This window comes from Lygodium microphyllum, chromosome 6, assembly GCF_053477565.2.
Source record: "Lygodium microphyllum isolate KBCC chromosome 6, Lygodium_microphyllum_v1.1.10, whole genome shotgun sequence".
Classification (NCBI taxonomy): domain Eukaryota; kingdom Viridiplantae; phylum Streptophyta; class Polypodiopsida; order Schizaeales; family Lygodiaceae; genus Lygodium; species Lygodium microphyllum.
Genome location: NC_141140.1, coordinates 167,036,988 through 167,109,076, shown reverse-complemented (window position 1 = coordinate 167,109,076; position 72,089 = coordinate 167,036,988). Strand labels below are relative to the sequence as shown.

Genomic DNA, 72,089 nt, shown 5'->3' with positions numbered 1-72,089 from the left:
TCACCTTGTAAAGCTTCTGCCTATCCTTTCATAGGTGTTAGCCATTTGTCTCCCTCTTTCCTATCTTTCTCTCTCCACTTATAATCTTTCTCTCTTCTTCTCAAGTTTCTCTCTCTCCTCTACACTCCCCTTTCTCTTTTCTCTATAGTCTTTTCTCTCTGAGTCAATCTGCTTCATTACCTTTTTGTAATTTATGCAAGATTCTTCTTGACACAAGCTATTTCTTAAATAATTTATTTTCAATAGCTTGTCATATACAAGAGCTCATAATTAGGTAATATCTCAAAGGTTGATTAGTATGTAAAATTGATGTCTTTTCAATTAGAGTACTAACATAAGGTACTATGAATTGTGCAAAAATTAATTAGAACTATAACTATTGGAAATTAAGTGTTCATATTTCTCTTACTGAGTACAATACCTCACATTTAACAAGCATTCGCTATAAAAATGTATCATTTATACAAAGCAAACATAAATTATCATACAATAATTATGTAATTTATGTAAGTACCATTGCAGATTTTTTAAAGCATATGCAAGTTTATGTAATGGGTGACACTTTTAAGCACATCCATTAGCAAGTATTTCAACAACCAAGAACCTGTGGAAATCTCTGCTAATATGGGTTCTTGAAAGTAGGAATTTCTTTGAAGATCTATGAAAGCAAACAAATATTTAGCAGCCATTTACTTAACTATTTTCATTCTCAACTTGAGCGATTCAATGGCTTTTTTCTTCCATAGTTTAAGTCATTATCCAGTTTTTAGGATTTCGATGATCAAGACTTCTTAAATTTCTCAACCCATTGAAGTGTCCTCTTTTGTGTTTTAACTCAAGGTGCTCACTATATCGAAAGCCTAGTTATCACATGCGTTCAAGGCCTAATTAAAAAACCCCTCACATGCAAATTTATCATGAATAAAACACACATTTTTCCCATTCAATTTGTGAATATCCCCATTAAATTTTACCCTTCTGTACATAGAAAAGATCTAAGAAAGGTTATTAAAAAATTTCAAAGTGGTAGACTTACATAATTATGAGTGAACCTCATGAGTGTTTGATTAATTCTCTAAGGATTGAAATGTATGTAATAGTATGTACTTTGTACATTTCATTTAATAACCTAAGGTTCACACATTCACATCAGTTACACCAACCTCCTAGTTCCCATTAAATGCCTTAATCAAATCAACTATTTTGAGATTGAGCTCAAACCTTGATCCCATATTGCAAAACATCTCAATGCTAAGTAGGAAACTTCTCTAGTTGACGCAAGTATGATACTTGCTTTTGGCTTATCCCTTAGGTGTGCATGTGCATGTGTGTGGGGTGCCTGTGCATGTGTGCATGTGTGCCTCTTACACAATGCAGGTTCATTTTATATAGTCCACTACAAATTCCACTAGTTATAGGTTGAATGTACAAGATATAGACCATAAGCTTGAATTCCCCTAATCTCGTCTATAGAGAGTTTTCGGAGTATTTAGATAATTCTCTATACCCACAATTCCCTACATTGGCAAATGCGGAATGTAATTCCCTAGTCTTATGCAAGAGTACATATATAGACATGTAGGAGATATTGAAAAATTCCCTAGAATTATAAATGCACAATGCCATTCTCTAGTTGTAGGTCTAGATGGATAGGAAATGTTAGTACATTCTCATTACGAGTCCCCATTATTGCAAATGGGGAATGCAATCCCCTAATTACATGTGGGGACACGACATGAACATGTGGGAAATGTTGAAATCTTCCATGTAGGAAACGATAAAAAGCTCCCTCTTCCACACTCTTGCTAGCATCTTTTCCCTTGAATTGTTAAGAGCGAGTCTAACCCATAACACCGCGTCAGCTGTCTGGTTGTAAAACTCTCAATCGGCGACGATGGCGGCAGCCGAATGCCCACCATCATCGGCCAAGCATTGAACCTGGCGTGTTGTAAGTGTTTGAGAGTGGCATCGTACGCGTACATAAGCTGCGCCCCGCTCAGCCACAGTATTGTACGAGCGAGCCCGCGTTCGCTCTTATAATCGATATACACGCACACATAGAACTAAGCCACCTTGTACGTGTGTGATATACCCCTCCTGGCTGGGTTGCAGAAACATCGGCCGGTGCACGAAGCGGTAATCTTGGTCCCCGATCATGGTCTGCGCGGGCCCGCGTAGGAAATCTATGAAGAAACAAGCTTCACATCATTACAATTACCAGTCAGTATCATCGGTTGCGGCCGCGTCGATGCGCCTCCAGTGCCCCCTCTGTCTGATCCTAATAGCATTCATGTCCGTCGTCATCAGTTATGGCAACATTATGGAGGGAGCAGAGGCCACATTGCAGCTGTCCGTGTACACGCCTCCTGACGGTGGCTATCGCTCTTGGCGTCGGCCCTGCTGGGTCAAGGCACGCCCGGCTTATACTGGGGTGCTGTCCCGGCAGATGCGGTGGCGTCAACTTGTCAGATGATCGAGGCTGGATATCTCACCATCCCGGCTACTGTCACTGCTTACGGTGTGACCCGTGATTGGAACTTGCAGGTATGTGGATTGTGCGTGCGGTTCACTCTCAATTTACTGTTTCTATATCTTCGTTTCCTTTCATACTCACTTCTTACCATGTATGTGTACTAGATCCAAGCCACTGGGGGCTGCGATGCATCATCAAACTCCCCTGCTGGTGTAGAGATTGTCTTCATCGATGATACAGGAGTCACCAATGTTGTAGGTGGCTGCTTGTTTTGAGTATGTAGTATTGTACATGTGCTTATTTTATGTAGCTATGCTGACATAGTTATTTTTTCTATGTATTGGGCTCTTAGATCATATGTGATGACAATGCTTGGACTGTGGGGTGCGGTCTTTATAATACGGGAGATGATGTTAATTCCTTGTATAAAGAAGGGACCTCAACAAGTACCCTCACAACTGATCCATCAATGATGGTCGCATCCTCTTCCACCACATCAACCACCATCGAAGTTGATGTTTCTAACTTTACTGTTGAATATGAGCATCTCACCCATTTGTATTGGCCAAGGTTATCTTCCTGTAGCTACGGTCTATTATTCACTAATATTTAAGAAAGAGACCATTCTCTTTCATAGTTGGTTAAAATTATCAAAGTGTTGGTTCTTCCACACAGTATAGACATTCATGGATCATCATTCCATAGCCTTTCTTCATGCACTCATGTATGTGCATGTCAAACCTACACACATATATGTATATATGGGTATCGCATTGTTATCATCTTATCACGAATATTAGTTTCTCACACATATATGTACGTCAAACCTAAACACATATATGTATGTATGGTTCTCAAATTTTTATCATCTTATTACTAATATTCCTTTCTCAGCTATGTTGATTGTGCATGACTCGACATGTTTGTGATCCAAAGCTCATTTACTTGTCTTTGAGGTGTTATATACTCCAACGTTACCATAAATCACATATCTAACTAGAGCTCCCAATCAATTCCAGGTGCTACTAGTGGTAGCATATTTGGAGTAGCTGGTGCACTATTGACATGTCTTGTAGAGGATCCAATACTTGGGCCTTTTTGTACAGTAGCTGTGGTGGGAGTTACCACTCTTGCAGGTGTGGGAGCAAGATGTGCCTCTGATGCAATTGGAAGCTGTGTTAAAGGTGGCATCATTCATCCATGATCCTTTGATTAGTTCCATGCACGCATCTTTATGACTTGATGTTATCTATTTCCGAATTTGATGCACCTCATTTCGAGATTTGAGAAAGGCACAGTAATGTTGTAGCCAATGAAAACACAATAAGAGCTATGAGCATCCATAATTAATTGAATGGGCCTATGGTGTAAGAACCTCCATGGTCATGACAGAGGTTGGACATCACAAAAAGATATATGACATTGACATTGGAGAAAAGGTTTTAGAACATTTTTCTATTTACACTTGAAATGGTTGCACTATCCTAACAATTAATTTATGTTTTTCATTTTTTTAAATATTATCTAGCTACTCCCATTTTACTACTTCATCATGAACAACATATTCTTTTTTACCTTCTATTTTCATAAAAGGTTGTAGTCTGGAATACCAATCTACAAAAGCTAGAGTTCAATGATATATATGGATTTGGGCATGCTGATGAAAATGCATCATCAATGTTTTTGCAACTCGAGCTCTCTCAAAATCCTGGTTCTTTTGGCACACAAATAAAGAAGATTGATCTCACTCCTTTGCACTTTGTCTTAATTCATTCTGGTAATTGATTAATATGGTTAATTTTCCTTAAACAATTTGACCACCTCATATCTTTAAACCCATACATTCTAGAACCAATTCATTTAACAACCTCTTCTCTCAGTAGGAAATGACCATCTCTTTTATTGCAAATATGCAAAAGACATTGTCCTTGGTGATAAAATGTTGGCTTGGGATGAGAATATCAAACAAATGGTTTCCTACTCGATTACAGGTAAGTTTTCAATTGTTCGAAAATGATGCTATTATAGAAGGCATGAATTTTCATGCTTGCTAAAAAAGAATAATTGCTTGTTTTAATAATAAATCTATGGTTTGTAGATATTCATTCTACTATGGCCAAAGGGCTCTATAATCCATTCACATTGGAGGGAACAATCGTCATTGATAATGTTGTGATCTCAGTTCATAGTGAATGGTTTCTTGATAGACTTTTTGCTGCACTCAAAATTACACATTGGCTTCCATTGACTTATCAGGTAAATAAACATGCATGTTGTTCTCATTTCTTAGCATACATAAAATATTTGACTCTTTATTATAAAGTGTTTCCAAACTCTTACATGTGGTAACTAGTTTCTTCCTAGCATGTGTCTGACACAAGTTTCACGATTGCAGACCTTGCTTGTTATACCACGTCTCTTGTATCAAAATTTGGAAAAGGATGCTTATAGTAGACTCTACCATTTCCTTGATGCAAGTATTTGCATACCCAGGTTTGGGAGCAACTATGGAGGTGGCATTTTTCTAATAGCTTTTGCTCTTGTTACTTTAGGAACATTTAATATAATTAATACCTCCATGTTCTCAATCCTAGAAAAGGAGAATCCTTATTCAAGAGTTTAGGAACATAATTCCACACAACAATACAAAATCTTATTTTATCTATTCTATTAATTTATTCTTGATCAAAATCTCTCTTTTTTTTCGTAAAATCAACATCTCTCTCTCTCCCCTAATGTATGTGTGTGTGTCTCAGAAGGAAGTCACTTGTTCATGTGAGGACTTTGAAAGCTTCACATGAAAAATATGCCACCAACTAAATTTTTTCTAACATAGGATATTGTACTCAATTAGAATAATTCAATGCAATAAAATTACTTTACCATAATAATGTATAATAGGTCCAAATACAAAATCAAGAATAACCATTTGTGCATTACATTCATCCGCAATATGCATACACATTATGCTAGATGATGCTATCAAATATCTAGGTGGTTCATCTGCATGTGGATTGCAAGTTATTTCTTATCCTTTTATAACATGCTAAGTCCAAGTGATTACAACTAATGTTGTTATTTCATATTGGATCTGATTATTTTCATGGAGAAATAAAAGCATCAAAATTAAGATGATAAGTTAGGAGTGGTGTACTTCCTTTCCAAAGTTTTATTCTTACTTCCTAGCATGTTGTAAACCTCTCATACAAACATGCGATTCTAAGCTTCCCATTGGAGAGTTTAATGCGGCTTTAGAAAATGACAGTGTCTTTTACTATGCCTTGGTCTAAGAAGGGTTGTAACAGAAATCTAGTAGTCACAAGATCTTGCTTATTTAAAAGAAGACATTGGTAAAATTGGCACTATTGTTTTCTCTAATTAATATGCTTGATAAGCTACTATCCATTTAAAGATTCACTATCAAACCACATTGGCACATGGGAAACTCCAAAAGAAATAATTAAATATTAATTTTCTTCCATTATCAATGGTTTTAAATATTCATCATTTTGTAACTTTTAGATATATTTTATTTCACTCAAACAAACCACTTTCATAGATACACAAGAATCACATCATTGTATAACAATGACATTAGTTAAAACAAGACTATAATGGCTAATGATGTCTCAAGTCATAGAGATATAATATTGATGGCCTAGAAATAGATGTGGATAACAATAATATTGAAAAAGATAAATCTACATAGAGATACAAGAATTGGCTTAGATTTTCTACACTAATAATCAATTTGTGCAACTGTGGGAAGATATGGGATTCACACAATTTGAATTAGTATCAAATTTGTACTTACAAAATATTGCAACAAGACTCTAATGGGTTTGTGTGGATTTGATTGCATCATTGTTACATTTTGAGACCACTACCAATTCGTCGTCTTCTCTATCTAGCATGAAGCAAAAGGTTTGAGATTGTCTATCATCTTTAACCAATGATCTTCTAGCCTTGATTAGCTGAAGAATTTAATGAAACTAAGCCTATCTGTGGCTTTAAGAGACCAATTTTTCCAACCAAATAGATGTTTTTGACGAGCAATACCTTCTTCTCATAGAAGTTGATCACCATCTCTTACTTTCCATATAATGTATGTCATTAATCAAGGTAATGTTGAGATGTAGAGAGAGAAGATATGTAGAGATGCGATGGGGAGAGAAGAGACACATCATATAAAACTTCTTCATAAAAAGAAGAAAAAAACTATTGGATAGAGGCTCTAACTAAAAGTTCAATTGAGCTCTGAATATCCTTGCACAAAAAAAGAATGGCATCTCCAGTTACCAGGCCTTGCACAGAAGGAATAGAAATGTCCAGCATACCATTCCTATGAGCTTTGAAAAGGTTTGACATTTGAAGAAAGGCATGTAGTGTGCTGCAAGATTGAGCAGAAATTGTAACTGGAAATGAAGGAGTAGGAACTGCCACTCATGCAACAGCTCATTTCAAGCACTTTCTCTGAATGACTAGAGGTGAGGGAGAATCATCATCATCAATGATTACATAATCATCTTCATGAGGAGGACGAAGAATCTCTGGAAGATGAACTAGAGGTAAAGGTACTTCCTTTGCCAGGGGCAACATGCTTCAAGGATACATAAATGTACAATCCAAATCTAACATTAGTCATATTTCCTCTACTAGCTCTAATGAAATGTTGATCCATCTTTGCTAGGAGATAGGTACTCCAATCAATGGTAATACCTTTCAGACCATAAAAGAAGTTGTGGACAAATCCTTGGAGAGGTAATGAGACATGGTTTTGGCAGCCATAATCCTATCTGGAAGAAATTCGCACAACTGTTTCCGTAGCAAGTTGGAAATCATAGAGACGCTGACCCCTGACATGGTAATAACCTTCTTTGGATCCAAAACATCTAGAGGCTACTTCTATCATAGCTTCAAAATAACCTTGTTGAAGAACAATTGAGAGCGGGTACTAGGGAAGGATTCCCCACAATATGGTAAAGGAAGAGCCTTCCCCAAACTCTTAGGTGTCATAAGAATGGACTAGACCTCTTACTGTAAGAGGTTAAAAATTGATCATAAATGTCAGGATCATGTGGAGCTAGCCGTAAGGAAATACTCACAAACTTAGATAATCATGCTTTAGCAACAAGATCTGAATCTAGCAACAAGGAATAATCATGCAATACCAAAGACGCATACTAGATCGAGGGAGGGGTTTGAGGCACCATTAATATGGTTTACACACATAGACAGTCACAATGAATGCATACAAAATAATAGGATAGGAACATATATGATATCAATCATAATAAACCCATATGACTCGACCGCGATCGACTAACCACCCTTAGTAGTCCACATCCTAGGAAGAATCTGGCATGACCTCCACATACATGCGATCGAAAGCTGCATGCGATGCAGATAATCACACACCATGAAACCCCATATCAGGCAGAAAAGAAAAAGAAAAATACATATCATACTAACATAATCACATAAGAACTGATCATACTAACATGACACTCGAACTCTTTAACCATCATCATGACAAGAGGGACTAGATAAGACTCTAGTGTTCCCATCCCCACAAAGCACACTCAGACTAATTTAGAAAAGTGGTAGGTCATCAAAATTATTTTAAACAGATTATGAAGGAACGAAGCATGATAATGAGCAGCAACTTAAGCATATAGTCTGAGATATCCATTTCAGTGGGAGAAAAGCATGACTTGAAAATGCACTATACCCTTGAAAAAGTCAAAGATCTAGGTCTTCTATAAAGCTTCCACAAAAATCTAGTGTGAGGATCATAACAGGGAATAATATGCCCTTGGAAGGTCTTTTAGATGCAACCTGCAACTTGGTCATTACTCTTCTAATCAGCTAGCCATCAAACTATCAACTTCAACATCAACACAAAGATGAGCATAATGAAAGAGAAATTGTAGCCTACCTTGGTGTAAAGTTTCATTACATATGTTAATTCGTCAAGCATGATCCATGACAACACTAGCTGTGCATGCATGATATTTCCACATACATGCATTTTAACTAATACTTACCTTGTGATGCAATCCCAACTAGAGAGTTTGATGGTGAGCCCTTAATAGTAGATAAATGTCTATTCTTCCATCCAAACCCACATGAAGCTCATGAGGCTCTTTATTGCTAAATCAACATGTTACAAAAAAAGAAATTGATTATTAATACTAAAAAAAGGACCAATATCACTATCTAAAGCACGATATGACATATATAAGAGGATTAATCACTAGCAACATGAGACACCTACTGGTAGCTAAACTTTTAATATTGTGGACAACAAGCAAGTATTGAATTATGTATTTCTTCCAATGAGATCATAGAAAGAAAATAACAGTTTGATTATCAATACTAGACCGAGAGGACCAATATCACCATCTAAAGCATGATATACATAGCTATGATGGATAGAATCTGAGATACACTATTGAGATAAACTAGATCTATTAGATAAAATACCAAGAACTTTACTTATCATCACAACTATGAATTGGGATGCTCATGCCTTGAGAAGAATATGGAGCATCCCAATCATGATAAACTTGCATCCTCCTCCATACCATTAGCCTTACTGCCAGATCAACTGAGATTCGTGCTGCAAAAAAGTAGTAGGTCATTATAATCAGTTTAAACATAGTATGAAGCAACAAGGCATTATAACCAATAGCAACTTAACCATATAGTCTAAGCTATCCATTCCAATGGGAGAAAAGTGTGACTTGAAAATGCACTATACCCCTCATAAAGTCAAATATCTAGCTCTTCTATAAAGTTTATGGAAAAATATATATCTAATTACATGAGACATGATTTGGGATATTCATTAAATATTTTAAAAAGGGATAAATCATGTCACTTGGTTAACAAAGATGTTATCAATTTCCACTAATGATGGCAAGGTAGCCACGAGTCAAATCTTTTAAGCTTCAAGGCCATCTTTCAATATATCTCCAATGTGTACAAGATTTGTTGTGCCTAGGTTTTTTAAAGGTCTATTCTCTCTCTCTCTCTCTCTCTCTCTCTCTCTCTCTCTCTCTCTCTCTCTCTCTCTCTCTCTCTCTCTCTCTCTCTCTCTCTCATATGTAATACACTTTAATCTTTCCATTTCCTTTTTCATCATTCAAATCTCCCACTTTCTATGGCTCCCAAACTTAAATTTCAAACACACATAACTGTGTACTATATCACAATACAATTTTCTACTAAAGGAAAAGATTATCGTACTATTGTCCTAGCATTTATGATGAAGGATGAAGGTTATAATGGTACAGTGATACCAATATAGTGATCTCTCTATATAGGATCACATTGTCAACTTTTGGGGTCACTATGACAAGTCAAAGATTTTCTTTCATTTTTGAGCAAGCTTTTACATGACTTTTGTGCATTGGTGAAATTAATTCATATCGTAGCGATTCAATATCTTTTCAAAAAATTAGTGATATAATACTTGATGAAGCATTGTCAATGTAAGTGCATAGTTAGTTGTAGGCAATATCCACTACTAATGCCTTCATAGTAAAAGAAGGCAAGAAGAAGAAGAACCACTTTTGGGTTTCTAGTAATAAGAAGGGGATCTCACTCAAGATTTTCCTCACAGAAAATCCTACATGTGGAAGATTTAGCCTCAACAACTAATTAAGATGGATGGGTTTGATACGTTTTTGTAGTATGAGCCCCAAATCCCCATTTATGCATGCCTTCCTTTATTAAATTTTTAATTACATTTCATAAGAAATGCAATTGAAAAATGTTACTTATAGATTTTTCAAAATAATCTCTTTTTGTGTATGTGTACCTCGTACCCATGCATGCACCCCTAAGTAGCAGAAAGTATGTCACATGTATGGACAATATAACTCTTAATGGCAAGATTACCTCTTGTTGATAGGAATATTTAGGATCCTCTAACTAACAAAGATGATGAGATCTTGGATCGTGATGGTTACGAAATCTATGGTTAACACCTCTAAGAAATTAACCTCACCTCATGGAATGCTAAAGGCCTATGTTTAGAAAGCCAGAAGGTAGCTTGGAGAAGGTTGTTAAGGGCCAAGAAACCTAATGCATTGGCCATGAAAGGGTTAAAGATCACTAGTAAATACATCCAAGCACTAGACCTTCCTAGCTATATGTGTTTTTACTCCTCTTCAGGTAAAGGAAAGGGAGGAGTGATCATATTGATAGAGGAGGAGTTCAGTCCCATGCTAAAATGGGAGGAAGGAGGGGTTGTTGTTGCTCCTTCCTTGAAATAAAACAAAATGGTAGTTGTCGTGTGGTCAATATATGGCCCTCTTGCATCCATGAGTAGATTAGGGATTTGGGAAACTTTGAAGGAAAAATTTCACAAGAGTGTACCATCTTGGCAAGGGACTCCAACAAGATGCCAAGTGAGGCTAACTAGTTGCATGAAAATTGTACCATGATTGCATATGAGAAGAAAAAATTGCATCACTTGAAAAGGACATATGACTTGTTGGATGTTTCCCACATGATTGTGGATGGCCTTTGCTTTTTATAACAACCATAAGAACTAGTCTTAGAAAGTTGCAAGATGAGACAATACCTATACCAATCAAGGAGGGTGGCAAGCATGGATGATTTTGAGAGCCAATGTATACTTTCATGTTATAGAATATGTGGTGAAACTTGTATTTTGGACTTTTGAAAGTGTAGTGATTTGTTCTCTAAACCAAAAATATACTGCAATTAGCAGAAGAATATTTTTATGAAAAATAATAAAGTAATAAAAGGTCTAAAGTGTTATTTTTGAACCCAAGATGGTAAAATTTTCTTAATAATAATGTAGAAATTACATTAAATGAAAGATAGTTCAACCAATGACCCTGTTATTGCAAATAAAATACACTACAACAAAAAGGCCTCTTAGATGCACTTTTAGATGCGATTTTTGAATTGAGAGAAAATCTTATGTGCGTGTCTATTATCCCGTCTATTCTTGCGTGTATCATTTCGCGTCTATAGTCGCATATATAAGGAAATCCACATGCAACAATAGACGTGCATATACACGAATCAATAAACGTAGATACAAAAACCAGAATTGTTATTTATTTAATTTCTTTTGTGCATCTACAAGCACGTCTACATGGAAAATTAGATGGGCACATAGACACATGCATAGACGCACTTTTACATGCACCAGTAGACACGAACGCAAAACCAAAAATCTCTTTTTTTCTATAAAGATATTTAATTTTTTTTATTAATTTGAATTATATAGCACGTGTACTCTGCATTTTAGATGCGAGTATAGACGCGTGTTTTTTGCAATTTAGACGCGCAAATAGATGTGAAGCACAGAATTGAAAAAAAAAAACCAAACAGTGCTCCCTGGTTTTTTTTTTCCCTCCCATACATCAAATAGTGCATTTGGGAATAACACAATGGATCTGAAGGCACGAGAATTGAAAACAAAAATCCATGTATTCATTATATATAAAATGCATTTACATGGGGAGTTTAAGTGCTTGCGACCTAAAGCGTGGCTGCAAGCAGTAGGCTCAAAGATGGATAATAGATATACAAGGAAACAAGGCCATAAAGGAGGTATTGTGCTCCTCTACGAATCTGAAGAAGAAACATATTTGCTAGCACTACCATCGCTACTAGCCTTGCTATCCCCCTCCTCCCTGTGCTCCACATTGGGGTTCGCCTACACACACAAAAGATCAAGGTTCCTTACGTACAATTGCAAAGAAAAAGTTATAATCAGCTATACTTTTAATAGGAAAGTAAGAAAAACATACCTCCTTTGGCTATTGAATCCTCATAGCCTGGTTGTATTGCTCCTCAGTGATGAGACCCTCCTTATACAAGTGAAGCCATGTGGCTGCGCGGTTATGGCCTCGATGGTAACATACTCTCTAGGAGTAGGTATCCTACGAACGATAGTAGTCTATAAAACAATTATGATATATACAAACAATTATAAGATACAATGTATTAGAATAAATTATATAAAGAATTGAAAAAAATATAAATTTAAAAAAACTAGAAATCAAAATATACTTACAAACTCTACCTCCCACAACTCTCTGCCGCCGGATCCGTAATGTGACGGATCCCATTGTTTTCATTTGGATGTGTCGCGTCTCTGCATGCTGGCGACTCTCCACTTTCTCTGCTACTTTCTTCCACTCTATGCATTGGCGCATAGGTGGTTGGCTATAGGCTCCACGCCCCTCCTCTTGTCTCCGCAGTGACTCCCTGGTGCATGTCATGAGGTGGGATATTTTGTTGTGAAGCAAATCCCTCACTTTTGTGCGTCCCCAATCATCCGAGAATCACTAACCCTCAGGATTTGGGTACCTCCTATGGATTGCCCTCAACACCTCCTGCCACAAGCCACTTTTCTGATTCTTGAAGTAAATGAAATAATCTTTATACATCACATACACAACGCTCCTCATGTACACCATTACATCCCTTCCTTCATCATCGTGGAAGAAGCCACCAGTATCTGTAACTCTATAGTATTGGCGTACAGGCTCCTCTATGTGATCTTCTGGTGAGGGTGATTACTCGAAACCTCTTAGGAAACCCCTACACAAGCCTCATCCTCCCCCTCGACTCTCCCTCCTCCCTCTCTGTCGACTATCCTCTGCCTCGCTGGATGCACGTGCTTCCGCAAATGCATGTGCATCTCGGCTTATGCTTGTGCTTCAGCCGATGCATGTACAGGCGTTGCACGTGGAGTACCTACAATTGGAGTTTGGACATTTGGTGTTTGGGAAGCAGTGCGTGCCAGGCAAAGACGTTAGAGGCGTTCCAGACATGACGCCTCTACTGAACAAGCCCAATGTATCATTCATGCGGTCCAAATCTGGGTCATTGCTAGATGAACCAAGATGCGACATCTGCAAACAAAACCCAGGAATAAGAAAAATTTGTTAAACTGTAACATTGTGTAAATTGTACTATTGTGTAACATATTCGTACAATTCTAGAAATAAAAAATTATTTTCTTAATCAAAGCTGGCACGTGTATATTCGCATCTGAGATGCAGAATAGACGCACTCTCAGACACTTCCCTGAGGTCAAACCTTCTGGTCTGAGCGCGACTATATTCACATCTGAGATATAGAATAGACGCGCTCTTAGATGCTTCCTAGAAGTCAAATATTCTAGGTGGAGCGCGTGTATATTCGGGTCTGAGATGTAGAATAGATATGCTCTCAGACGCATCTCTGAAGTCAAAGCTTCTGGGCAGAGCGCGTGTATTCTCGTGTCTAAGATGTAGAATACACACGCTTGGAGACGCAACTGTAGATGCGATGACAGCAAACATAGTTGCGTGTCTATGTCTACATCTCAACTGGAATCTATACACGCTGTCAAACGCGCTAAGTCGGATGCTCTCAATCTGACAACCGCCATCCATGATTTATTGGTGATATAAGAACTTCAATCATAGATCCTAATACAGAAAGAGAGAGAAAGAAAGAAAGAAAGAAAGTTATATTAACGTCTTCTAAAGACCAAAACTGGCCTATGAGACAAACTGTGATACAACTGATGAGGTCCAGCTATCCAAAATAAAAGTGCTGAATGAAAAGCTAAAAACTAGAAATTGAAAATACAGTGCTATGAGTGTGATAAGTGTCATGTATGTGTATGTGTGTATGTAGCTCTGGTACTCCAGATAATGGCTACAAAAGGGGAACAAATGTCAGCTGTGATAGGGGAACAACTGTCCGCTGTGATAAAGTGGTGCGATGTGTATATGTAATAGATGCAGGGAGATATACTATCCTGGGATGTAGTAGCAGTCGTCGAAGTCGCTAATAGCAGGTGATCCCTCATGGATGCAAGATGTGGTACATCGGCGGTGGAGAAAGAGCAAACTGGAGATCTGAGATCCAATGTGTCGAGTGTTGTCGGATCTCAGTCTGCTGTCGATGTAGATCAAGAATCCTCCGGATCTCCTGTCAGTGTGGCTGTGGGGTCTGAAACCCATGGATCCTCGTGCGGTGTCAGGTACGCTAGTCCTCAGCCTGCTGTAGTGTGAGCCTGGAGGTCTGGCTGGAGGCTGGTACAGTAGCTTCACTCTGTCTGTCTGAAAGAACTGTGTAATAGTCGTTTGGGTGGGCCGCTCTCTGACTGGGACCCGCTGTGTGCTCTGCTCTCTGATGTGCCATGCCTCTCCTAGAAAACGGCCAAATGATCTCTAATCCATATCAGTCATACATCCCTGAAGTGAGCTGCTCAATGTGTATCTAGATCTCAACTCTGAGTATACCGGGCATCTGAGAAAAAAATGCTCCTCACTCTCCACCTCTGATCTACAAAGGGGGCATATCCTCTCCTCCTGTGGGATGCCACTGGCTCTGCCACTCTCAATCATAAGCTGATGTGATGATACCCTGAGCTATCCAATAAGAACTCTCAATTGATGTGGCATATAGATCTGCATATATCTCGAAATCTCTATGAATCCCTGCTCTGATATGCTCAAGAACTATGTATAATAATATGCTATCTTCGATGGTAGTGGCTGTGCAAGGCTGACCCATATCCTCTATATATAAATATGCCATATGTCTTGTCTGATGACTCTGTTCCTCTCAGAGAGAGAGAGGGTGTAAGTGGGAGCCTGAGTATCATATAGAAGAGGTGGGAGTCTATCAATGTCCAGCCCATGTCTGTCATACCAAGCTCTAGTCAGTGCATACCATGATGTGGTATCCCCCGCTCGAGCCATCTCCTGAGATGCCATATATGCTCTGTATGCAATGCGATCTCTATGCATATCCGGAAATCTGTGTAGGAAGCAGACTGTCTGAAATAATGCCTCAACTAGCATGGGCGGTGTGGCAAGCTCTGCTTGCACAATGTCATGTGGGACTGAGGCCTTGCTGCGAATCAATCTGGATATCATGATCACCTGAGGTCTCTCCATCAATGTCCATACATAATCGGCAAGGCCTGGCCCCCATATAGCTGCTCCATACATCAGTGCTGGAGTGACTAGAGTATCAAAGAGCCACCCCTTGGTGCAGGGCTCCTAGAAATGTGCCTGATGACACTGTCGCTCCATAAGAGCCAATGATGAGTATCCTCTAGTGAGGTGGTCACGAGCTGCCTGTGTCATCGAGAAAGTCCCTGAAGCTGCTGTAAAGGTGACTCCCAAATATACATATGATCTAGTGACCTCAATACTCCCTCCTGTTGCCATGAAAATACTCTGTCTACGTATCTGAGCTGATGTATGGAATATAATAAGCTTGGTTTTACCAAGGTTCACTATCATGCCTCTCTGTATATGCAAAAATCATCCAATGCTAATAAATGCTGTTGTAATCCCTGAGCTGAGTCTGAGACCAACACAATGTCATCTGCAAATAGTAATATATGAACTGTGGCTCCATTGAGATCTATACCTCCACCGGCTCGCTGTTGAATAAACTCTGCTATCTCATTAATGTATAGCCCAAATAGAGTTGGTGAGAGTGGGCATCCTTGTTTCACACCAATGGTGCTCACAAGGGGATCTGATATACCTCCCGGACATCTGACTCTGAGTAACCCGCTCATATAGTGCATAAATACCCCACATCATGTCATCATTCACCCCCAGATCAAGTAGATGTCTGAAAAGCCTCTCTCTCAGAACCATGTCAAAGGCTTTGCGGAAATCCACAAAGCAACAGTACAATCTCTGTTTCTTCACTCTGTCTGGTCGATCAAACAACGGAGAGTGAAGATGTGGTCTATGGTAGAAAATGCCCGTCTGAACCCTGCCTGTCCGGGTGTGCGCATGCACTCTCTCTCTGCCAGCGTGCTGAGCTCCTCCTCCATCACCGTGCCATAAAGTTTGTCCAAAACTGGCTCAATCATGATGGTCCTATATGTGTTAGGATCCATAGGATCCCTTGACTTGTGGATAGGTACAATGGTGTGCTCTGTCCACGAGTCAGGGAACCCCTCAGACAATGCACGGTTGAAGAGGTGAGCAATGAGTGGAGCCAATGTGTCTCTGCCATATATAATATGCTCTGCCTGAAGATCAAACTGGTCTCGAGCGCGGCCATGCTCTAACCGTGAGATAGCATGTTTCACCATACTAGTGGTGAAAAAGGATGAAATACCCGATCTCGGTGTACATGGTGTGGATATCAGCGGCTGTGCAGGTACATGATATAAACTATGTGCATATCCATGCCATACTGCAGGGTCATGTATCAGTGTGAGTGAGTGTGGTTCTCTGATCTGCCTCCATGCCTCTGCACAATCTCTACTCATAAGAAGGTGGTATATATCCCAATATTTATCTTCCTCCCATTCCTACTTTTTATGGCGGGTCAAGCGGTGCATGCGTCTCTGTGCCTATCCTTGTGTGATCTCTCCTCTGGCCTCCAAATCGCGTAGCTGTTGACGTAGATCTCTGCACTCATCATCATACCACGTGTTCTGTGGCATGGTACCGGTCCGAGGGGGGTGCGTGTATGTGTGATGTGGAAAACTGAGTGTAGCAGAATCATGCAGAATGCGTGTGATATCAGTGGTCAGTGTATCAAGGGGTGCATATGGATCAAGTGACGTGATGTGCTCCTCCAGATGTTGTGAGTAAACATGTGAGAGCTCATGAGTGAAGTGTATGGTGGTATGCATGTGGGGTATGATATCTGCAGGTGGTGATGGTAATGAGGTGAGGAGTGACAAACTAAGAAAGGTGTGATCGGCACCGAGTGGAAGTCTCCCAAGGCCAAAGGACTCGATAGTATGCATCCCATCGATCGGTCCGAGCATATAATCTACAGTACTCTCAGCCCCCCCCATGTGGGAAGCATGTAAGACCTCCTGAATATGGCCATCGTGCCATCCCGTTATAAGTAATGAGATGATGTCTACTACCAAGCTCAAGTAAATGCCCTCCATACCCTGTGGCGTCTGGCCCAGTATCTGCTGACTCCCTACTGATCCCCAACTCCTCAGGGTCTAATGCTCTCATGATCTCTGGCTGCTCCATATCAAAACTCTCACACTGTCGGCTCTGTGTGCGCCCGTTGAAGTACCCCATAAGGAAGACCTGACCCAAACTAGAATACATAATAATGTCCTTTGAGAGCTATGAATAAGGGGAGGAGGAATCTCTGGCTTGAATATCACCCTGCGTAGTAGCATATCTGGACCCTCATGGTGAAAAGTAGCATACTGCCATATAGATCCATCTCTCATCTGATATCTGCACTATGATCCATATGTAATTGGCCTCCTCATCTCGTCTCACTAACTGGATATGTCTCTGTATCCGCTGAAGGACTAGAACTGCCACCCCTCCTAAGCCCCTAGATGTGCTCTGCCTAGTAGTAGCCCGGTATGCAGATACCCACTCAAATCCTGTAATGTGTGGAAGCCCTCTCTCTAGGCTCTGATGTGTCTTTGTGAGACATATAACATCATGATCGGGTAAAATCTCCTCAAGTCTGTCTGGTCATGACCATATGGAGCCGTTGCAGTTCCAAACTGCCACACGTATCGGGGTCTCATGTACAGTCCTCTGCCCCGTCTCATAGGCCACGCCCCCCTATTTGGTGGGTCGTCCATCCATAAAAATCCAGCCATCTCGATAGAAGGCCTTATGGCCTTCTCTATGTGCTTGGAGTATCTGTGGCATGCATGCTCATCTGTGTGCAATCTGCATCTGAGTCAGGTCCTCATCCATGAAGATGGGAGCCCAAGCGAAATCCGCTTCCGAAAGAAAGTGGCTCTATCCTCCGGTATGCTCATATGTAATATAAGAGGGGAGGGAGGGGGGAGAGAGAGAGAGAGAGAGAGAGAGAGGACTCACCTTGGGTCTTTGGTGTGGACGGGTGGTGGCGCTGCTTTCTTTCCCTTCTTCCTCTCCTTGGCGAGTTGTTCTCCCTTGATGCTTGCTCCTTGTTGTCTCCTCTCTTTGCCTCTTGTTCTTCTCTCTTTTGTTCTCTCTTTCTTCCTCTCCTTGGCTTTCTTCTCTTTAGCTGTCTTCTTTCCCCTCTTGTCTCTTTGAAGTGAAAGAAGAGGTGAGTCATGAAGAGACTAGTGGAGGTAGACTGCATGTCGGCTGAACTCAAAGCTTCAGAACATGCAAAAAACGCAAGAAAGGTGCAGTTTGAAAAGAAATCGCTTGTATCTTTTGAATTTTGACGTTTATATCTGTTTTTGCGTGTATATGCGTGTCTAAATTTACGTAAACGTGCTAATAGACGCGGAACTAGAGGCGCAGATAGACACAGATTTAGATGTGTAGTTAGATGCAGGTATAGATGCCCATTTAGCGCGCTTGAGTTTTTATCATAAGTTTTTGTATTTAAGATAAGTTTTGATAGTAAGTTCTTATCATAAGTTTTTATGTATTTATGATAAGTTTTGTGTATTTAAAATTGAATATCTTAGAATAATTAATACGCCTTGAAGTTTTTATGTAAACATATTAATAACAAATTTAATGTTGTCATGAATTAGGTTTAATCATTGTCATCATCATCACCTAGTGCAGTGCATGCTGATGAGTCAACGAGCACATCCTCAAGTGAGGATGAAACATTACGTCTTCATAATCGAGATGCATGGCTACAACGAAAAATTAAATGCATGTGTGATCATTGTCGAGGGTGTATTTTTCGAGCACATCGAGTTGCAATGTCACACCTCAGCATGTATGGAGAATGGGACCGAGGAAAATCACCGGTATTCATTGTTTTTAACACTAAGATTGCTAGTCTATGTTACTCAATATATATCAACGTACATGTAACTCCCTTTTGTGGTTGAGCCTGATGCGGTGCCACATCCTCAGATGCTCCCTTTCGGGCGTCGAGAGGCTGCAAAAAGTTGACGCGAGGAGATAGAGTCTTCAAGAAGAGTAGAGACTGATGACCATGATAGTAGCCCTCATGAAATGCCCCATCAAGTTGTAGAGGATGAGATTTTGGACAACATGGTACATGATCTATTTTCGCAACTGGTTCAGGGAGAATGTCACTCTACGAAGCCAGATGACCCACTATACGTAGCATCATCTACTCCGTTGTATGAAGGTTATATGTACTCCATTCTTCGTGCATCCCTCGAGATACGTAACTTGCAAACAATTTATGGATAGAGTAAGTTTGAATGCGTTATTGAAGTTGGTATCAATTCAGTTTGGCTTATGAATCATAATATTAATTGTTCTATTTTGAAATCAGACACAAATATATGTTGGTGGTTTTTTAACTCACTTTTAAAAATATATGTAGGTTATTATCACAAATGCTTTCAAAAGGAAACAAATTGCCAACTAAGAGAGAGCAAGCAAGACATTACTTGACATCTCTGGGAGGCCTCGATTATGTTAAGATCCATGCATGTGTCAATGATTGTGTCTTATTTCGTGGGATTCATGAGTTCGCATGAGAGTGTCATGTTTGTGGTGAATCAAGATACGAAGTGGAGATGAAGTCAATGGATGTACCTCGTAAGCTTTTGCGACATGGCATGCTAGTCATCATTCAAGTGATCGAAAACGGAGGATCCCTACAGACACACTGGCATGGCAACATATAAACAATTTGTGGCCTGTTTTCAAAGAAGAGCCAATAAGTTTGAGATTTGGTTTAGGTATGGATGGAATCAATCCATTTGGCATCAAAATCACATCATATAGTGTATGGCTAGTGGTATTGGTGAGCTATAATATTCCTCCATCCATGGCAATTAAAAAGGGACATGTAATGTTGTCCCTTATGATTCCTGGAAAGCACAAGGTAAAAAACATGGACATTTACTTAGAGCCTTTGATTGAGGAGTTAGAAATTTTATGGGAAGGTATTGAGGTGCAAGATACAAGCGCATCTGCATCCTCTAGAGATTTCACGTTGAAGGCCATGTTGTTGTGGACCATGCATGACTTTCCAAGATATGGAGAGTGTTCAGGTATATGTATATAACTCTATATTTGAAATTCAAGACTTGAATCAATTGCATGTTATTAATTCACTTGTTTGTTCAGATTTAACCACATAAGGATATCATGCATGTCCTATTTGCGGTCCCTCTCTAGTTTCCTCTAGGCCGGCACGTTTAAAGAAGGTTATCTATGACAATCATCATCGATTTCTTCCTATTGACCATCCCAAATATGTTATCCCTACTAATGGAATGACTCCACAATCTCTAACCATTCGAGATTGGAAGGAGAGATGGATTAATGCTGACAACCACCCTCCACCCGTCGGTAATAAGTATATTTCTCTCGATTGACTTTAAAGTATTTAGCATGATGAATTGTTTACATAATATATTTTTTGTTTCTTAGGTTCTCTATATTTTTTCATCTTTCGTATTGGACTGAACTCAAGATCAATCACCTGTTGGACCCCATGCACATATTCAAAAATGTTGTATCTACATTATGGGATCACTTGACAGGGGCTCGTGATTCAGTTAATGTAAGGGAGGATTTACGTAACATTGGTTGCATGAGACGAGCCTGGCCACGCATTGGACCTAGAGGAAAGATTGAGCTATCCCAGGCACCTTGGATGTTGTCAAAGAACGAGGAAAAAATAGTGAAGGAACAAATATGCAGCTTTCGAACACCCACAGGATATATGAGATGTCTCAAGGGAGCCTTCATAAAGAAAAAGAAAAGAGGTGTGGAGAAACTATGTGGTTTGAAGTCCCACGATTGGCACAAAATGATTCAAGTAAGGGTATCTCTAACCATGAATATAGTAATTAGTGGAGTAACTATGTGTAAACTTTGGGGTATGATGATTTTTTCCTCAACTAATCATTTGATCTATGAATATTATTTACATTCAGTTCTTACTTCCTACTAGTATATCCCATTGTGTATCCAAAGATGTATGTGATATCATTTACAAGATGGGAGAGCATGTGTGGTGTGCATACATTGTATTTTTTCATTATATATTGCATACATCATGTACTGAACCTCTTTGAATTTCTACACAAAAATAAACAATTGTCAAATACATCCTAACAGATACGTGAGCTCGAAGGAAATTGATCCAAAAACATTGCAAGATGCTCGAGTATTATCTGTTGGGGTGGTTTGTTTGGTGGAGGAATTTTTTCCTCGCTCCATTTTGACTACTCAATTACATTTACTCGTACATTTGATTGATGAGATTGCACTTTGTGGGGCAATTCATGCAAGGTGGATGTTTTTTCTTGAGCGCTTCATAAAAACCTTGAAAGATTTTGTGAGGCAAAAAGCACGGCCTGAGGGAAGCATGGCTGAGGGTTGGTTAGTGGAATCATCCCTTGTTTATTTCTCTAAATATCTTGCTGAAGTGGACCCCTCTTAACCACGACTATGGAAAGTCGATGAAGACTTGAGGATGACCTCTATAATACCTCAAGGAAAAGGAATGACTAAAGTGCTAACAAAAGAAGAACTTCGTAAGTTAAATAGTTTTTGTATGCTCAATAGTGATGTAATGACCAAATGGGTGACACTATATAATGAAGCAAGGGCAAGAAGAAAAAGCGAAAGACAAGCCTTTCGCACCAAATATGGATGTAATGTCTCCTTTCCAGATCATCTAAATGCGCTCCCACGTCATATTGATATAGATTGGTTACATGAAGAAATGGAGAGAATGGAAAAAGATGAGAAAATTAATATATCTCAAGAAGAGTGGGAATACGCACGAGGTTTCTTATCAAAGGTGAGACATACTATCAATTAATTTGTTTCTAGTTATATTTTGTATAATACATTGACATTTTTTATCTTAATTTTTTACTACTAGTGCACATTATTCAATGCTAGTTGGTGTGAGGGTAAATATCTTCGAACTCAATGTATAGATGAAAAGAGAAACACCCAAGATTGTGGTGTCCTTGCTCACTTTGAGGATGCCAATGGTACCATGAAAGGTTATTGTGGCTTGATCCAAGATATTCTGAAGCTTGACTTCAGAGGATTCTTTAAATATGTAGTGGATGTGAGGTGGTTTAAAAAGTGGTAACAAATCGTGAGCATTGCACAATTAGACGTCATCCATGTGGTTTTGTAATCATTGACTCTACAAAATTTCACCAAAACAAGAATGACACATTAGTACTACGTCAACAATGCGAGCAAGTATATATGTAAAAGCTAATTTTTTTATATGTATACATGTGATACATATAAACAATATAATAAGTATTTAAGTTTATTGCTTTTGTTTTTCAAATACAGGTTGTGCATCATCCAATGGTAAACAATAATTGATGGTGGTATGTCATCCCTATATCTAATCGTTCAAAACCAATATATGATAATATTACCGACATAGAGATAGCAGATGACAATCCAACAATTAATGATGATGTACACGATGACACTATAATGGATGATATGTGTGATATAGTACAAGATGAACCTCGCAAGGATGTTCAAGGAAACACAGAAGAGGACAATAATGTGGCTCATGATGATGAAGTTATTGAGCAATATAGCAACACATCTAATAGTGGGATAGACTTATTTGTTTCATTACCTCTTGATAACATAGACCTAGAAGTAGATAGTTTAGCAAGGGCTGATCTCATTGAAGATGAGATGGATCATAAACTGTAACATACTTAATTCGCTTAATGATTCAATATGTTTTCTTAATTCTATGGAAAATATCATATGCGCATGTGTATAATCAAGAATCAATAGTCAAGTTTAAAGCTAAATTGAATTTTTCATAATAAAAATGAAGTATTTTTTATCATCTTCAAGTAGAGAAATTACGAGATACATGCAATGCTTGCTTCTAATTGTATAATAAGATTTGTGTCGCTTGCCGCTAATTACTTATATCAGGCTTGTCAACTGGAGGAACTGTCATTCATAAGAGAGCAATGCAAAAGTAATTATTAACTCTAGTTTTTTATTATGTTAAGTCCAATTTCACGTGGTTAAATAATTATGCATCTGCAAACGCGTCTATATTCATGTCTATTTGCGCGGATATATAGACACAAAATTCACATCTATTTACACGTGCATATAGACACAATGATAGACGCGCCCAACTTTGCGCATCTAACATGTGTGTCTATGCCTTGTTTCTATTGTGGTGATAGTACAACTAAAGGAAGGTAAATCCTCCACTCTCTCAGTGGTATATAGATCCTATATATCACATGTATTCATGGCATATTTTATATATCTCTATGTAACCTATTTTGTGATATTTTCTTGACTCTTCTATAACTTTTTACCATAATTTATAGATCCCTTACTGTGATTTTATTTTTTTCATAAATGAATTTAACAAATTCTTATGTAATAGATAGAAAACACTAGCTCTATCATAGAATTGATCACAAACTAGTTGAGACACAACTTCAAGCTATTCTATGGAAGGGTGCAAGCATATTAATGGTTCTCACCACTAAACACCATCAAAGGCGTATCTAAAGAAGATATGACAAGTGGGCACAATGTGCAACCACATGTTTTCTGAGCTAAAAATGCATTCTAAACTTCATCAGCTCAATAAAACAGCCCCATAACATATAAGATCCCAAAACTTTCAAGCTTTCATTAAAAAGAAAGTGATCCTAGAAAGTTTTAACACATTTTACCATTGCCTAAAACTCACAAGCTATGGTGTACATGTGCTAATAAGCTAGTCGATCAAGCCTACTTCAAAGTGAGCCAGAAGTAAGACTTGTGGGTCTTTGAACATGATTAATAAAATAGAAATAGAAGAATCTACAATTTCACCATCATAATACTATATTTGAGCTCTCATACACTGCAATATTGATCTCAATCTTGTCTCTCATACGACCAAGGGTGCTCACCAGAAAGTTCAGACACAATGGATAAGGTGAAAATAGGACCAAACATAGAAAGAATCAACTTGAAATACTATCGCCCAGCCGTGCACAAGCATGAGCAATGAAAATGCAAAGACTAGATTCAAAACACAGTCAAATGAATGCAATAAATGCAGTCAACCTGCATAAAAGTAAGTCATGTCAACCTATTATCCCTAAAATGCAAATGTTGAACTTAAAAACACTAAGAAAAAGAGTAGAAACCAGGCCAAAAATAACCAAAAGATGGTCAACCATGCTGAAAAATAAGTCCTTGTAGCAATCAAGAAAGAGTCCAATCAGCTGGAAAAAACAAAAAACACAAACCTAAAATAGCAAAAAACAATCGCACAAACTTGGATCCTAAAACCTAATACCATGTCAAAAGTGGATGTAGCAATGGAAGCATAAACAATTGTTGTAATAAGCTGTTAACTAAACACAAGGACAAAAGAAAAAGAAACACAGAAGAATGCTACAAAGAAGAGAAATTAGAAGAATGATCAAAAAATGAAATCCATATATGAAACGCGAGACAATGGCATACAACAATGAGTCACTAGCTGCATAGGCAATGGCACAAGCTCCCTCTCTCCAAGAGAACTAGTAGGTGATAATGAATGACTCGGGAGGAGCTTGAATATAAAGAAAAAAAATATGCCATAAATAGAGTACGTCAAGACTAGCATAAAATGCCCAAATAGACATCATAATGGCCACAATAAAATGCCTAGAAGTGTTAGGTATAAAGTAGACCTAGAAATGTCAAACTCAATTTTTTTGGATACGGATGCTACACAATTGGAGAATGCAATGGATAGGCATGGCTAAACTAAACATGTCAAATTGTTTTAATTGGGAGAGGATTAATGATGATTGATGCATCTAATGTGGACTTGATACCTTAGGAAGGGTCCTACAAAATGTGGTTGAAATCAACGTTCCTATGCCTCCAAGACAGAGTTGGGAAGGTCAATGTTTGGCTTGGGTTGCATGCTGTAATGAATAGTTGCAGGCTGTTACGCATAAAAATTTAGGGGTTGATACCTTCAAGATTTGGTCCTGGGATCTTCAGAAATATTCTAGATCACAAGTGGGGCTACAATTTTTCTTTTCAAAGCTTGGCGATCTAAGTTACCATTCAAAAGATAGGAGCAGTTTTCTATAGGGTGGTGTTGTAGGACAATTTTCTACACAGGATAAAACTAAATCTGATGAATGTAAATTATTGTATGAGACATATGCTTTGACAGAGACGTTTAAGACTAACATGAGGGTACCAAAGATAAGTATGAGGATTCAGATATGTTAGAAAAGCGATACATAAGAGGCAAATGTGGTGGAGAGCCTAGTGAAAGATAAGAAAATTGAAAGAGATGAAGAAGAGGAAGAGGTGAAAGAAAGTTCTCATGAAGTTAATGAACAAACCTATACTAATATGGCTATATCTCTAAATAGACATTAGAGTGAAGATTGAGCCATTGGGAAAATTGTAAGCGGATCAATTTTGTTGGAATAACAACAAAAAGCAATTTTAAAATGGATTTTATGAGTGCCTTGGCCCAGAAAGGCCACTCTTCTTTTATTTGAGTTGGGACCTTGTTGAACAAGACATTGTACTTGGGATCTCAATGTTATACATAACAAGAATTAGTGTAGTGCTTCTGTTTCCAAATATACATAGAGGATTTTGGCATCAATTGATTTAGCTTCTATCTTATCTTTTGTCTTGCCCATTCTTAAGAACCCTCGCACTTTGTGGCTAAACACACGTGTCTAACAATGTGCGAGGCAAAGTCTATGAAGAGGACATACTCTTTTCCTCCATATAAAAATAAGCACATACAACTCTCTTTGATCTCCCCCAGCATCATACATTAAGGTCTATCTAAAGGCTCTCTTCTCTCTCATGTTTTATGTGTCCTACTAACATCTAAGCTTAAGCAGGAACCACATGACCATGTCAAGTAATATTAAGAAGACTAAAGTTTCATTGAATATGCAAGACACTTGCTGAATCTCCTTTTCTAGCCTCCACACTAACCTCCTCATGGAAATAGACCAACGTGTTTGTAGTTATATAGGTGAGTTTCTTATAAAGGTAGACTCTTTTACTCTTTCATCTATTGGACATAATACCATATGATAGTGCAAGGATGCTTTATGTATATATGTGCAACTTATTCATTTGGATATAATTATTGGGCAAGGCCTGCAAAGCTTGATTATTATTTTACAAACCTTACAGTAGGTTTCATAGAATAGTTGGAAAATATTAGGAAAAACATATTGTATTCATAAAAAGAAAATAAGAGCTCAAAATGGAGATGCTTTTCAATGATTTTTGAGTGCAAAGCCTTAATAAAAACTCATAAATGAATCAATGGGAAAGATGCTCACCCATGCAAAGGGGGAGATTTTACCTAATCTTGTGCAATGTATGATTTTTCTATTTTCTTTCTCTCATACAATTTTTTGTTCTCTTCAAATTTTAGTTAACTTGTTCAATTGTATGATGAAGGACCTCAACAATGGTATCAAATCAAGGTGATTGATCTCTACATCAACATTAAAAGGGTAGGCATCCATTGATCATTGGAGTCATCTTTATCAACATATGAAGGTACCATCAATTTCCTACTAGAAAAGAGCTCTTTCTCATGGATTAAGACTTGACCTCTCCTTCTACCCTTAGGTCCATAGAGCATGACATTTTTGGGATCAGCACATGAAAATCTACAATTCAGAAAGAAGCCACTAAACGTGGTATTGGAAGATAGAGTGGATTTTTCTTATAGGGTAGAACACTCTACTGGGTTTGTGTGGATTTGATTGCAGCATTGTTACATTTTGAGACCACTGCCAATTCACCATCTTCTCTATCTAGCATGAAGCAAAAGGCTTGAGATTGTCTACCAACATGAACCAATAAGTTTTTAGCTTGGATTAGCTGAAGAATTTAACTTTAAACTAAGTCTATCTATGACTTTAAAGAGCCAATTTTGTCCAACTAAGTAGAGGTTGCTTACCATCAATACCCTCTTATCAAACAAGTTGATCACCATCTCTTGCTTTCCATATAATGTATATCATTAATCCAAGTAGACCTCCCTATTAATTTAGACGAGGCTACTACATTCATGATAGCCCCACAACCCTCAAGAAATTCGATAGCCTATGCCATATCCATCATTTCTTTATAGAATCCCCTTTCCTTACCATTGACATTTTCTCTAAGATCATAACTTACAACAATATATTTAAATACTCCCGAGGCTCATAACATAAAATCTTTGGAAACGTTTAAAGTAAGTTTGAGCAACAATATAAATAAAATGCTAAAGAAAACACAACAATTACCTTAAGGTTCTAAAACCTCTCAAAAAAAGATTTGAGTACTTACATTTTGGCAATCTCGTCTTCAGTAAGAGACAAGATTTCGATCTTCACTTTTCTCCAATCTCAAGAAGTCTTCAACAAGAATCCGAAACGGGAATGTATGGCCTCAATGTGTGATAATCAAGATATTTTGAGGCTTTCCTTTGTTGGATAAGTCTATGAAATATGTAGTTGACCTATTTGACAAAGTATCAAGGTTGCAATTTTCTTATCTATTTACATCCTTCGCAAGCTCCCATACCTTCAATACAAATTATGTTATAACTTGTTGGATTATTTTGTAAGTACAAATTTTGATACTAATTCAAATTGTGTGAATCCCATATCTTCTGACACTTGCACAAATTGATTATTAGTATAGAAAATCTAAATCAACTATTGTATCTCTATATCATTTAGATTGTTTTTATAAAATAACATGAAAGTTTATGTAGATTAATCTTTTTCACTATTATTTTTATCCACATCTAGTTCTAAGCCATAAATATTATATCTCTATGACTTGAGACATCAATACCTATTATAGTCTTGTTTTAAATAATATCATTATTATACAATGATGCGATTCTTATGTATCCATTAAAGTGGTTTGTTAGAGTGAAATAAAAGATATCTAAAAGTCACAAAACGATGAACATTTTAAAACCACTCATAGTGGAATAAAAATACTATTTAAGTATTTTTTGAGAGTTTTCCATATGCCAAAGTGGTTTGCTAGTGAGTCTTTAAATGTATAGTAGCTAATCAAGCATATTAATTAGAGAAAACAATAGTGCTAATTTAACCAATGTTTTCTTTTCAATAAGCAAGACCTTATGACTACTAGATTTATGTTACCACCCTTCTTAGATCAAGGCATCGTAAAAGACCGTGTCACTTTATAAAGCCTCATTAAACTCTCCAATGGGAAGCTTAGAACCCATGTTTGTATGGGATGTTTCCAACATGCTAGGAAACAAGAATACAACTTTGGAAAGGAAGTACACCACTCCTAACTTATCATCTTAGTTGTGATGCTTTCATTTCTCCATGAAAAGAATCACATCGAATATGAAATAACAACATGCATATTTACCATGTCTTAAAAGGATAAGAAATAGCTTGCAATCCACATGCATATGAACCAGATAGATATTTGATAGCATCATCTAGCATAATGTATATGCATATTACGAGTGAATATAATGTACAAATGTCATTGATAATGTTGTGATCTCAGTTCATAGTGAATACTTTCTTCATAGCCTTTTTACTGCACTCAAAATTACACATTGGCTTCCATCGACTTATCAGGTAAACAAACATGCATGTTGTTCTCATTTCTTAGCGTACATAAAATATTTGACCCTTCATTATAAAGTGTTTCCAAATTCTTACATGTGATTATTACTAGTTTCTTCATAGCATGTGTCTCACACAAGTTTTACAATTGCAGAGCTTGCTTGTTATACCATGACTCTTATATAAAATTTTGGAAAAGGATGCTTATAGTAGACTCTACCATTTCCTTGATGCAAGTATTTGCATACCCAAGTTTGGGAGCAACTATGGAGGTGACATTCTTCTAATAGCTTTTGTTCTTATTACTTTAGGAAAATTTAATATAATTAATACCTCCATGTTCTCAATCCTAGAAAAGGACAACCCTTATTCAAGAGTTTACGAACAAAAATCCACACAACAATACAAGATCTTATTTTATCTATTTTATTAATTTAATCTTGATCAAAATCTCTCTCTCTCTCTCCCCCTAATGTATGTGTGTGTGTCGTAGAAGAAAGTCACTTGTTAATATGAGGACTTTGAAAGATTCACATGAAAAATACACCACCAAATACATTTTTTCTAACATATGATATTGAACTGAATTAGAATAATTCAATGCAATAAAATTACTTTACCATAATAATGTATAATAGGTCCAAATACAAAATAAAGAATAAGCATTTGTGCATTACATAAATCCATAATATGCATACACATTATGCTAGATGATGCTATCAAATATCTAGGTGGTTCATCAGCATGTGGATTGCAAGTTATTTATTATCCTTTTATAACATGCTAAGTCAAGGTTATTACAACTAATGTTGTTATTTCATATTGGATGTGATTATTTTCATGGAGAAATAAAAGCATCAAAATTAATATGATAAGTTAGGAGTGGTATACTTCCTTTCCAAAGTTTTATTATTACTTCCTAGCATGTTGTAAACCTCTCATACAAACATGTGATTCTAAGCTTCCCATTGGAGAGTTTAATGCAGCTTTAGAAAATGACAGTGTCTTTTACGATGCCTTGGTCTAACAAGGGTGGTAACATAGATCTAGTAGTCACAAGGTCTTACTTATTGAAAAGAAAACATTGGTCAAATTAGCACTATTTTTTTCTCTAATTAATATGCTTGATTAGCTACTATCCATTTAAAGATTCACTATCAAACCACATTGGCATATGCGAAACTCTCAAAGAAATAATTAAATATTAATTTTCTTTCATTATCAGTGGTTTTAAATATTCATCATTTTGTGACTTTTAGATATATTTTATTTCACTCAAACAAACCACTTTAATAGATACATAAAAGTCACATCATTGTAGAACAATCACATTAGTTAAAACAAGACTATAATAGCTAATGATGTCTCAAGTCATAGAGATATAATATTTATGGCCTAGCAATAGATGTGGATAAAAACAATAGCAAACAAGATAAATCTACATAGAGATACAAGAATTGCCTTAGATTTTCTATACTAATAATCAATTTGTGCAAGTGTGGGAAGATATGGGATTCACACAATTTGAATTAGTATCAAATTTGTACTTACAAAATATTGCAACAAGACTCTAATGGGTTTGTGTGGATTTGATCGCATCATTGTTACATTTTGAGACCACTACCAATTTGTGCAAGTGTGGGAAGATATGGGATTCACACAATTTGAATTAGTATCAAATTTGTAGTTACAAAATAATGCAACAAGACTCTAATGGGTTTGTGTGGATTTGATCGCATTATTGTTACATTTTGAGACCACTACCAATTCGTCGTCTTCTCTATCTAGCATGAAGGAAAAGGTTTGAGATTGTCTATCATCATTAACCAATGATCTTCTAGCCTTGATTAGCTGAAGAATTTGATGAAACTAAGCCTATCTTTGGCTTTAAGGGACCAATTTTTCCAACCAAATAGAGGTTTCTGAAGAGCAATACCTTCTTTTCATACAAGTTGATCACCATCTCTTGCTTTGCATATAATGTATATCATTAATCAAAGTAATGTTGAGATGTAGAGAGAGAAGATATGTAGAGATGCGATGGGGAGAGAAGAGATACACCATATAAAACTTCTTCATAAAAAGAAGAAGAAAACTATTGGATAGAGGCAGTAACTGAAAGTTCAATTGAGCTTTGAATATCCTTGCATAAAAAAAGAATGGCATCTTCTATTACTAGGTCTTGCATAGAAGGAATATAAATGTCTAGCATACCATTCCTATAGGCTCTAAAAAGGTTTGAGATTTGAAGAAAGGCATGTAGTGTGCTACAAGATTAAGTAGGAATTGTAACTGGAATTGAAGGAGTAGAAACTGCCAACCACTAATGCAACAGCTCGTTTCAGGCACTTTCTTTGAATGATTAGAGGTGGGGGAGAATCATCATCCTCAATGATCACATCATCTTCTTCATGAGGAGGAGGAGAAACCTTTGTAGGATGAACTAGAGGTAAAGGTACTTCCTTTGCTAGGGGTAGTATGCTTCAAGGATACATAAACGCACAATCCAAATCAGACATTAGTCACATTTCCTATAGTAGCTCTAATGAAATGTTGATCCATCTTTGCTAGGAGATAGGTACTCCAATCAATGGTAATACCTTTCAAGACCATACAAGAATTTATGAACAACTCCTTGGAGAGGTAATGAGACAAGGTTTCGGCATGCATAAACCTATCTTGAAGAAATTGGCACAACTGCTTCCATAGCAAGTTGGAAATCACAGAGACACTCACCCCTGACGTGGTAATAACCTTCTTTGGATCAAAAACATCGAGATACTGCTTCTATAAGAAAGAGCCTTCTCCAAACTCTCACGTGTCATAAGAATAGTTATACCATAAACAAGACTAGACCTCTTATTGTAAGAGGTTAGAAATTGATCATAAATGTCAGGATCATCTGGAACTAGCCGTAAGGTAATTCTCACAAACATAGATAATAGTGCTTTAGCAACGAGGTTTGAATCTAGCAACAAGGAATAATCATGCAATACCAAAGACACATACTAGATCGGGGTAGGGGTTTGAGGCACCATTAAGATGGTTTACACACATAGATAGGCACAATGAATGCTTGCAAAACAATAGGATAGGAACATATATGATATCAATCATAATAAACTCACATGACTCAACCCATCGACTAACCACCCTTTGTAGTCCACATCCTAGGAAGAATCTGGCATGACCTCTACATACATATGCGACCGAAAGCTTCATGTGATGTAGATAAACAGACACCATGAATCCCCATGTCAGGCAAAAAAGAAAAAGAAAAATACATACCATACCTTGACTCATCAACATGAGCAAAACAAAAGCATAGAATCACATAAGAATTGATCATACTAACATGACACTCGAATTGTTTTACCATCATCACAACAAGAGGGACTAGATAAGACTCGAGTGTTCCCATGCCCACAAAGCACATTCAATAAGAAGGAAAATGTACAGTGTGAGAGGAAAGAAATATAATGAAGGATTAATTTTAATAAAAGTATTAATAATGGGTGAAATTCTATTAGGTAATAATTCTTAAAAAGAAAATGATGATTCCTTATTATAGTTTATTTAAAAATTATTAAGTTTGTAACGGTACTTTTAGGGTAACCCAAACTTGGAACCTTGATTGAGGGTCTCTAAATGCACATTCATTTATTAAAAAATAACTGTAAATTGGGTGTTTTTTTGCCAATGCATGCTTTTTGGTAACAATTGGTTCATTTTAAATTAAAATTAAATGTGCTTGTAGCGCACAAAGTGTGTGCTAAGTTAATAGTGGGTTGATTTTATTTTTAAAAATATATGTGTATGTGACAGGAACACATGTGAAAAACGTGGTGATATTGATTTCTTCTAATAACTCATTGTGGATTTTGGATAGCAAAACTTGAAGAAAGAAATTTAAAAAATACTTGGGAGGTATATGTATGCAAGCACAGTTTGAATGCATTGTCAATAATAGAGAGAATGTAACCACAATGTAATCTATCAAGAAAATCCAACAAGTTGAAAACCTTTCCAAATATTAACGAATTTGGATATAAATATTTGATTAATATTCTCCTTTTTAAAAATTAAAAAATTATGGGTTGAAATTTAAGCTCACAAGTTCAATAGATTTTTCAAAATTATCTAGAATTTTTCACCTATTTTCGGAGTGGAAAAAGAATTTTGCATTGAATTTACATGTTAAATAAGGGTTTCTTATTGTCTCAATAGGTTGCCAATTAGTTTTCATCACTTTAGCACATATAAACGATCTAAAAATATACAAAAATGTGTGTATAATTTTCTTCTTAAAAAATAGAAAAATTTTAAAACACTTTTCAAGTATTTTTTATAAATTTCCATGAAATTAATGGCTTTTTACTATTTTCTAAATTTGTGTTTGCATTGCTAACTGAGAAAGATTTTGAAATTTTGCAAAAAATATCAAATCATTTTAGTAAATATTTTAGATATTTTAAATATCTAGTTGGCATTTTAATAAAAAATGTATGATTTTTAAATGGATTTTCGTAAGTTTTCATGTGTTTTTTAGTTGTTTTTCAATTTTGAGAGATTTAAAACTTTAGAAAAATGTACCTGGGAATGGGTTGAGTGTGAACTTCGTGTGAACATTAGTCAGCACATCACCCCATGGAAAAAACCACACGTGCATCCTTGCACATGAACAATCACAATCATGAGCACGCATCACGAGATGCACAAATCCCACATGCAAACAAGGCCTAAGAAGGCACACATGCACATGACACAAAGGAAAGGGAGATCATGCATGGAAGACAAACGAAAAGATGCGGGTCGAACAAGCGTGGGGGTGAGGTGAGGGAAAAGGGGTTGTAGGGATTATGAGTAGAGTGGTTTTGTGTTTGGTGTTTTTCTTTTTTCTTTTTTTGTGAATGGGGTAAAAAGGAAGATATATATATATGTATACAGAGAAGGAGGGTGGGGGACTTTGTGGTGGGGTTATTTTTGTGAAATTAAATGAAACTTAATTTGAACGTTGTCTGTTGTTTGTTTTTTTAAATTTTGAAGGTAAGAATTTAAAAGGTAGAGAGGGTGGGTGGGGTATCGTGGAGGGGGTGGGCACCTTAGGAGGGTGATGGATGCACACGTGGGGGGAGTGTAGGGGCCTTTTTGGGTGGGTGATGGGCATCGCAGAGGTGGGTGGTGGCCTAGTGGGGGGATGCAAGGTCACCACCATAGGTGGGCGGGGGAGACAATAGGATGGGGAGCGGTGTTAAAATATTGAGGATGCATGCTAAGGAGGATCTCTGATGATCAAATAGACAATCATAATGAGGCATTAGCATTGATAAAGAAGAACAACTCATATTATCCAAGCATAGTGCAAGTACAACTCATTAGAAAATAATTAATAGAATGAGTGTGGAGGTGAGTGCCTTTTATAGGCTTAGAATAGGTGGTATTGGTAGGTGGAGAAAGGTGGAAAGTGACCATGGTATTCACCAACTGTGGTTTTAATAAACCATGCATACATGACCTAGTCTAAGACTTTATTTGCAATGTGTTTCTTTGCCTTTTTTATTCCTTGCAAAGAGGCTATGGTGGATATGATTGCACATTTCTCAACACCCCTCCTCAATTACAACCAAGAAAGACACTGAGTATACAGAGGCTGTCGTGAGTAGAACCTTGCTAAGTGTAGAGATGGAAATAACCGACCATACAAAGCTAGAGGCTATTACAAGGCCTCACTAAGTGTATAGAGGTTATAGTGTGCAGAGGTTACATGAGGAGTATAGGAGCTTATGGTGGGAACATTAGGCAAGTCCACATTTTGAAACTTACAAAAGTCTATCAAAAAATGAGCTACAAAAGAGGGACTGGTAAGTCCTATCCTTTTGTTCTTGGGGTTCTTCTTCTTCTTCTTCTTCTTCTTCTTCTTATGCTTCTTGATTGTTGTCTTCATTTCTTTGACTAAATCAAGATATGCTCTTTAAGACGTTTTCTTAGCGTAGCAAATTTTTTCAATATGCTCAGTTTCTTACAAAAGTCACAGACTATGCTTTTCTTCTGAGTTGTTGGTCTCCTCTTGGGATGCTTGTTTCTCCCTTGTTCTTGATATTCTTTTCCTCATCCACGAGAGAGGCTTTGATATCCATAAGCTTTGGCTTTTAAATGTTGATTAATGTGGTAGACATATTTTCAAACTCAGGTGGAAGACTCTTGAGAAGCACTCCAATGAAAATGTCTTCATCAATCTTCAAGTTGATTCCTGCAAGTTGTGTCAACAAGTTTTCCATATAATTCAAATGAGTTGTGAGGTACTACTTTGCATATGAAGCCTAAAAAACTCAATTAGTAAGACATATTATTTGGAGGATTTCGAATGAGCTTCAAATAGGGTTTCTAATCGATCCCATGTCGCATGAGAGGTTTCACAATCATCAACATGATGAATGTAGCTACCATCAAGTTCATGCTTGATAATAGCTTGAGCATGATCATTTGTTTTATCCCATACAATTGAAAGTGCAGCTTCCCTTGGTTTTTTCTTTTGACCACTTCTGATTGACCATAAGCCTTTATTCATTAGGATCAGTTTCCCAATACCATCGAGTCGGGATGTCGGTGAGTCCTTGCCCATGTTGAGGTTGCAAGATCAGCAGCAAATTGAAGGGGAGCTACGAGACCTACGGACCACTTATTGCTCAAGTGTTTCGAACCGAGCGGCCATGGCTACCTCTCACATAGCCGACGTGCAATGCCTACCTTACGGGTGTAGTGAGCTTACCTTGATGCTCGATCGAGTACCCTCCTATTTCTTGCACACCGGTAGCTCCACGATCCTTGAGGCAAGCTCAAGCAACCTCAATCCCTCTCCCATGAGCTTCATCCTCCATAGCGACGCGCGAGACAAGAGAAGAGAAGAGAAGAGGGGAAGATGAAGAGAGAAGATGGAGAGCTTCTTCTCCAAGATCCCTCACTCTCACACAATCACTCCCTCACTCCCTCACACTCTCTCAAGCACAAGCAAGAAGGCAAGAAACAAGAGAAGAAGAAGAAGAAGCTTTGGCCACACACAAGAATGAGCTTTTCATTCACTTTTCAAATTTATATACAAAACCCTAAAATCCCTTTTGGGCGGTCATCCCCTTTTCCTCTTTTTTACATGGCCGGCCATAGCCTAGGCCCTTTTTCCCATTGTCCTTCTATCTTCCTAGATTCCTTTCCACCGCTTGTCTACGTTTACAAATTGCGTGGGTGAGAGCCTGGCGCTCTTTTACAAGATCTCAGGGTGCGCCTTTTTATTTTAAAATGTGACTTTTTCCTTTTGCATTTGCCTTGGACTTTTAAGGTTGCCCTTGCGCTTTTGGCCTTTTCTCATATTCTTTCTTCAGTCGGGCTACCTTTTTTCCGCCTTTGCCCTGCTTCTTTTTTATTTCCTTTTGCTTTCTTCGTGTTGGGGTTAACATTACCCCCCTCCTGGACGAGTGCCAGTCCCATGGCACTCACCGTCGTAGAAAGCAGGCTATAGCATGCACCGAAGACGTGGGTGACAAGGACGTATTGGCTAGTTAGGTCAGCTGCTAGGTGGAACAAGTAGGTGGGTGACACTGCTTCCAATGTGGTTGGGTGAATGATAGGTGATGGGGTTTAAGGACGATGACCAGGAAAGATTCCGGCATGCTTTAGGCTTCATGAAGATACTCGGCATCTTTCACATTGTTGTGGCACCCCTTATGTAGCCGGTTATCTTTTGAGTATCCAAAACGCTTGAAGCAATAAGCAATCCCTTAGGAGGATGGTATTGGAGGGATTTATTTTGGAGAAACCCCCGAACGCTGTTTGCTTTGAAAATCCGTGGCCTTGGTTGAAGATCCTTGTGTTTGAGTAGAAGGTCTTCAGCTTTGAGTTGAAAGTCTTCAGGCTTGTGGAATCAATAAGCGATCCGTAGATCTTGAGGCATTGGGCATGGATCATTGGATGATGAGGTTCCAAGATCTATGCCAATGGCATATCCATCACTGAGTTTTTCTTTTGCTTGATTTGGTTCAGTCATGGCAGCCACATCAGTAGGCGGATGATTGGCAACATGAAATCTGTTGAGCCATTTAAACCTTCGCAACGAAGCTCCTGAAGTTGCAGTAATGGAGTCATGTCCGACTCATGGAAAAATTCCTTGTCATTGGAGGATGTAGTGGATGATCTTCTTCAGCCAAGCAACTAGTTCTTGAAACACGAGCATAACTTGCAAGAAAAGTTGTGCACTTCCTAGGGGGTGTGTCTGTCTCATTGTGTAGTGCATGGTGCCCGTTCCAATGGAACTGGGAGATGGGTCTAACCTTGGGGAAGCCCTTGGTAATATCCCACACTTGAGGACCCAGTTTGTGCGTCATTGGAGATGCGGTGCAAAACTTAGGGTGACATGTCAAAAAGTCTTGCCCTTGATGTGCCCTACGTGTGAAGTGTGGAAGGGGCTAGGGAGAACCCTAGATGCAATGAGTGTGGTTCACAATAACAATGAAGGGAGACTGCAAGCACATGTGAAGTGTTCTCCTTGTTAACTTGCTTAGTGGTAGATTCATCTTTCAACTTTGCTATTTTTTGCTCTTGTCTTTCTCTCCAGTCACCTTGTCTTTGTTCCCTTGTGGCTTTTCTCTTTTTTCTTTATTTTCTTTCTCTTTTCTTCTCTTTTTTTTTCTTTTTTTTTTTGAGAATGAGAGAGGGAGTACAATTGTCAAGGTATATTATACCCATTTAATCACGGGGCGGTTGCAGGCATTGAGATAAGAATGTGCGACTTTGTAGGTATTCTTTAATATTGGCCTTAGCTCTCAGAGGAGTGGTTGACAAGAAAGGGTGATTACACCTTGTGAAGTGGGTGTCACTCATATTTTCTAAGAGCTCTACACAGAAGGAAGGAAGGAGAGTAGCCCGCATCATTAACCTAGTAATAGCTCTACTATCTATTCCTAGGTTGATATCAAAGAAGAGTGGGGGGATATGGGCTTCCTCTGCTGTGGGTTTTTTGGAGTAGCATGAATTTGATAAGTCGGAGGTACTTACAAGTGGTCAAAAACATTGGATTTGGGCAGGAAGAGAAGTTTGCAAGGAAACAATTTATAGAAGGAAGTTTATCTTCTAACCTAAACACTAAGCATTCCTCGGGGCTCCTAGCATTTACATTATATATTTTTGGGAAGTCGTAATCCCCATGCAAGTCTCTATCATAGTCCACTCCATGGCATGTAGATAAGATCATTGCGCTCTTTGGGGAGTGAATTGCAAAAGGCGGTCCATGCATCAAAATTGGTGTCCCAAATCCTCCTCTGCCATTTCGGCTATGCCTCGTAGCCTTGGACAGTTTTGGGAACTAGATTGACCTTATCTTCCCAATAATCCTATGGCTCTTGTCGCCACCTAGTCATTATCATGCTCCTCTCTTCTATCCACCTGTTTGTAAGTTCATTAGCCAGATCCTTGATCTTGGCTAAGACTCCTAGAGGCAGGGCCCGGTTCAGAGAGCGTGGGAAAGCAAATGAAAGCCCAAACAGTTGTTTATGGAACTCTCGCTGACACCAAATGACCAACTCCTGGGGCCCGTCTACAGGATGTGCATCATCTCTCAGTGGCATGGGCTCTTCAGGAAGTTGTCTTGGAATTATGCGTGCTCGGCGTTGGGCCTCCTCAGCTAATTCTTCTCTTCTCCTCCTCGCTGCAACTATACGCTCAGGCAGATGGGCATCTCCAGGTTCTTCTTGTGGGAGATCGGGTTGAGGCGGACTCAGCATTCTTTGTTGCTCTTCTTCATCACCTTGCTCGAAATTCAGACCCTCTTCAACATGTCGCTCCACCACAGATGGGATGACTGGCAGTGGTGGTGGTGGCTGTTCATGCTCCTCAAAACCTAGCTCCCTGAGCTCAGTAGTGGAAAGGCCCGTACATCGTATGTAGCGGAATTGTTGCTCCTTAGTGATCCCTGTACTCGTTGGGAGCTCCCGCTCTTGAAGACCATATCTTAGAGCTCGGGTGGTTAGCTCCAACTTTCTTTTCACCTTTTCCACTGGATCATCGCCCTCAGCTTGTGTGACATGGAGTATCGTGTTGAGGAAGGCCTGCCGCTGTGTTTTAGTAGTTATTTCGGCAGCTTCAACCCTAGCTTCTGCAAGCATTCTTTCGCATTTTGCCACTGCCAAGAGTTCGGTCAAGTCCCTCACCCTATCAAAATTATTCCTTTCCCAATCCATAGCTCTTTCCTCCATCCTTTTTCTCTCTTCCTCCAGTTGGCTCGCCAGGGTGATCACTACCTGTTGCTATTCATTTGTTAGAAACCACAACTGGTTCCTTTCTCTTAACTTTTGAGCCAGCTGCTCTTTAGCAATCCCTTTGGCTTGATCTACAATGCTGAGCCTTTGGTTCACCTCGGCCAGTACTTCTGATTTTTCCTGCACCAGCTGCTCTTGGCTTTGGATCTAAGTAAGGAATAGCCTTTTTTTATTGAAAGCCATGGCCATGAGGGCCTCTACATCTTCTTGGGAGGTCTCCAGTGCATCTTGTAATATTTGCACTTCATCTTGTAGCCGTTTTTCTTCTGCTGCTGAGACTCCTTGCCCTTCACTCTTCAGAAACTCGATTTCACTTATTAATCTGTTTTGTTCTTCTAGCTCGTACCACAAATAGAGCTCCATGGTATGTTCTTGTGGTATACTGGCTTCGTCTTCCTGAACCTCCTGTCTTAGCGTTTCCACTCGAGCGACATTTTGTTGTAGATCATTGTATTGCTGCACTAGTAGCTTTAGACTTCTTTGCTCTGTCACCAGGTTCTGCTCTTCGTCTTCCAGCCTTTGTCTAAGGCGGCTTTTGTTGTCCTGGGCTTCCTTTGTTTTTGCTATTAGCTGGTCTTGCAGGGCCTTCATTTCTCTTCGTCGGTCGACTCCCTTCCTTGAAACTTCTAGCCTAAGCGTAGCTGACGTTTCTTTTTCTTTTTCTAGCTCCATCAAGGCCACTTTCTTCTCTTCTTTTGCCTTGTCTAGTTGTGCCAGTAGCTCAGCCACAGATGCGTCATAGTCAGTGTCGGCATGCATGGCAGTATGGGGTGTGGTGGTTGATGCCTCTAGTCTTTGTCTTTTAGGGTCTTGTCGTGACTCTGCATCTATGGCAACGGGCCTTTTCAATCTAGTTTTTGGCACGATCTCAGCCACTTTGCTCACTAGCATTTGCACCATGTTCATTAGTTGTGCCATGTCGAGGAGAGGTGTGGGCTGTGTGGTGGTTGCAGTCGTGGTTTCAGTCGTTGCAGGTACAAAAGAGGAAGGAAGTGGATGTAGTAGGGACTTGCCCTTGCCTACAGCCACTAGAGCTACTTCCACACTTGCACTAGCATCGGCTTTATGAGACAGGGGCTCACGGATTTGAGCTCTCCACCCTCGTGGATCTCTTCCATAGATCTTCGTGTAGCCTCTGCCAACTCGGCCAGCTCCTTCAGTCTTTGCTCTTCAGCTTCTTCTTCTACCCTTCTTTTCCTGACCAATTCTGCCTTCTTTGACTCTTCTCTTATCTTTGCAAGCTCTTCCTCCTCTTTCCTCCTTCTTTCTTCCTCAGCCCTCCTAGACTCTCTTTGAGCCCTCTTGATTTCAGCTCGTTCTTCTTTGCTTAATTTTTCTTTCCTTTCCTTCTGTCTCCTGTCCCCTTTCTTTTGTTCTTCTCATTTGCTTGCTTGTGTAGGCGGCACCTCCTATTCTCCCTTGTCACTTATCGTTCTTTCACTTGATTCTTCTCCTTCGTGGTGAGGTGGGCTTTGATGCGATCGGCTTTGATGTGCATCTTGCTCTTCCCTGACTCTAGCATCCTTCATTGCTTCATCTATGATGGCTATCAAAACACCACCATATCTAATTGTGGCTCTCTTTGAGGCAGGTTTCTTCCTTGTGGAGCGTGCAGTTGAGGTAGGGATTCTCCTCCTGCCGTGTTTCCGCTGGAGTGAGAAGGGCAACTGAGCTTTGAATGGTTTTCTGCACGAACCCATTCCAGTCTACCTCCTCAGGGATTCTTGCTGCGATGCTTCCTAACAACGGGACCCTGATCTTGTTCATCAATGTATTGTACCTTTGGCCCGAGAAGAGTGTATGGATCATCTTCGCTTGTATCTTCACTGCTAGATCTGGGATGTCAGCCAAGCTGATTCCATCCACGGTTTGCATCTCTTCTTTCTTTAACCCCCAGCATGGCGTAAACATCCTTTCTCGGCCGCCTCTCTTTCTTGGGTACGAGCCTGTTCTTCAACTCTTCTTTCCTGCTCCCCTATCCTCACTGTGACAGTGCCAAAGTTCCTGCCCTTGTCAAAGTTCCTCAGAAATTCAGCACACATGCCGTAATCCACGACCTGCCCCATCTTTTCCACATACTTGTGGAGGTGGCATCTGTCCACCAATTCTTTGACTGCAAGTTCCTCCAAGATGGACTCATCCAGGTTTAGCGTGTGCTTGAAGGTGAATTGACTGAATCCTCATGTCTCGATGCTGATGCCGAATTTGGTCATCTCTTCTTAAGAAAATGGGAGTTTGCCCCCTTTGTCTTGTCCTGCCATGGTGGTTACCTGTCAACACAACATGCCAACATTAATGCTTAAAAATCGGCTTATTTCTAATAAAACTCAATTTTGAGAGAAAAATCTATGTGTCAAAAATTGGTTTACTTGCTTAGAGCTTGAATTTTAGAGACAGGCTCACGGCACCAATTGCTACTGTTTTCCCTTTTCATTATCTTCCATTGACACTCAATTAATCATAACATTCTGCTAGATAGCATGACTCTCATTTCGCTCTGCTCTTGCTCCCATTGCTCCCCCCCGTCTTGGATCTTTCAAGGAATCCTTCCTAGGATTAGCATAGGAAGTGAGAGGCAAATGTTGTTTTTCGTGGATTGACTTACTTAGCCAATAACCAATCATAGAAGCTTGGATTGTATTCGAGTTGGGCATGACAATCAAGAGCAGATGGCTGGATGGAGACTTGGGAGATGTAGATCAAGACATCGTGAAATAGATCTTCAGTATTAAGGCGGCTTGCAACATGTAATTCCTCCTCGGTAAGGAATTGGTCAATGTAAGGGTGAGCGAGTACATGGTCATCTAGATGCTGGTTGCGGGTGATGGCCAAAACGCTAAACGAGATAGGTGCAACATAAGTAGGGTCATACTTGACGATTTTAATTTCCTTGTGTTGCTCAGCATTGGTCATTATCTAGCAACCTTTTTTCTCCCATTGGATTCTCAGAGCTCTTGCAACTCGTGCTCAGGAACAGAACGAGTAGGCTTACGATATGAAGTGATTAGTCTTCTAAGGGCAGCTTGCTCCTTTGAGATTTCGTCATTTGCTATCAGTTCAACATCAATTTTGGGGAATTTAGTGGTCATAAGTTCGTATTCTTCCCAAGTGCATGGTAATGCACGAACATCCGAAGCAAGTGTTTTGTCAAGAAGACCTAGGTCTAGTCTCTCATAACTTCTAGCGAATGTAGTGAAAGTTTTGTCCAACATCTTGATGTAGGTTACTAGGTCATCCCCAGAAGTCGTGGCGAGGTTTTTAGCCAAGGAAAGGAAAGGTTGTACCGTGTAGGAAGGTTTAAGACCTGCTGGTGGGAATGGTGCAAATGGACTGGATAGTGGTGACTCCATCATTGGTGTCACAGGTGTGGCTTTGCACTCCGAAGCACTTTAAGGTGCTGTAGGAAGCTCTGGGGGCATGGGAGTTGTGCTGGGTTCTGAGTTAGCAGTCCTGGGGGTATTTAAGCTCTTTGGACTAGGTAAGTCTAAGGCTTGTGGCATTTGCTTTGGTCGATAGATGACCTGGGGCTTACTAGCCACAGTGGGAAATGGTTTGCTAACTATGCCATGGGTACCCTATGTGCAAGCCTCCCTTATTACTGGGGTGAGATTGCTTGTAGATGAGCTTTTAAACTTGCCATTTTTAGGCATCCAAATCCAGGGGTTTCCCTCGTAGTATCCTTGTGCTCGTAAGAGATCTTTGGGGATCCATCATGGCGTGGTTATGTGTCTACGTCGATAGCGTCTAGACTGCCTCTTAGGCCATGATGGCTGATTATTTTGGCGTTTAGAATCAAGTTTGGGTGGTCTACCCGGATGTGATCGTTGCCGTTTTGGCACCCATATAAGCTTGGACTCCTTAGCCTTGTGAGCACTCTTGGTGGGTTTGGGCCTAGGGTCGAGAGCCTGGCATGAGGCCTTAGTTTTCTTATGTTTAGACTTGGGCTGAAACGTGGTGGTAGGGGTTTCTACCGGTGACTTCATAATGGTGGAGGATTTAGGATAGCCCTTGTTGAAAGTCGTCACTATGCACACATTGCCTATAGTAAGATGAATGTGGTTTAGGTTGTAATCCACATTACAGTTCATTTGCTTCTTGAAAGTACGACCTAGTAGTGACATATTACCGGCTCCTTTAGTGTTAGGCAACACATGGAAGAAAGCTTGTAAACTTTCAGACTCGATAGAAACGACTACCTTGCACTTCCTTAGGAGTGAATAAGAATTACTCCCAAACGGGGTGAGTTTAGCATTAGTGGGCTATAGTTTTGGTTGACCAATGCGTGTCCAATGGTCATGCGTCAAGATGTTGTAGTCGGCACCTTCATCAATCAAGGCATTGAAAGAATACGTCGCTCCCGCTATGACTGTGATTCGTAGATACGCCGGTGCCACTGCTTCTTCGTCCTAATCTGTAAGGTCGATTATAGTAGCCATGCTGACGTTCATTGGGGGTTCTAGCATGGGTGGCTGATGTAATGGATGGGAAGGAGGATAGTACTTCTTTATGCGGCTGCCATTAAAAAAGCCTATTCCTTTGCCTTCAAGTGTCTCTAACTCAACACTCCTTGTTCTACCACTCATGCGTACTCTGAAAGGCCCTAGCCCCTGAAACTTCATCTTCTGTTTATGTCCTTTTACAGAGTATAGCAGAACAAGGTCCCCTTATTCAAAGTCTCGTTGTTTGACATGCTTGTCAAACCACATCTTTCGTCGAGCCTTTTCACAAATGAGAGAGTGAGTGGCGAGGAGTCGAGTCTCCGTTAGGTGCTCTAACTCCACTAAGCGATTGGTCCAAGCCTCTCTTCCCTCCCAACGCTCCTGGACTGCTATCCTTAAGCTAGGGATGAAGAATTCTAAGGGTAAAATGGCTTCAGTTCTGTATATCAACCTAAAGGGCGTCTGTCCTATAGCTATTTTATAAGCTATGCGATAGGCCCACAAGGCCGCCATTAGCTTGTTATCCGTGTCACTTCTTGAAGTAGACACTACCTTTGTAAGCACGTTGACTAAGATTTTATTCATGGATTCGGATTGGCCATTAGCTTGAGGGTAATAGGGAGAGGACTTCCGATGAATTATTAGGAAGGTAGAGAGAAGGTGGGAAATCACCTCATTAATGAAGTGCGTGCCTGGGTCGCTTACAAGTTCGATTGGACAGCTAAACCGTGAAATGAACTGCTCCCACAAGAACTTTGGAGTGGTTCTAGCATCATTCTTCCTCGTGGCTCGTGCCTTTGCCCACTTCATTAGATAATCGGTTGCCACTATGATGTGGCGAGCTTGGGAATATTGTGCCGCAAAATTGATAGGTCCAATAAAATCGATACCCCATTTTCCAAAGGGTTGTTGGGCTATGACAAGGGTCAACTCCATCTTGTCTTTCGGCAAAGGCACTTTGGTCCTTTGGCACTCATCGTAGTGCTTTATGAATTTAGCTGCATCGTGGAAAAGGGTGGGCCACCATAGTTGGGATTGTAGCACCTTTCGGGTTGTTGTATCTCCACTAAAGTGTCCTCCAGCGATTTCGTCATGTGCTTCTTTCAATGCATCGTGCATCTCATGCTCACATACGCATCTGCGCAATAAACCGTCTTGTCCCAACCTGTAGAGTTGACCGGCTATCTGTTGGTATGGCTGAATTTTCAGGATAAGTCTTCTCGGTCTGGCCTTCTCAATGGGTCTCTCAGGTAGTCCGCTCTCTAGCACTTGCACTATGTCATCGGCCCAATATGGCGTCAGATTGGGTTTAAACAATTCTCTCTGGATAGACAGGTTAAAGAGATGAGCATCCGATAAATCATCAGGTATGCCTTGTCCAACGGCTTCTCCTGTGGGTATGTAGGACATGTGGTCAACCATGTACTGCTGCTTTCCTTTGCGTACAACCACAGAGAAGTCAAACTCCAGTAGAAGGAGTAACCATCTAGCTATGCGTCCCGTAGCGCAAGGCTTGTTCACAAGATATAGCAAGGCTAGATGGTCAACAAAGAAGACAAATGGAGTGGCCAACATGTAATGCCCAAATTTCTTTACTGCAAATACCATGGCCAACCCCTCCCTTTCTATCGTGGAATAGTTCATCTCCGTCTCTGTGAGCTTCCTGCTGGCAAAACTCACTGGGTAATCTAAGTTATGTTCACCAAGCTGGCATAGCACGGCTCCAATAGCAAACTTAAAGGCGTCTATGTATACATGAAACGTTATGTTCCAGTCTGGGGCTCGTAAGATTGGTGCAGTAGTAAGAGCCTTTTTCAACTCCTCATATGCACGCTGGCATTCCTTGGTCCACTTGAACACTATCAAGAGCTTGTACAATGGTCTAGCAATTAGTGCGTAATTTAGTACAAAGCGTCGATAATATCCAGTGTGTCCTAAGAAGCACTGAACTCCCTTGTAGTTATCGGGTGGTGGTAAGTCAACAATGACTCTGACTTTAGAGAAGTCAGTGGCAATGCCGTTCCTTGACACTACGTGCCCTAAGATGCATCCGTGTTTCACCCAGAACTGGCACTTTAAGGGGTTCAACGAGAGGTGGTACAACCTACACCTTTCAAAGACAGCTCTCAATTTCTCTAAGTGTTTGGCCCAACTAGAGTGTACGCATAAGTCGTCTACAAACACTTCCAGTTCGCGCCTAAGCATGTCCTTAAAGATAGTGCACATTAGGCGTTGAAAAGTCACAGGTGCGTTCATCAGCCCAAAAGGCATGACAATGTAGGCGAATACACCCCATTCCGTGGCTATTATTGCACCTTGTGAAGCTCTTGTATTGTTTTTGACAAAAGTATAAGAAGCTAGCTAAATTTCTATGTTATTTTTAAAAGAAATCATGACAAACATAAGCTCATGGATTTGAGTACTCGCATGCTAGGCCACCTCCACTCCAAGAATTATGTTACTATCTAGACCATGACTCTCGTATTTTGGGTTTAATGAACTTGTTCTATACCTTGAGCTGTGGCAAGAGAGTAGTTGAGGAGAAACCATGTGTAGTGGGTCAAGGATCTATTGAAAACAAGGGACAGGTTACATAGACTCATAATAAGAAGCCTCAAATTCCCACATGCACCAAAGCTAATATGATGGACGTTGACTAATTGGAATGGTATGGACATTTTATATACCTAGCAAGATACCAAAACACCAAAGCTCAAAAAGAGGAGTAATTGGAACACCAAGAAAAAAGGCAGAATACTAGTCATAAGAATAATTGTATGAGCTTGTTTAATCTATATTCACCAAGTTCATTAGTAGCAACAACAACCACTTGCAGCACCAAAAGACTGATGAGTTGCTTGAGTAATATACTCCACACCATAACTAACTTCATAGCGTGAGAAGGAAAGTTTTCAAATCTATAGCCTGAGAACAAAAGTTTGCACTTGTATATAACATCCATTTTATAGCTTGAGAAGGGAAGTCTGTAACTACATAGTGCAACATGCAAGCCTTTGCTCCTTCAAATGATGAATGTAAGCTAAGCAAGAAGAAGAATGGGAGTGTCTCTCGAAATCTAAAGCATGCAAAAGAATCACATATTCTTCAGGGATTGGGCCATTTGAGGAAAAATCCATTCTCGGATGAAAAAGAAGATCAATTTGTTGAAACTTTGTAAGGTCACTCATTTCGGAACTGAAAAAAGTAAGTGAACCTAGCAATGATAACAAGATCTATGTCTCAAGGTATGCAGGAAAACAACTTTATTCATAGATTTTTGGAAGTTCAAACAGGGTCTTGAATTGTTTGGAGTAGCCACAATAGCTATTGTTGCAGCAAGAATGGTTAGTGATCTAACACGAGCAGCTCACTATAGTGTACCATAAGGAAACATTGTCACAAGTTCTCTGACTAGTGTTTCACACATTCAGAAAGTTATCAAAATGCCCAATTGTATGGGTCAAAAAGCCACAAATATTAAGAATGGTTGCATTACTAACTTTCCTACCCTATCTTACTCAAAACAAGTGTAGGATAGGAGAATACTTTCTAACGTAGTGGCTAGTATGAAATCTATAGATAATCAAGCACAATGTGTACCTTCTAGAGAGATAGGTAACTCTGACAAATTTTTCAAAAATGTAAGTCATGGAGCATTGTCAAATATTTTAGTTTTTTTCCTAGGGGATAGATGGTAGCTTCTCAAGGGAGTACACAGTTTTCTAACACCGAGTTGTCTAGACCACATAACATGAAGACTTCAATGTTTAGAGAGGGCAGGGATATTAATTGAGTGAAGGTCTTACAAGCAAATGTGGAGAAAATTTTCACTAATCTTTGTGATTGGGTACTCGATTCACTACTACTGAAACTCATGTTCCTTGATAATGATATATTTGTTAGAGTTGAACTAGCTAGTGGATTAAGAGCACTCTTATTGAAATCACAAAAGGAATTAGGTGGTTCTTATATAATACTAGTGCAATATCTATTTTGATAGGTGATATAACATCACCTTCACAAGAATCTATGCAATAAAAGACTTTGTCCTTTCAACTTGCAAAGCTTCTGCCTATCCTTTCATAGGTGTTAGCCATTTGTCTCCCTCATTCCTATGTTTCTCTCTCCACTTACAATATTTCTATGTTCTTCTCAAGTCAGTCTCTCTCCTCTACACGTCCTTTTCTCTATAGTCTTTTCTCTCCAAGTCAATTTGCTTCATTACCTTTTTGTAATTTATGCGAGATTCTTCTTGACATAAGCTATTTCTTAATTAGTTTATTTTCAATAGCTTGTCATATACAAGAGCTCATAATTAGGTTATATCTCAAAGGTTGATTAGTATGTAAAATTGATGTCTTTTCCATTAGAATACTAACATAAGGTACTATGAATTGTGCAAAATTTATTTAGAACTATAACTATTGGAAATTAAGTGTTCATATTTCTCTTACTGAGTACAATACCTCACATTTAACAAGCACTCGCTATAAAAAGGTATAATTTATACAAAGCAAACATAAATTATCATAAAATAATTATATAATTTATGTAAGTACCATTGCAGATTTTTTAAAGCATATCCAGGTTTATGTAATGGGTGATACTTTTAAGCATATCCATTAGCAAGTATTTCAACAACCAGGAACCTGTGGAAATCTCTGCTAATATGGATTCTTGAAAGTAGGAATTTCTTTGAAGATCTATGAAAGCAAACAAATATTTAAAAGTCATTTACTTAACTATTTTCCTTCTCAACTTGATTGATTCAATGGATTTTTTCTTCCATAGTTTAAGTCATTATCCAGTTTTTAGGATTTCGATGATCAATGCTTCTTGAATTTCGCAACCCATTGAAGTGTCCTCTTTTGTGTTTGAACTCAAGGTGCTCACTATATCTAAACCCTAGTTATCACATGCGTTCAAGGCCTAGTTAGAAAACCCCTCATGTGCAAATTTATCATGAATAAAACACACCTTTTTCCCATTCAATTTGTGAATATCTCCATTAAATAATACCCTTCTGTATATAGAAAAGATCTAAGAAAGGTTATTAAAAAATCTCAAAGTGGTAGAATTACATAATTATGAGCGAACCTCGTGAGTGTTTGATTAATTTTCTAAGGATTGAAATGTATGTAATAGTATGTACGTTGTACATTTCTTTTAATAACCTAAGGTTCACACATTCACATCAGTTACACCAACCTCCTAGTTCCCATTAAATGCCTTAACCGAATCAACTATTTTGAGATTGAGCTCGAACCTTGATCCCATACTGCAAAACATCTCAATGCTAAGTAGGAAACTTCTCTAGTTGACACAAGTATGATACTTGCTTTTGGCTTATCCCTTAGGTTTATAGGAATCATAAACTTGAATGAGCTCATGATGGAGTGTGTCGTGTGTTGATGGTAACATCAAACAATCCATGCAAACCTTAGATGAGAAGAATAGGCAATGTTGATTTGAAACGAATAAGGCATATCTATGCAGTACATAGCATGGTGATTAAATGCCCCTTTTGTTTAATTGCTTCATGATGATTAATGAATATGGTGATTGTTTGTAATATAGTTTCATAAGAAAACCTTATCCTATTAATCAAATAGCATTCAAATGGAAGTAGAGGGTCTGTGTGTGGGGTGTGCATGTGTATGTGCGCCTCTTACACAATGCAGGTTCATTTTATATAGTCCACTGCAAATTCCACTAGATATAGGTTGAATGTACAAGATATAGACCATAAGCTTGAATTCCCTTAATCTCGTCTAGAGAGAGTTTTCCGAGTATTTAGGTAATTCTCTATATCTGCGATTCCCTACATTGGCAAATGCGCAATGTAATTCCCTAGTCTTATGCAAGAGTACATATATAGAAATGTAGGAGATATTAAAAATTTCCCTAGAATTATAGATGCAAATGGGCACATTCTCATTACGAGTCCCCATTATTGCAAATGGGCAATGCAATCCCCTAATTACATGTGGGGGACACGACATGAAAATGTGGGAAATGTTGAAATCTTCCATATAGGAAACGATAAAAAGCTCCCTCTTCCACACTTACTAGCATCTTTTCCCTTGGATTGTTAAGAGCGAGTCTAAGCCATAACACCACGTCAGCTGTCTGGTTGTAAAACTCTCAATCGGCGACGATGGCGGTAGCCGAATGCCCAACATCATTGGCCAAGCATTGAACCTGGCGTGTTGTAAGTGTTTGAGAGTGGCATCGTACTCGTACATAAGCTGCGCCCCGCTCAGCCACAGTATTGTACGAGAGAGCCCGCCTTCGCTCTTATAATCGATATACACGCACACATAGAACTAAGACACCTTGTACGTGTGTGATATACCCCTCCTGGCTGGGTTGCAGAAACATCGGCCGGTGCACGAAGCGGTAATCTTGGTCCCCGATCATGGTCTGCACGGGCCCGCGTAGGAAATCTATGAAAAAACAAGCTTCACATCATTACAATTACCAGTCAGTATCATCGGTGGCGGCCGCGTCGATGAGCCTCCAGCGCCCCCTCTGTCTGATCCTAATAGCATTCATGTCCGTCTTCATCAGTTATGGTAACATTATGGAGGGAGCAGAGGCCACATTGCAGCTGTCCGTGTACACGCCTCCTGACGGTGGCTATCCAGAGAACTCGTCATGGATATCGCTCTTGGCGTCGGCCCTGCTGGGTCAAGGCATGCCCGGCCTATTCTGGGGTGCTGTGCCGGCAGATGCGGTAGAGTCAACTTGTCAGATGATTGAGGCTGGATATCTCACCATCCCGGCTACTGTCACTGCTTACGGTGTGACCCGTGATTGGAACTTGCAGGTATGTGGATTGTGCGTGCGGTTCACTCTCAATTTACTGTTTGTATTGCTTCATATCCTTTCATACTCACTTCTGTACCATGTATGTGTACTAGATCCAAGCCACTGGGGGCTGCGATGCATCATCAAACTCCCCTGCTGGTGTAGAGATTGTCTTCATCGATGATACAGTAGTCACCAATGTTGTAGGTGGCTGCTCGTTTTGAGTATGTACTATTGTATGCTTATGTTGTGTAGCTATGCTGACATAGTTATTTTTTCTATGTATTGGGCTCTTAGATCATATGTGACAACAATGCTTGGACTGTGGGATGCGGTCTTTATAATACGGGAGATGATGTCAATTCCTTGTATAAAGAAGGGACCTCAACAAGTACCCTCACAACTGATCCATCAATGATGGTTGCATCCTCTTCCACCACATCAACCAACATCGAAGTTGATGTTTCTAACTTTACTGTTGAATATGAGTCTCTCACTCTTGGATCTTCAAATAATGGATGACGTCTCATGGACGTCTCACCCATTTGTGTTGGTGAAGGTTATCTTCCTATACCTACAGTCTATTATTCACTAATATTTAAGAAAGAGACCATTCTCTTTCATGGTTGGTTAAAATTATCAAAGCATTGGTCCTTCCACACAGTATAGACATTAATGGATCATCATTTCATAGCCTTTCTTCATGCACTCATGTATGTGCATGTCAAACCTACACACATATATGTATATATGGGTATCACAAAGTTATCATCTTATCACTAATATTAGTTTCTCACACATATATGTACGTCAAACCTAAACACATATATGTATGTATGGTTCTCGCATTTTTATCATCTTATGACAAATATTCCTTTCTCAGCTATGTTGATTGTGCACGACTCGACATGTTTGTGATCCAATGCTCATTTACTTGTCTTTGAGGTGTTATATATACTCCAAAGTTACCATAAATCACATATCTAACTAGAGCTCCCAATCAACTCCAGGTGCTACTGGTGATGGCATATTTGGAGTAGCTGGTGCACTATTGACATGTCTTGTAGACGATCCAATACCTGGGCCTTTTTGTACAGTAGCTATGGTGGGAGTTACCACTCTTGCAGATGTGGCAGCAATATGTGCCTCTGATTCATCCATGATCCTTTGCTTAGTCCCGTGCATGCATCTTTATGACTTGACGTTATCTATTTTTGAATTTGATGCACCTCATTTCGAGATTTGAGAAACATATAGTAATGTTGTAGCCAATGAAAACACAATAAGAGCTACGAGCATCCATAATTAATTGAATGGGTTTATGGTGTAGGAACCTCCATGGTCATGACAGAGGTTGGACATCGCAAAAAGATATGTGACATTGACATTGGAGAAAAGGTTTTAGAACATTTTTCTATTTACACTTGAAATGGTTGCACTATCCTAATAACTAATTTATGTTTTTCATTTTTAAAAATATTATCTAGCTACTTCCATTTTACTACTTCATCATGCACAACTTATTCTTTTTTACCTTCTATTTTCATAAAAGGTTGCAGTTTGGAATACCAATCTACAAAAGTTAGAGTTCAATGATATATATGGATTTGGGCATGCTGATGAAAATGCATCATCAATGTTTTTGCAACTCGAGCTCTCTCAAAATCATGGTTCTTTTGGCACACAAATAAAGAAGATTGATCTCACTCCTTTACACTTTGAGTTAATTCATTCGGGTAATTGATTAATATGGTTAATTTTCCTTCAACAATTTGACCACCTCATATCTTTAAACCCATACATTCTAGAACCAATTCATTTAACAACCTCTTCTCTCAGTAGGAAATGACCATCTCTTTTATTACAAATATGCAAAAGACATTGTCCTTGGTGATAAAATGCTGGATTGGGATGAGAATATCAATCAAATGGTTTCCTACTCGATTACAGGTAAGTTTTCAATTGTTAGAAAATGATGCTATTATAGAAGGCGTCAATTTTCATGCTTGCTAAAAAAGAATAATTGCTTGTTTGAATAATAAATCTATGGTTTGTAGATATTCATTCTACTATGGCCAAAGGGCTCTATAATCCATTCACATTGGAGGGAACAATCGTCATTGATGATGTTGTGATCTCAGTTCATAGTGAATGGTTTCTTGATAGCCTTTTTGCTGCACTCAAAATTGCACATTGGCTTCCATCGACTTATCAGGTAAATAAACATGCATCTTGTTCTCATTTCTTAGCATACATAAAATATTTGACTCTTCATTGTACAGTGTTTCCAAACTCTTACATGTGGTTACTAGTTTCTTCCTAGCATGGTCTCACACAAGTTTCACGATTGCAGACCTTGCTTGTTATACCACGACTCTTGTATCAAATTTTGGAAAAGGATGCTTATAGTAGACTCTACCATTTCCTTGATGCAAGTATTTGCATACCCAGGTTTGGGAGCAACTATGGAGGTGGCATTTTTCTAATAGCTTTTGTTCTTTTACTTTAGGAACATTTAATATAATTAATACCTCCATGTTCTCAATCCTAGAAAAGGAGAATCCTTATTCAAGAGTTTAGGAACAAAATTCCACACAACAATACAAGATCTTATTTTATCTATTTTATTAATTTAACTTAATCAAAATCTCTCTAGCTCTCCCTTAAGTATGTGTGTGTGTCTCAGAAGAAAGTCACATGTTAATGTGAGGACTTTGAAAGCTTCACATGAAAAATACGCCACCAAATAAATTTTTTCTAACATAGGATATTGAACTCAATTAGAATAATTTGATGCAATAAAATTACTTTACCATAATAATGTATAATAGGTCTAAATACAAAATAAAGAATAAGCATTTGTACATTATATTCATCCATAATATGCATACACATTATGCTAGATGATGCTATAAAATGTCTAGGTGGTTCATCTACATGTGGATTGCAAGTTATTTCTTATCCTTTTATAACATGCTAAGTCAAGGTGATTACAACTAATGTTGTTATTTCATATTGGATGTGATTATTTTCATTGAGAAATAAAAGCATCAAAATTAAGATGATAAGTTAGGAGTGGTGTACTTCCGTTCCAAAGTTGTATTCTTGCTTCCTAGCATATTGTAAACATCTCATACAAACGTGGGATTCTAAGCTTCCAATTGAAGAGTTTAATGAGGCTTTAGAAAATGACAGTGTCTTTTACGATGCCTTGGTCTAAGAAGGGTTGTAACATAGATCTAGTTGTCACAAGGTCTTGCTTATTGAAAAGGAAACATAGCACTATTGTTTTCAGATACTATCCATTTAAAGATTCACTATCAGACCACATTGGCACATGGGAAACTCTAGAAGAAATAATTAAATATTACTTTTCTTCCATTGTGAGTGGTTTTAAATATTCATCATTTTAGGACTTTTAGATATATTTTATTTCACTCAAACAAACCATTTAATAGATACATAAGAATCACATCATTGTATAACAACGACATTAGTTAAAACCAGACTATAATAGCTAATGATGTCTCAAGTCATAGAGATATAATATTTATGGCCTAGAAATAGATGTGGATAAAAATAATAGCGAAAAAGATAAATCTACATAGAGATACAAGAATTGGCTTAGTTTTTCTATACTAATAATCAATTTGTGCAAGTGTGGGAAGATATGGGATTCACACACTTTGAATTAGTATTAAATTTGTACTTACAAAATAATGCAACAAGACTCTAATGGGTTTGTGTGGATTTGATTGCATCATTGTTACATTTTGAGACCACTACCAATTCGCCGTCTTCTCTATCTAGCAGGAAGCAAAAGGTTTGAGATTGTCTATCATCATTAACCAATGATCTTCTAGTCTTGATTAGCTGAAGAATTTAATGAAACTAAGCCTATCTGTGGCTTTAAGGGATCAATTTTTCCAACCAAATAAAGGTTTTTGACGAGCAATACCTTCTTATCATATAAGTTGATCACCATCTCTTGCTTTCCATATATTGTATATCATTAATCAAAGTAATGTTAAGATGTAGAGAGAGAAGATATGTAGAGATGCGATGGGGAGAGAAGAGACACACCATATAAAACTTCTTCATAAAAAGAAGAAGAAAACTATTGGATAGAGGTAGTAACTGAAAGTTCAATTGAGCTCTCAATATCCTTGCACAAGAAAAGAATGGCATCTCCTGTTACCAGGCCTTGCACACAAGGAATAGAAATGTCCAACATACTATTCCTATGGGCTCTAAAAAGGTTTGACATTTAAAGAAAGGCATGTAGTGTGCTGCATGATTGAGTAGGAATTGTAACTAGAATTGAAGGAGTAGGAACTAGCACTATACTAATGCAACACCTCATTTCAGGCACTTTCTCTGAATGATTAGAGGTGAGGGAGAATCATCATCATCAATGATTACATCATCATCTTCATGAGGAGGACGAGGAACCTTTGGAAGATGAACTAGAGGTAAATGTACTTCCTTTGCCAGGGGGAGCATGCATTAAGGATACATAAATGTACGATCCAAATCTAACATTAGTCACATTTCCTCTACTAGCTCTAATGAAATGTTGATCCATCTTTGTTAGGAGATAGGTACTCCAATCAATGGTAATACCTTTCAGACCATACAAGAAGCTGCGAACAACTCCTTGGAGAGGTAGTGAGACAAGGTTTTGGCAGGCATAAACCTATCTTGAAGAATTTGGCACAACTGCTTCCATAAGCGAGTTGGAGATCATAGAGACGCTGACCCCTAACATGGTATTAACCTTCTTTGGATCCAAAACATCCAGGGGCTACTTCTATAATAGCTTCAAAATATCCTTGTTGGAGAAAATTTGACGGTCGGTACTAGGGAAGGACTCCCCACAAGATGCCAAAGAAAGAGCCTTCCCCAAACTCTTAGGTGTTATAAGAATAGTTATACCATAAACAAGACTAGACCTCTTACTGTAAGAGGTTAAAAATTGATCATAAATGTCAGGATCATGTGGAACTAGCGGTAAGGAAATACTCACAAACTCTGATAATCCTGCTTTAGCAACGAGATCTGAATCTAGCAACAAGGAATAATCATGCAATAACAAAGACAGATATTGGATGAGGGGAGGGGTTTGAGGCACCATTATGATGGTTTTCACACATAGACAGTCATAATGAATGCCTCTAAAAAAACAGGATAGGAACATATATGATATCAATGATAATAAACCCAGATGAATGGAAACCACCCTTAGTAGTCCACATCCCATGAAGAATCTGGCATGACCTCAACATACATGCGATCGAAAGCTTCATGCGATGCAGATAATCACACACCATGAAACCCCATATCAGGCAGAAAAGAAAAAGAAAAATACCTACCATACCTTGACTCATCAATATGAGCAAAAAAAAAACATAGAATCACATAAGAACTGATCATACTAACATGACACTTGAACTCTTTAACCATCATCAAGACAAGAGGGACTAGATAAGACTCTAGTGTTCCCATCCCCACAAAGCACGCTCAGACTAATTTACAAAAGTGGCAGGTCATCAAAATTATTTTAAATATATTATGAAGGAACAAAGCATGATAACCAGTAGCAACTTAAGCATATAGTCTGAGATATCCATTCTAGTGGGAGAAAAGCGTGACTTGAAAATGCACTATACCCTTGAAAAAGTCAAAGATCTAGGTCTTCTATAAAGCTTCCACAAAAATCTAGTGTGAGGATCATAACATGGAACAATATGCCCTTGGAAGGTCTTTTAGATGCAACCTGCAACTTGGTCATTACTCTTCTAATCAACTAGCCATCAAACTATCATCTTCAACATCAACACAAAGATGAGCATAATGAAAGAGAAATTGTAGCCTACCTTGGTGTAAAGTTTCTTTGCATATGTTAATTCATCAAGCATGATCCATGACAACACTAGCTGTGCATGCATGATATTTCCACATATATGCATTTAAACCAATACTTACCTTGTGATGAAAGCCCAACTAGAGAGTTTGATGGTGAGCCCTTAATAGTAGATAAATGTCTATTCTTCCATCCAAACCCAAATGAAGCTCATGAGGCTCTTTATTGCTAAATCAACCTGTTACAAAAAACGAACTTGATTATTAGTACTAAAAAAGGACCAATATCACCATCTAAAGCATGATATGAAATAAATAAGAGGATTAATCACTAGCAACATGAGATACCTACTTGTAGCCAAACTTTTAATATTGTAGACAACAAGCAAGTACCAAATTATGTATTTCTTCTAGTGAGATCATAGAAAGAGAATAACAATTTGATTATCAATACTGGACCGAGAGGACCAATATCACCATCTAAAGCATGATATACATAGCTATGATGGATAGAATCTGGGATAAACTATTGAGACAAACTAGACCTATTAGATAAAATACCAAGAACTTTACTTATCATCACAACTATCAATCGGGATGCTCATGCCTTGAGATGAATATGGAGCATCCCAATCATGATAAAATTGCATCCTCCTCCATACCATTAGCCTTACCACCAAATCAATTGAGATTCCTATTGCAGAAAAGTAGCAGGTCATTATAATCAGTTTAAACATAGTATGAAGCAACAAGGCATTATAACCAGCACCAACTTAACCATATAGTCTAAGCTATCCATTCCAATGGGAGAAAAGTGTGACTTGAAAATGCACTCTACCCCTCATAAAGTCAAATATGTAGCTCTTCTATAAAGTTTATGGAAAAATATATATCTAATTACATGAGACATGATTTGGGATATTCATTAAATATTTTAAAAAGGGATCAATCATGTCACTTAGTTAACAAAGATGTAATCAATGACCATTCATGATGGCAAGGTAGCCACGAGTCAAATCTTTTAAGCTTCAAGGCCATCTTTCAATATATCTCCAATGTGTATAAGATTTGTTGTGCCTAGGTTTTGTAAAGGTCTATTCTCTCTCTCTCTCTCTCTCTCTCTCTCTCTCTCTCTCTCTCATATGTAATACACTTTAATCTTTCCATTTCCTTTTGCATAATTCAAATCTCCCACTTTCTATGGCTCCCAAACTTAAATTTCAAACACACATAACTTTGTACTATATCACAATACAATTTTCTACTAAAGGAAAAGATTATCGTACTATTTTCCTAGCATTTATGATAAAGGATGAAGGTTATAATGGTACAGTGATACCAATATAGTGATCTCTCTATATGGGATTAGATTGTCAACTTTTGGGGTCAATATGACAAGTCAAATATTTTCTTTCATTTTTGAGCAAGCTTCTATATGAGTTTTGTGTGTTGGTGAAATTAATTCATATCATAGCAATTCAGTATCGTTTCGAAAAATGAGTGATATAATACTTGATGAAGCATTGTCAATGTAAGTGCATAGTTAGTTGTAGGCAATATCCACTACTAATGGCTTCATAGTGAAACAAGGCAAGAAGAAGAAGAACCACTATTGGGTTTCTAGTAATAAGAAGGGGATCTCACTCAAGATTTCCCTCACAGAAAACCTTACATGTGGAAGATCTAGCCTCAACAACTAATTAAGATGCATGGGTTTGATACCTTTTTGTAGCATGAGCTCCAAATCCCCATTTATGCATGCCTTCCTTCATTAATTTTTTATGCAATTGAAAAATGTCACTTATATATTTTTCAAAATAATCTATTTTTGTGTATGTGTACCTGGTACCCATGCATGCACCCCTAAGTAGCAGAAAGTATGCCACATGTATGGACAATATAACTCTTAATGGCTAGATTACCTCTTGTTGATAGGAATATTTAGGATCCTCTAACTAACAAAGATGATGAGACCTTGGATCATGATGGTGACTAAATCTATGGTTAACACGTCTAAGAAGTTAACCTCACCTCATGGAATGCTAAAGGCCTATGTTTAGAAAGCCAGAAGGTAGCTTGGAGAAGGTTGTTAAGGGCTAAGAAACCTAATGCATTGGCCATGCAAGGGCTAAAGCTCACTAGTGAATACACCCAAGCACTAGACCTTCCTAGCTATGTGTGTTTTTACTCCTCTTCAGGTAAAGGAAAGGGAGGAGTGATCATATTGATAGAGGAGGAGTTCATTCCCATGCTAAAATGGGAGGAAGGAGGGGTTGTTGTTGCTCCTTCCTTGAAATAAAACAAAATGGTAGTTGTCGTGCGGTCAATATATGGCCCTCTTGCATCCATGAGTAGATTAGGGCTTTGGGAAACTTTGAAGGACAATTTTCACAAGAGTGTACCATCTTGGCTAGGGACTCGAACAAGATGCCAAGTGAGGCTAACTAGTTGCATGAAAATTGTACCATGATTGCATATGAGAAGGAAAAATTGCATCACTTGAAAAGGACATATGATTTGTTGGATGTTTCCCACATGATTGTGGATGGCCTTTTCTTTTATAACAACCCCAAGGACTAGTCTTAGAAAGTTGCAAGATGAGACAATATCTATACCAATCAAGGAGGGTGGCAAGCATGGATGATTTTGAGAGCCAATGTATACTTTCATGTTATAGAATATGTGGTGAAACTTGTATTTTGGACTTTCGAAAGTGTAGTGATTTGTTCTCTAAACCAAAAACATACTACAATTAGCCGAAGAATATTTTTTTGAAAATAATAAAGTAAGAAAAGGTTTAAAGTGTTATTTTTGAACTCAAGATGGTAAAATTTTCTTAATAATAACGTAGAAATTACATTAAATGAAAGGCAATTCAACCAATGACCCTATTATTGCAAACAAAATAGTACAACTAAAGGAAGGTAAATCCTCCACTCTCTCAGTGGTATATAAATCCTATATATCACATGCATTCATGGCGTATTTTATATATCCCTATATAAGCTATTTTGTGATATTTTCTTGACCCTTCTGTGACTTTTTACCATAATTTATAGATCCCTTACTGTGATTTTAATTTTTTATAAAAGAATTTAACAAATTCTTTTGCAATAGATAGAAAACACTAGTTCTATCATAGAATTGATCACAAACTAGTTGAGACACAACTTCAAGCTATTCTTTGGAAGGGTGCAAGCATATTAATGGTTCTCACCACTAAACACCATGAAGGGCATATCTAAAGAAGATATGACAAGTGGGCACAATGTACAACCACAAGTTTTCTGAGCTAAAAATGCATTCTAATCCTCATCAACTCATTAAAACAGCCCCATAACATATAAGATCCCAAAACTTTCAAGCGTTCATTAAAAAGAAAGTGATCCTAGAAAGTTTTAACAAATTTTAGCATTGCCTAAAATTCACAAGCTATGGTGTACATGTGCTAATAAGCTAGTTGCTCAAGCCTACTTCAAAGTGAAATATAAGTGAGGCTTGTGTGTCTTTGAACATGATAAATAAAATAGAAATAGAAGAATCTTCAATTTCACCATCATAATACTATATTTGAGCTCTCATACATTTCAATATTGATCTCAATCTTGTCTCACATACGACCAAGGGTGCTCACCAGAAAGTTCAAACACAATGGATAAGGTGAAAATAGGACCAAACATAGTAAGAATCAACTTGAAATACTGTCGCCTAGCCCTGCACAAGCATAAGCAATGAAAATGCAAAGGCTAGATTCAAAACACAATCATATGAATGCAATAAATGCAGTCAACCTGCATAAAAGTAAGTCACCTCAACCTATTATCCCTAAAATGAAAATGTTGAACTTAAAAACATTAAGAAAAAGAGTAGAAACCAGGCCAAAAATTACCAAAAGATGGTCAACCATGCTGAAAAATAAGTCCTCATAGCAATCAAGAACGGGTCCAATCAGCTGGAAAAGACAAAAACCACAAACCTAAAATAGAAGAAAACAATGTCACGAACTTGGATCCTAAAATCTAATACCATTTCAAATGTGGATGTAGCAATGGAAGCATAAACAACTGTTGTAATAAGCTATTAACTAAACATAAGGAGAAAAGAAAAAGAAACTTAGAAGAATACTACAAAGAAGAGAAATTAGAAGAATGATAAAAAAATGAAATCCATATATGAAACACGAGACAATGGCATACAACAATGAGTCACTAGCTGCATAGGCAATGGCACAAGCTCCCTCTCTCCAACAGAACTAGTAGGTGATAGTGAATGACTCGAGAGGAGCTTGAATATAAAGAACAAAAATATGCCATAAATAGAGTACGTCGAGACTAGCATAAAATGCCCAAATAGACATCATAATGGCCACAATAAAATGCCTAGAAGAGTTAGGTATAAAGTAGACCTAGAAATGTCAAACTCAATTTTATTGGATACGTATGCTAAAGAGTTGGAGAATGCAAATGAGATACTAGCACAAGGATTACAAGATACTCATGTCTTATCCGATCTTCAGGTGGATATAGACAACCAAGAGAAGCATAAAGAGAAGGCATTGGGATGATACTACCACTTTTCTTCCAAGGAAAAGTATGCATACAAGAGTATGATTCAAGGATATAGACATGCACAACATGATTAATGGACTACCATTTGATGCACAAAATAGTGTCTGGGGTTGTGTACATGATCGATCGGTTGAGTACGCAATGGTGTTTGACCCAAAAGTAAGATATGACTATAGGAGATGGCAATGGACAGGCTTCGCTAAACTAAACATGTCAAATTGTTTTAATTGGGAGAGGATTAATGATGATTGATGCATCTAATGTGGACTTGATACCTTAGGAAGGGTCCTACAAAATGTGGTTGAGATCTGCGTTCCTATGCCTCCAAGATAGAGTTTGGAAGGTCAATGTTTGGCTTGGGCTGCATGCTGTAATGAATAGTTGCAGGCTACTATGCATAAAATTTTAGGGCTTGATACCTTCAAAATTTGGTCCTAGGGTCTTCAAAAAAATTGTAGATTAAAAGTGGGGCTACAATTTTTCTTTTCAAAGCTTGGCGATCTAAGTTACCATTCAAAAGATAGGAGCAGTTTTCTATAGGGTGGTGTTGTAGGACAATTTTCTACACAGGATAAAACTAAATCTGATGAATGTAAATTATTACATGAGACATATGATTTGGCAGAGACATTTAAAACTCACATGACGGTACCAAAGACAAGTATGAGGATTCAGATATGTGAGAAAAGTAATACATAAGAGGAAAATGCAGTGGAGAGCCTAGTGAAAGATGAGCAAATTGAAAGAGATGAAGAAGAGGAAGAGGTGAAAGAAAGTTCTCATGAAGTTAATGAACAAACCTATACTAATATGGCTACAACTCTAAATAGACATTGGAGTGAAGATTGAGACATTGGAAAATATTAAGCGGATCATTTTTGTTGGAATAACAACAAAAATCAATTTTGAAATGGAGTTTACAAGTGCCTTGGCCCAGAAAGGCCACTCTTCTTGTATTTGAGTTGGGACCTTACTGAACAAGAAATTGTACTTCGGATCTCATTGTTATACATAACAAGAATTAGTGTAGTAAATTTGTTTTCAAATATACATAGAGGATTTTGGCATCAATTGATTTAGCTTCTATCTTATCTTTTCTCTTGCCCATTCTTAAGAACCCTTGCACTTTGTGGCTAAACACACGTGTCTAACAATGTGCGAGCCAAAGTCTTTGAAGAGGACATACTCTTTTCTTCCATATAAAATTAAGCACATACAACTCTCTTTAATCTCCCCCAACATCATACATTAAGGTCTATGTAAAGGCTCTCTTCTCTCTCATGTTCTATGTATCCTACTAACATCTAAGCTTAAGCAGGAACCACATGAACATGTCAAGTAATATTAAGAAGACTAAAGTTTCATTGAATATGCAAGACACTTGTTGAATCTCCTTTTCTAACCTCCACACTAAGCTCCTCATGGAAATAGACCAACGTGTTTGTAGTTATATAGGTGAGTTTCTTATAAAGGTAGACTCTTTTACTCTTTCATCTATTGGACATATTACCATATGATAGTGCAAGGATGTTGTATGTATATATATGCAATTTATTCATTTGGATATAATTATTGGGCAAGGCCTGTAAAGCTTGATTATTATTTTACAAACCTTAAAGTAGGTTTCATGGAATAGTTGGAAAATATTAGGGAAAAAAATTTGCATTCATAAAAAGAAAATAAGAGCTCAAAATGGCGATGCTTTTCAATGATTTTTGAGTGCAAAGCCTTAATAAAAACTTGTAAATGAATCAATAGGGAAGATGCTCACCCATGCCTAGGGGGAGATTTTACCTAATCTTGTGCAATGTATGATTTTTCTATTTTCTTTCTCTCATACAATTTTTTGCTCTCTTCAAATTTTAGTTAACTTGTTCAATTGTATGATGAAGGACCTCAACGATGGTATCAAAGCAAGGTGATTGGTCTCTACATCAACATTAAAATGGTAGGCATCCATTGATCATTGGAGTCATCTTCATCAACATATGAAGGCACCATCAATTTCCTACTAGAAAAGAGCTCTTTCTCATGGATTAAGACTTGGCCTCTCCTTCTACCCTTAGGTCCATAGAGCATGACATTTTTGGGATCAGCACATGAAAATCTAGAATTCAGAAAGGAGCCGTGGTATTGGAGGATAGAGTGGATTTTTCTTATAGGGTAGAAGACTCTACTGGGTTTGTGTGGATTTGATTGCAACATTGTTACATTTTGAGACCACTACGAGTTTGCCATCTAGCATGAAGCAAAAGGCTTGAGATTGTCTACCATCATCAACTAATGAGTTTTTAGCTTGGATTAGCTGAAGAATTTAACTTTAAACTAAGTCTATCTATGAATTTAAAGGGCCAATTTTGTCCAACTAAGAAGAGGTTGTTTACCATCAATATCTTCTTATAAAACAAGTTGATTACCATCTCTTGCTTTCCATATAATGTATATCATTAATCAAAGTAGACCTCCCTACTAATTTAGAGGAGGCTACTACATGCATGATAGCCCCACAACCCTTAAGAAATTCCATAGCCTATGCCATATCCATCATTTCTTTATAGAATCCCCTATCCTTACCATTGACATTTTCTCTAAGATCATAACTTACAACAATATATTTAAATACTCCCGAGGCTCATAACATAAAATCTTTGGAAACATTTAAAGTAAGTTTGAGTAACAATATAAATAAAATGATGAAGAAAACACAACAAAAATTCATAATGCATACATGTATTACCTTAAGGTTCTAAAACATCTCAAAAAAAGATTTGAGTACTTACATTTTGTCAATCTCTATAGGTCTTCAATAAGAGACAAGATTTCAATCCCATATCTTCCCACACATGCACAAATTGATTATTAGTATAGAAAATCTAAATCAACTCTTGTATCTCTATATCATTTAGATTGCTTTTATACAATAACATGAAATTTTATGTAGATTTATCTTTCTCACTATTATTGTTATCCACATCTAGTTCTGGGCCATAGATATTATATCTCTATGACTTGAGACATTAATACCTATTATAGTCTTGTTTTAAACAATGTCATTATTATACAATGATGTGATTCTTATGTATCCATTAAAGTGGTTTGTTAGAGTGAAATAAAAGATATCTAAAAGTCACAAAACGATGTACATTTTAAAACCACTCATAGTGGAATAAAAATACTATTTAAGTATTTTTTGAGAGTTTTCCATATGCCAAAGTGGTTTACTAGTGAGTCTTTAAATGCATAGTAGCTAATCAAGCATATTAATTAGAGAAAACAATCATGCTAATTTAACAAATGTTTTCTTTTCAATAAGAAAGACCTTATGACTATCAGATTTATGTTACCACCCTTCTTAGATCAAGGCATCGTAAGAGATCGTGTCACTTTATAAAGCCTCATTAAACTCTCCAATGGGAAACTTGGAACCCATATTTGTATGGGATGTTTCCAACATGCTAGGAAACAAGAACACAACTTTGGAAGGGAAGTACACCACTCATAACTTATCATCTTAATTGTGATGCTTTCATTTCTCCATGAAAAGAATCACATAGAATATGAGATAACAACATGCATATTTACCATGTCATAAAAGGACAAGAAATAGCTTGCAATCCACATGCATATGAACCAACTAGATATTTGATAGCATCATCTAGCATAATGTATATGTATAGTACAAATGAATATAATGCACAAATGTCATTGATGAAGTTGTGATCTCAGTTCATAGTGAGTGGTTTCTTGATAGACTTTTTGTTGCACTCAAAATTACACATTGGCTTCCATCGACTTATCAAGTAAATAAACATACATGTTGTTCTCATTTCTTAGCATACATAAAATATTTGACTCTTCATTATAAAGTGCTTCCAAATTCTTACATGTGGTTACTAGTTTCTTCCTAGCATGTGACTCACACAAGTTTCAAGATTGCAGACCTTGCTTGTTATACCACGACTCTTGTATCAAATTTTGGAAAAGGATGCTTATACTAGACTCTACCATTTCCTTGATGCAAGTATTTTCATACCTAGTTTTGGGAGCAACTATGGAGGTGACATTTTTCTAATAGCTTTTGTTCTTATTACTTTATGAACATTTAATATAATTAATACCTCCATGTTCTCAATCCTAGAAAAGGAGAATCCTTATTCAAGAGTTTAGGAACCAAATTCCACACAACAATACAAGATCTTATTTTATCTATTTTATTAATTTAATCTTGATCAAAATCTCTCTCTCTCTCTCTCTCTCCCCTAATGTATGTGTGTGTGTCTTAGAAAAGGAAGTCACTTGTTAATATGAGGACATTGAAAGCTTTACATGAAAAATATGCCACCAAATACATTTTTTCTAACATAGGATATTGGAATCAATTAGAATAATTTGATGCAATAAAATTAATGTACCATAATAATGTATAATAGGTCCAAATAAAAAAATAAAGAATAAGCATTTGTGCATTACATTCATGTGTAATACGCATACACATTATACTAGATGATGCTATCAAATATCTAGGTGGTTCATCTACATGTGGATTTCAAGTTATTTCTTATCCTTTTATAACATGCTAAGTCAAGGTGATTAAAACTAATGTTGTTAGTTCATATTGGATGTGATTATTTTCATGGAGAAATAAAAGCATCAAAATTAAGATGATAAGTTAGGAGTGGTGTACTTCCTTTCCAAAGTTTTATTCTTGCTTCCTAGCATGTTGTAAACATCTCATACAAACATGGGATTCTAAGCTTCCCATTGGAGGGTCTAATGAGGCTTTAGAAAATGACAGTGTCTTTTACGATGCCTTGGTCTAACAAGAGTGGTAACATAGATCTAGTAGTCACAAGGTCTTACTTATTGAAAAGAAAACATTGGTCAAATTAGCACTATTGTTCTCTCTAATTAATATGCTTGATTAGCTACTATCCATTTAAAGAGTCACTATCAAACCACATTGGCATATGGGAAACTCTTAAAGAAATAATTAAACATTAATTTTCTTCCATTATCAATGGTTTTAAATCTTCATCATTTTGTGACTTTTAGATATATTTTATTTCACTCAAACAAACCACTTTCATAGATACATAAGAATCACATCATTGTATAACAAAATGACATTAGTTAAAATAAGACTATAATAGCTAATGATGTCTCAAGTCATAGAGATATAATATTTATGGCCTAGAAATAGATGTGGATAACAATAATAGTGAAAAATATAAATCTACATAAAGATTCAAGAATTCTCTTAGATTTTCTTTACTAATAATCAATTTGTGCAAGTGTGGGAAGATATGGGATTCACAAAATTTGAATTAGTATCAAATTTGTACTTACAAAATAATGCAACAAGACTCTAATGGGTTTGTGTGGATTTGATCGCATCATTGTTACATTTTGAGACCACTACCAATTCGTCGTCTTCGCTATCTAGCATGAAGCAAAAGATTTGAGATTGTCTATCATCATTAACGAATTATCTTCTAGCCTTGATTATCTAAAGAATTTAATGAAACTAAGCCTATCTGTGGCTTTAAGGGACCAATTTTTCCAACCTAATAGAGGTTTTTGAAGAGCAATACCTTCTTGTCATACAATTTGATCACCATCTCTTGCTTTCCATATAATGTATATCATTAATAAAGTAATGTTGAGATGTAGAGAGACAAGATATGTAGAGATGCTCTGGGGAGAGAAGAGACACACCATATAAAACTTCATCATAAAAAGAAGAAGAAAACTATTGGATAGAGACAGTAACTGAAAGTTCAATTAAGCTCTAAATATCCTTGCACAAAAGAAGAATGGCATCTCCTATTACTAGGCCTTACACAAAAGGAATAGAAATGTCCAGCATACCATTCCTATAGGCTGTAAAAAGGTTTGACATTTGATGAAATGCATGTATTGTGCCGCAAGATTTTGTAGGAATTGTAATTGGAATTGAAGGAGTAGGAACTGCCACTAATGCAACAGCTCATTTCAGGCACTTTCTTTGAATGATTAGATGTGGGGGAGAATCATCATCCTCAATGATCACATCATCATCTTCATGAGGAGGAGGAGGAACCTCTGGAGGATAAACTAGAGGTAAAGGTACTTCCTTTGCCAGGGGCAGTATGCTTCAAGGATACATAAATGTACGATCCAAATCTGACATTATTCACATTTCCTATAGTAGCTCTAATGAAATGTTGATCCATATTTGCTAGGAGATAGGTACTCCAATCAATGGTAATACCTTTCAAGACCATACAAGAATTTTTGAACAACTCCTTGGAGAGGTAATGAGACAGGGTTTCGGCAGGCATAAACCTATCTTAAAGAAATTGGCACAACTACTTCCATAGCAAGTTGGAGATCATAGAGACACTGACCGCCGCTGACGTGGTAATAACCTTCTTTGGATCCAAAACATCCAAAGACTGCTTCTATAAGAAAGAGCCTTCCCCAAACTCTCATGTGTCATAATAATAGTTATACCATAAACAAGACTAGACCCCTTTTTGTAAGAGGTTAAAAATTGATCATAAATATCAGGATCCTCTAGAACTAGCCGTAAGAAAATGCTCACAAACATAGATAATCCTGCTTTAGCAACGAGGTTTGAATCTAGTAGCAAAGAATAATCATTTATTTAAAAATTCCTTATTATCATTTATTTAAAAATTATTTGTAACGGTACTTTTTGGGTAACCCAGACTTCGAACCTTCATTGAGGGTCTCTAAATGCACATTCATTTATTAAAAAATAATTGTAAATTGGGTGTTTTTTTACCAATGCGTGCTTTATTGCTCCATTTGTATACAAAGGTTAAAAAAGTTATCTTCAGCAAAAGCTAACTCAATATTAGTTTTATATAGCTCATCCTTAGCGTACCAAAACTTGAAGAAATATTGAGCTTCAAGGTTAAAGCTATGGCTACCCTCTAACTGCCCTCCTGCACATTTACGGTTTTAGAAAAATGGATAAAGATCAAATGTTGAATATTACCAAGACTTGTTGAAATATCTTTGAAATGAGTGCTCAATTAGTACTTCATCAACAGAACAAAGATCAGAGGTAGCAATGAGAGATGGAGAGAGTAGGAACTTTAATGCAAAATGTACTATGATTTTCAAACAATGTCATCAAACCTATACTCCATATGTTCCTCAAGATTCATGGAACATTTGTCCCATGGTTAGAGAGAAAGATATGGTCACTCAAGAGCAAGAGGAAGGGTTTCTTACAGCCACCATGAGAGCTTTTACAAACACTTAAAAGAAAGTTGGAAGAGAAAGTGTATTTGAAAAAGTGAGTGGACCTCTAAACCTCACTAACTCTAATCTCCTTTTGTTTAACTTATTTACCTCTAAAATGGTCTATTTCTTGACCATGACCTACCATTTTGCCCATGATGCATCCAAATTGGTTTCTAGGTCTTACCATATGTAAAGAAAGGGTATTTCTTAACATCCTTTCAACACACGTTATATAGAACATTTCTTATGGGTGGACCCGTTGGCCTAGTCTTCTAAGAAGGAAATCAAAGATAATGTTATAACCAAAGGGATCAAATACCAATCCTCTAATACCACTTGTTAAGAAGAGAGATGAGCAATGAGAGAAGAGAGTGTAGAAGAGAGAGAAAAGAGGAGAAACAATGAATGACAAGCAGAAAGAAAGACTAGAAAGATACAAGGAAGAGTGTGAAGACATAAAAGTTATGGACAAAATGGTGAAATGAGAGAAAATAACTATATTATTTGTGAAAGTGATCAAATTTACACATCTCAATACCTTTTATAGCTGTGTCATTTTTACAAGGCATTATTAAGAAAACTCTATCGACTTAGTTGTTTTCCCGAATCTTGTAACATCCATTTTATGTCATGACAAATATCTCCAAGTTCTATAGGTCATGTAGATCATGAAGGTACTACTAAGTCTACCATCTTGTCATAGCTTAGATCATGTGGCTTTTCATGTGAGGTCTACCAAATGTCAACAAGGGGGGTATCTGTCAAGTCATAACTGATATGGGTTTAGAATAATATACAAGATGGAATGAAGAATCAAGAGAACCAAAACTACTCCATATATTACTCCACAAATTTATATTGAATATACCATCTTAGATTACAAACATTGTTCTAATAGCCTAAAGCATCTGACAATAGTAGGCAAGTAGAATCCTTAAGTAAGAAACCCTCTATCAAAATCATGAGTACAACAATCCCATCGTGAACTTGCTGTGCAATTCTTTTTTCTTCAACTTTCTCCTCCAAACTCCGAATATAGTTGTCTAGGTACTCAAATTGACTGGGATACACTTGGTCTACAAGCTAGCATGGGTAGAATTGCAAATATCATCTCAAAATTATTAAAAAAGATTTTTTTCATAAAGCACATGTATTTTTTATATTAGGCATATTATAGCACTTAAGATAACTCCTTACATGTGTCTTTATTCAACCAAAATTATCATTCAATTATTAGAACTCAATCAGTGATATTCATCGGATTTCAGAGACTAGTTTTCAATCTAGAAAACCAATCAAACATGTAACCACATGACAATGCTAATTTTTACCAACTACAAACTTTTGTATCAAGCAAGACTTAACTATTTTTCTTGTTTCCTTCAATCTTTGCAACCCTAGCTATAAACACTAGAATGTGCTTGGAGGGCTTCTACAATCTATAGGGTGGCTTATTACTCAAAGATATGGAGGAGAGGGTGGGAAGTTCAATTAGGAGGGATTCAACACTGCTGGGGATTAGTGACCACAATGTGGATTTATCAAAGATATACGCGGATATTTTCAATACGGGTAAAGTTTCCAAAATCCCCAATATCCTTTGGCTGAAGATCACGTAAAACTTACTGCCTCAAATATGCTTTCATCTCCAAGAAAGCCACACCAACACTCTAGTGAATGTTCATTTAGGTATTGTGATTCTACCTATCATAAATAATCAGATTAAAGAAGATTCAACCCTTGCAAATGTATTTGAGATCCTCAATAAAATGAAGGACTTGCCAAAAGCTAATGATACTTGGAAATATTTTGTGACTGATGTTGAATCAAGTACAAAGACTGCATGAGTTGCAATGGAAATGGCTACATAAATTCCAAGTGTATAAGGTCCATGTAGAAGAGTTGAATATGAGATTCTAGGGAGCTCTTGATGCAATGGTTGATGCTTGTGATGCTCTAATGACTATTTATGCTGTTGGGTATAAAAGCTACTATTGCACCTCATGAAGCTCTTGTATTGTTTTTGAGAAAAGTATAAGAAGGTAGCTAAATTTGTATGTTATTTTTAAAAGAAATCATGAAAAACATGCTTATACAATATATCTATATGAGATGTATCACATAACACAATTATATCCATAAGTAGACATATTTACCCTAGCTTTCTAAGGTAGATTGAATCTTATATCTCTTACCTATACATTGGCAACATAAGCTCATGGATTTAAGAACTCGCATGCTAGGCCACCTCCACTCCAAGAATTATGTTACTATCTAGACCACGACTCTCATATTTTGGGGTTAAAGAACTTGCTCTATACCTTGAGCTGTGCCAAGAGAGTAGTTGAGGAGAAATCATGTGTAGTGGGTCAAGGAAGTATTGAAAACAAGGGAAAGGTTACATAGACTCATAATAAGAAGCCTCAAATTCCCACATGCACCAAAGCTAATACTATGGACGTTGATTAATTGGAATGGTATGGACATTGTTTATACCTAGCAAGATACCAAAACACCAAAGCTCAAAAAGAGGAGTAATTGGAACACCAAGAAAAAAGGCAGAATACTAGTCATAAGAATAATTGCATGAGCTTGTTTAATGTATATTCAACAAGTTCATTAGTAGCAACAACAACCACTTGCAGCACCAAAAGACTGATTAGTTGCTTGAGTAATATACTCCACACCATAACTAACTTCATAGCGTGAGAAGGAAAGTTTTCAAATCTATAGCCTGAGAACAGAAGGTTGCAGTTGTATACAACATCCATTGTATAGCTTGAGAAGGGAAGTCTGCAACTACATAGTGCAACATGCAGGCTGCCTTTTCTCCTTCAAATGATGAATCTGTGTTGAGCAAGAAGAAGAATGGGACTGTCTCTCGAAATGTAAAGCATGCAAAAGAATCACATATTTTTAAGGGATTGGGCAATTTGAGGAAAAATGACTTCTTAGATGAAAAAGAAGATCAATTTGCTGAAACTTTGTAAGGTCACTCATTTCGGAATTGAAAAAGGCAAGTGAACCTAGCAATGATAACAAGATCTATGTCTCAAGGTACACAGGAAAACAACTTTATTCATAGATTTTTGGAAGTTCAGACAGGGTCTTCAATTATTTGGAGTAGCCACAATAGCTATTATTGCTGCAGAATGGTTAGTGATCTAACTCGAGTAGCTCACTATAGTGTACCATAAGTAAACATTGTCACAAGTTCTCTAACTAATGTTTCACACATTCAGAAAGCTATCAAAATGCCCAATTGTATGGGTCAAAAAGGCACAAATATTAACTTTCCTATCCTATCTTACTCAAAACAAGTGTAGGATAGGAGAATACTTTCTAATGTAGTGGCTAGTATGAAATCCAAAGATCATCGAGCACAATGTGTACCTTCTAGAGATATAGGTAACTCTGACAAATTTTTCAAAAGTGTAAGTTATGGAGCATTGTCAAATATTTTAGTTTTTTTCATAGGGGATAGATGGTAGCTTCTCAAGGGAGTACACATTTTTCTAACACCGAGTTGTCTAGACCACATAACATGAAGACTTCAATGCTTAAAGAGGGCAAGGATATTAATTGAGTGAAGGTCTTACAAGCAAATGTGGAGAAAATTTTCACTAATCTTTGTGATTGGGTACTCGATTCACTACTACTGAAACTCATGTTCCTTGATAATGATATATTTGTTAGAGTTGAACTAGCTAGTGGATTAAGAGCACTCTAATTGAAATCACAAAAGGAATTAGGTGGTTCTTATACAATACTAGTGCACTATCTCTTTTGATAAGTGCTACAACATCACCATCACAAGAATCTATGCAAGAAAATACTTTGTCCTAATTGAAA

General features: G+C 37.7%; 2 pseudogenes; both read right to left on the bottom strand.

The window, feature by feature from the left end:
* Positions 1-14,691: 14,691 nt before the first annotated feature.
* LOC148035386 (uncharacterized) lies at positions 14,692-16,083 on the bottom strand (annotated as a pseudogene).
* Positions 16,084-16,639: 556 nt separating this feature from the next.
* LOC148035385 (uncharacterized) lies at positions 16,640-50,163 on the bottom strand (annotated as a pseudogene).
* Between the last annotated feature and the right edge of the window lie 21,926 nt (positions 50,164-72,089).